General features: G+C 55.6%; 4 protein-coding genes across 12 annotated transcripts in view; 3 read left to right on the forward strand and 1 right to left on the reverse strand.

Moving 5' to 3' along the window:
* Nucleotides 1-2,868: 2,868 nt before the first annotated feature.
* Nucleotides 2,869-43,268, forward strand: SLC38A10 (solute carrier family 38 member 10). 5 transcript variants are annotated; one of them, XM_052657311.1, is made up of 17 exons: nucleotides 2,869-3,260; nucleotides 6,014-6,131; nucleotides 10,704-10,749; nucleotides 11,568-11,661; nucleotides 11,880-12,023; nucleotides 12,893-13,017; nucleotides 15,602-15,704; nucleotides 16,515-16,697; nucleotides 18,927-19,038; nucleotides 19,877-19,983; nucleotides 30,658-30,829; nucleotides 35,991-36,158; nucleotides 36,347-36,799; nucleotides 37,339-37,458; nucleotides 38,601-38,624; nucleotides 40,327-40,497; nucleotides 41,141-43,268. In XM_052657311.1, the coding sequence occupies exons 1-17, from the start codon at nucleotides 3,162-3,164 to the stop codon at nucleotides 42,184-42,186; spliced, it is 3,285 nt and encodes a 1,094-aa protein (XP_052513271.1). In that variant the 5' UTR covers nucleotides 2,869-3,161; the 3' UTR covers nucleotides 42,187-43,268. The 5 variants fall into 5 exon arrangements, with proteins under 5 accessions (XP_052513271.1, XP_052513268.1, XP_052513270.1 ...); XM_052657308.1 differs by lacking the exon at nucleotides 38,601-38,624 and having other exon boundaries at nucleotides 30,658-30,814; XM_052657310.1 differs by lacking the exon at nucleotides 38,601-38,624 and having other exon boundaries at nucleotides 30,658-30,814; nucleotides 40,327-40,488.
* A 2,143-nt stretch (nucleotides 43,269-45,411) lies between these two features.
* On the reverse strand, nucleotides 45,412-47,561 carry NDUFAF8 (NADH:ubiquinone oxidoreductase complex assembly factor 8). Its single transcript, XM_052658498.1, has 3 exons — nucleotides 47,219-47,561; nucleotides 46,945-47,055; nucleotides 45,412-45,659 (listed from the first exon to the last, which is right to left on the reverse strand). Exons 1-3 carry the CDS (start codon nucleotides 47,300-47,302, stop codon nucleotides 45,630-45,632), a joined length of 225 nt encoding a protein of 74 aa, XP_052514458.1. The 5' UTR covers nucleotides 47,303-47,561; the 3' UTR covers nucleotides 45,412-45,629.
* An 87-nt stretch (nucleotides 47,562-47,648) lies between these two features.
* TEPSIN (TEPSIN adaptor related protein complex 4 accessory protein) lies at nucleotides 47,649-58,637 on the forward strand. Of its 2 annotated transcripts, XM_052657653.1 has the most exons (13): nucleotides 47,649-47,710; nucleotides 49,429-49,501; nucleotides 49,831-49,922; nucleotides 50,092-50,185; nucleotides 52,524-52,591; nucleotides 52,744-52,822; nucleotides 52,945-53,016; nucleotides 53,828-54,031; nucleotides 54,978-55,155; nucleotides 55,281-55,394; nucleotides 55,515-55,593; nucleotides 55,780-55,914; nucleotides 56,815-58,637. In XM_052657653.1, the coding sequence occupies exons 1-13, from the start codon at nucleotides 47,663-47,665 to the stop codon at nucleotides 57,373-57,375; spliced, it is 1,797 nt and encodes a 598-aa protein (XP_052513613.1). In that variant the 5' UTR covers nucleotides 47,649-47,662; the 3' UTR covers nucleotides 57,376-58,637. The 2 variants fall into 2 exon arrangements, with proteins under 2 accessions (XP_052513613.1, XP_052513614.1); XM_052657654.1 differs by lacking the exon at nucleotides 50,092-50,185 and having other exon boundaries at nucleotides 49,833-49,922.
* A 5,521-nt stretch (nucleotides 58,638-64,158) lies between these two features.
* Nucleotides 64,159-66,854, forward strand: part of CEP131 (centrosomal protein 131) — a 16,243-nt gene continuing 13,547 nt past the window's right edge. For 3 of the 4 annotated variants that reach the window (XM_052657732.1, XM_052657733.1, XM_052657735.1), the window contains exons 1-2: nucleotides 64,364-64,438; nucleotides 66,732-66,854. The exon at nucleotides 66,732-66,854 is cut by the window's right edge and continues 66 nt beyond it. In XM_052657732.1, the coding sequence (XP_052513692.1) occupies nucleotides 64,373-64,438; nucleotides 66,732-66,854 (189 nt within the window). In that variant the 5' untranslated portion in view covers nucleotides 64,364-64,372. Of the gene's footprint in view, nucleotides 64,291-64,363; nucleotides 64,439-66,731 lie in introns of those variants that run through there. The other variant, XM_052657734.1, reaches the window with a different exon arrangement.

Raw genomic sequence — 66,854 nt, forward strand, 5'->3', positions numbered from 1 at the left:
AGCCCCATTTTACAACTGAAAACACCGAGGATTGATCCAGTGTTCTGATAGCCAGGTCACAGCCAGTACCACAGCTCTGGTTCTGCCCACAGCTGCCTCCCGGGCCCAGGCCACCTTCTCCAGGAGCCCTTCTCTAAAGCAGCCACAACTGTCAGGGAGATTTAACCCAGGCTGGGTCCCTGAATGTCTTTGGTGAGGGTTCAGGTGGGGGAGAGGGAGGGAGGGGGAAGGGGTGGTAGAGGGGTTCCCCCTTGGGAAAGCAGGCACCGGTGTGGAAGAAGCAGGATCTGTCACCTTAATACAGGTGTGCCAGGTGGGGTCAACATCCCCCTCTGTCTGAAGTCTTGAGTCGCCAGCATCCAGAGGTGGGACCCTAGTCCAGCCCCCTCCGCCTCCTTCCCTAGATGGTGCCCATGGCTGTCACCTCCAGCAACCAAATGGAAAGTTGCTGCCTCTTCAGTGATGGATGCCCCAATAATTGGCGCTCAGAGAGGTTCTCAAACATGCCCAGGGTCACACAGCCTTTGTGCCTCAGAAGGCTCCCATGGAACAGCGGCATCACATCAGCTCTGCTGATTGAACTCACATGTGGGTAGCGAGAATGGAAGGGGTGCAGGTTCAGAAATGGCCATGACCCTGACTCTCTCTGCTTTACACATCAGTCCTAAAACCTTTAGGTGGTGCAAGGTGAGGTGAGTGTCTGTGCCAGTGGGAATTGCTGGTGGGGGGGGGCACTCAGAACCAGAGTGGGGTGGAGAGGGAGTCTGGGATGGTGGTGGGGCAGCCCAGGGGAGGGTATGGGAGCCTAAGTGAGGTGGAGAGCATCAACTCAGGCATTACAAGAATCGAAGGGGAGAATATCAGGATGAAGACTGTGGCCCTGGACCGCCAGCAGTGTTTGGAGATACTGCTGTGAGCGTGTGGCTTTCAGTATGTTCATGAACCTAGGAAGAAATCTAGATGTGAGTGTGGTACACACACGTGTCTTCTAGTTCTGCCCATTGAGGAACAGTGGCCAGGACCAGGGCCCAGATCTTGGTCTCAATGACTAGTCTCCACTGAAAGGACTCCTTGGAGTTCTTGGAGAAAGGATTGATTCTTGAAAGTACACGATGAGCTTGGAACAGCTTATCATGCAAGAAAGCAAGGAAGTACTCAGAGAATGACAGGGACCCAGCACAGGACAAAGGGGCCAGCTGAAGGGGCTCTCACTGTCCAAGTCTAGGAAATTGGCACATCAAAGTAACTCATGATAATAATAGATGACAACCCACTGAATACAACAGGAAACCAGGAGTCCACAGTGCTGTCGATATATTAATAGGTTGCAAGTTTGACAAGGACCAGGACATTTAGTTTCAAAGTACCTCCCCACAAACCACTCATTATTTACTAAGGAGAAAGACAAACTATCTAATCAAGCAATCAGAGAGAATATAGCCAGTAATGGGACAAATCAAAATCGTAGGGCATCTGATAGGATTCAGTGGAAACACAGCAGCACATCCACGATATTTGCGCCAAAGAAATGTAACTTGAATTTCACCATGAGTGTGGGTAGGCAGAATACTGGCTCCCCACAAAGATGTGCACCCCCTTAATCCAGGGAACCTGTGAATATGTTACCTTACATGCCAAAAGGGATTTTGCAGCTGTGATTAAGGTTACAGGCCTTGAGATGGGGAGATTATCCTGGATTATCCGGATGGACTCAATCTAATCACATGAATACTTCAAATTGGAAAACTTTTCCTGGCTGGCTCAGATATGTGAAGTGAGAGGGAGTTGACCCCTTCTCCACTGTTGCTGACTTTGAAGTTGGAGGAAGGGGGCCATGAGCCAGGGAAAGTGGCCTCTAGAAACTGAGAGGAGGCCTCAGTTTTCAGTTTGCAAGACAATGGGGGCCTTGGTCCTACCACCCAAACAAATTGAATTCTGCCAGCTACCAATGAGCAGGAAATGGAATCTCCCCGAGAACTTCCATAAAGGGGGTGACCTGCCCACATCTTGATTTCAGCCCAGTGAGATGCATTCTGGACTTTTGACCCACAGAACCATAAAGAACAGGTTTGTGTTGGTTAAGCTGCTAAATTTGTGGTGATTTGTTACTCTAGCTATGAAAAACTAATACAACGAGGAGGCATCAGAAAAACCCCAATTGAGGGACACAGGGTTAGTTATCAAGCACATTGAAAGAATGCAAAATTCATGAGATCAAATAGCTAGTTAGAAAAATGGGCAAAAATGAATAAGCATTTTGAGAAGAAATATGAATGGACAATAGAAATAGGAGTAGATGATTTACCTCATTTGTAACTGGGGGAACAAATTAAAAACCACAGTGAGGAACTTCCCTGGTGGTCCAGAGGCTAAGACTCTTCACTCCCAATGCAGGGGACTTGGGCTCTATCCCTGGTCAGGGAGCTAGATCCCACACACCAAAACGAAGAGTTAGCATGCCACAACTGAAGATTCTGCATCTAAGATCCCATGCAGCCAAATAAATAAATATTAAAGATTAAAAAATAAAAACCACAGTGTGATTCATTGTATTCACCAGATTAGCCTAACTGATGATACCGTATGTATGTGACAATGTAGAACTGTGGCGAGTTCCTTGTGCTCCAGGTCCTGAAAGAAAGGACTCAGGATACCAGGTCCTCAGGAGGATGATTATCAGCTGGGTGCTGGAACAGGTGCTCAGACACCGGGCCCTGCCCACAGGTCCCGCCCCACAGACCCAGCCCACCTCTCATTGGTTTGCTTTCCACCAAACCCCGCCCCACTAGGTCCGCCTCTCTCCGTAAGAGCCCTGCTTGAGCACCGCCTACTCGCCGTCACTTCCGGGCAGAGAAGCCCGAGGAAGGAGGAAGTGTGTGTCAGGGTGGCTGCGAAGCCGGGCTGAGGTGTTCCTGGCTGGCACCCCGCAATTCTTCCGGGTCTATGCGTGGGGACACGGAGGTGGCCGGCGAGAACCAGCGGGGGAGGAAGACATGAGGCGGCCGTGGGGTCTGGCGGGGTCTGGAGGTTGACTGCCCCTGCCGCCTTCCCAAGAGGCTGCCTCCTCCAGGCAGCCAGCCACCCGTCTCCCTCAGGGTCTCACGCCCCACCGTCGTCCCGGCGCCTTGAACTGGGGCTCCCGGGCCTCTAGACCCCGCGCTATGACTGCGGCCGCCGCCTCCAACTGGGGGCTGATCACGAACATAGTGAACAGCATAGTAGGGGTCAGTGTCCTCACCATGCCCTTCTGCTTCAAACAGGTGAGTCCAGCAGGCAGTGGTCACCCCCCTCGCCGCCCCGGGCTCACCCCCTCACGGGAACTAGGACTTGGGGAGGCGGCCCTGCGGCTCGCCTGCCCCGTGGCTGCAAGAGAAATTGAGGAAATTCCCTCGACGAAAAGCTTCAGTCGCTCAGTCCTGTCCGACTCTTTGTGACCCCATGGACTGCAGCACACCAGGCTTCCCTGCCCATCACCAACTCCCGGAGCTTGCTTAAACTCATGTCCATCGAGTAGGTGATGCCATCCAACCATCTTATCCTCTTTTCTCAAGGAAAAGGTTAAGAACAGTTAATAACTTCAGATCAAAGTGCAAATTAGCAAAGTAATATGATCTTTTAAAAATGGAAAGTGACCACAGGATTCAGTGTTATTTTTCTTTGTTATTATTTCTAAAAACTCTGACCTAACTGCACTTGTATTCAGAAGCACATCAGTCAAACCCCCAGGCCTTGGAACTAGTTTGGGGTGTTGGTTACAAGGTAATGACTCCATTCTCCAGATTGTGTGCTTAAAATTTGTGCATTTCACCATATGCAAATATTACCTTGATTGAAAAAATCCAAAATATTAAAAAATTGGTGTCATCCCAGCATTAAATACTGCATGAAAGAAACTCACCATTTTTGAGGTGTGGGTTCATTTGGCTTCTGTTTAATTCACAAATAAACAGGCATTTGGTATGGTAGAAAAAGGAGGTGATAGAATTATCAAATTGGGTAACTTCTTTCCTAAAAATGAACTTCTTAGCTTACTGTGTGCCATGCTGGAGATACTGTTACCTCTGCTTCTTGGGGCAGGAGCTGTCTACTAGCTAGGTTGCTTGAGGGTGGAGGAGGAGAGGGACACCAGGGAAGGACAGGTGGCCAACAAGGCCTCAAAGACCAGTCTTACATGATGAGACCAAATAGGTGGGAAAATGAAAATAAGATGGATATTTTGGAACTGAAAATCGGCGTCAGCGTTTAATTTTAGAGTAACGCTGCATTTTTCACATTTAGCATCTTTTTGGATAAAAATAGCAAGAAGAAAATGCATGTAGTGTTCCATGTGAGTGGTTGATCTGACTTGGTTGGTGAGCATGTTGGTGGGAGGATGGAGACTGCAGGGCTGTGTAGAAGGCCACGCTGGCGGCTTCAAGAAGCAACATCTGTGTCTTGGCTTGTGAATCCCAGCGTGGGCCAGCCACCTCTGGGTATTGGAAGTACTACGTGTCCCAGCGTGCATTGCGACTTGCCTGGCACAGAACTGCATCCTGGGATGTGTAGTTGGCTGGTCCTGAGTCTGTAAATGCAGTGCTGCCTTCCTTGACTCCTCTCTGCCAAGTGCCGCTGTGGCAGGGCTCTGGTGATTCAGATTTGAGTGTCTTACTTTGTGCTGGGCATGAGTCCCCTGTCAGAGCATTTAAAAATGGGCCAGGCTGAGTTGTGTGGGGGGAGAGCTTATCGGTGGGTGCCCTCTTGCAAGCAAAGACCTGGAAGTGGTTTGCCCTGCCCCGAGGGCCTGGCCAAGTTAGGACATGCTGTCACTCATCACTCAGACTCAGCGTCTTCTCTGTGAGAAGCTCCTTGGCAAGAACACCATGTGAGGCCAACAGGCAATTTGGAGATGTGTGTTTTTATCTGGTAGCCAGGTCACTTCAAAGTTTTGTTTGCGTTTTTTGTTTGTTTGGTTTTAATAATTTGGGGTACTTTTCCAAAAAAGCAACTTATTAAAGTGTAACATGCATACAGAAAAGTGAACTCATTTTAGGTGTCCTCTTGATGGATTTTCATAATATTAACAAACACATATAGCCAGCTCCCAGACTGAGGAATACAGCATTGCCAGCACCCCTCACCCCTGCCTTCTTACTGAGGGTCGCCCTCTCACCCCCAGACCCCACTGGTCAGTGTTGCCAGGTTTTAACTGTATGTGGATGCATCATGTCGTAGGTGTCTGGCTAGCATTGCTCCATTTATCTGTTTTTTAACCTTTGCTAGGCAGGCGTGGCATTTCCTGTTTGGAGCAGTTAGGAACACATGCACGGGGTTTGACCACATGGACCTGTCCTGTGGGGTGGTGACCTGCACGCAGGAGAGCTGGCTGGTGGGCTGTGTGTGTATTCCGCTCTGCTAGATGCTAGTAGGACAGTTGGTTGTTTCTTCAGTTTTTGGATTACAGATAAACCTGCTGTAAACATTGGCATGCAGGTTTGTGCATGAACACATGTTTTCATTTCTTTTGGGTAAATACCTAGGAGTGCAATTGCTGGTCAGATGGTGAGTGTCTGTTTAACTTATAAGAAAGGCGTAAATGTCATTTTTAATCTCTTCCTTCCAGAATGTGTTTATCACTCGTAGCTGTTGATCCAAGTGGCTGGAAGGTGATTTGCCGTAGGGTGTCTGCAGGGAACTGGGGAGACTGGCAACCCCTTACCATTCCTTGAGACTCTGGGAAGGCAACGGGGTCCCTGGTGCTCTTTTGGGGACATGTATATGCTTTATGTCCCTGGACAGAACGTGTTGACCGCTCCATCCAGGAACTGTTACTCACTGGCGTGGGGACAAAGTAGAGCTGGGGCCTCAAGTCTAGGGAGCGGGGGCCAAGGGGAGGGCTTTTGGTCATCGCTTGTGCTATTCACCTGTGTTCAGTGTGTGAGATAACGATGCTGTTCAGTTCAGTTGCTCAGTCGTGTCCGACTCTTTGTGACCCCATTTATTTTGTTAACGTCTCTCTTTTGTCCCAACACTCCAGTGTGGCATTGTCCTGGGGGCCTTGCTCTTGGTCTTCTGTTCTTGGATGACGCACCAGTCCTGCATGTTCCTGGTGAAAGCTGCCAGCCTGAGCAAGCGGAGGACTTACGCTGGCCTGGGTGAGTGCATTGCCTCCCTGAGAGGGGCAGGACCTTTCTCAGCACCTTCTTAAAAAGTGCAGCATCTGGATCTGGGGGTGTTGGCCTTAGTCTTTTAAGTACTTTTCTTTCACTTTATTATTTTTTTTTTTTTGGTCATGCCGCACAGCATGAGGGATATTCTTTCCCTGACCAGGGATCGAACCCACACCCTGTGCACTGGAAGCATAGACTCTTAACCACGGGACTGCCAGTGCTTTATTCTTTATTCTGCTTTATTCTTAAAGAGTCCTTTGAGCAGCAGTTTCTTTTCTTATTTTAAAATTTAATGCAGTTAAAAAAAACAAAGCTGTTAACATCAACACGTTTTAAAATTGAGTTAATGCTTGTCCTCCTGCCTTCTCTTTATGCACATCCACACAGAGAGGCCCCTCCCGGTTCAGGCAGCCTTGGCAGCGTCTGTTCCTATGCCTGCGGCCCCAGAGCCTTCCTTCCAAGCTGCCTGACCCAGATATTGCTGCACGTCTTCACTTTGAATGCCATGGGCAGCCCGTCCTTGGGCTCAGGCTTGTAGTGGCAGCAAGTCATCACCTCCTCCGCGGCATCCTCTATGTCCTGTTGCTGTTGGTTGCAGTCTTGTTTCCTCTAGTTCTTTCTTCCTTTGATTTCAGCTGAGGCAAAGAAGGCTGTGCTTTCCACCTCCTTTCAGTTTGATCTATTTCCTGGGCAGCCTGTCTCTGAGGGCAGGGCCCCCACTCTGCCGCCTGCCTCAGGCTGGTGTGCGAAGGCTGCGTTCTCTCCGCCACCTCGGACCTTTCGACTCCACGTTGCATTCTGGGAATACGTGGTGTGGGTATTGAAATACCAGTACATGTGGTCTCAGAGGCTGCCCTATGCACGTCTGGGGAAGACTCCCATCCTCTGGCTGGGACCCCCTGACCATCCAGCTAGTGTGTGGCCCGGATGCTGGGTCCGCTCGCAGAGGCCCTGGTGGGCCCTCGGCTCCCAGCTCTCACAGCAGGGAGGAGGTGCCAAGAGGAAACGGTGTGCAGAGTTCCCGGGGCCAAAGAAAATAAAAACATCTGTGAGCCCCACGCGTGGGCTTTTGGCAGCGTGACCTCTGGTTTCCTTCCAGTCTGCCTACTTTGCATTGGCACCGAGATACTTGCATTTGTTCTGACCTCAAAACTGAAGGACTGCTTCCTTCTCTCTCCATTCTGATAAGAGTGGTGCTGTCAGACTCTTTCATTGCTGTTGGCGTCATGTGGGGAAGTGAAATATAGCGGCTAAATTTGACTCGCTCCCGTGAGACCAAGTTCTACTTGGGATGGTATGTACACCAGGGCAGGTCCCTTCCTCCTCCTGCGAGGCTGTGGCTTTTGGGGTGACTCTTTCTCCCTGCTCAGGGTTCCCATGAAATGCTTGGCTGTTCCCTGAAAGAGGATGAGTGACCCTGGACTGGGGAGGCTGTGGTTTTTGACAGCTGTCCATCTGAACATTCTTAGAAAGTCCTTGAGAAGGCAGACTGGTTTGACGAGGTGTGAAAGCTTGAAGAAAACCACCTGTGGACACCCTCCTGCGTGGTTGGCTGGGGCTCCCACCTTTAACTGCCTGTGGTGGCTGGAGCCCAGTTCTAACTACCCAGAAGCAAAAAAGATCTGAAACCACCCGCGGTCTCTGATTATGCCTTTGGTACCAAACAAGATGGTGCATTTGTGTGAACTCCCACAGTCCCCCCAGGCCCAGCCTGCAGCATCAGCTGCCCTTTGTCCTGGCTCCGTCTTGGCACCATCTCTGAAATGGAGAGACCCCCCCGACTTGGAGCCCTACACAGGACGAGACGGGAGTCTCTCGGACCCCGGGGACCAGCAATCATCCCACACCTCCTGGGCCGTTTCCGCTGCTTGTAGGTCTTCTGGAGGAGACGGACAAGCCTGGCGACAGTGCAGTGCAGAGTGTAGAAGCTGCTGAACGGCAGAGGCATCCTCAACAGATAACGTTTTTAAGCCATCTGCGCTCCAAGAACGGGAGGGTGGTTTTCTCAAGTTTGAGTTTGCGACATTTCTGTTTGGTTCATCCCTGGAAGTGACCACAGGGCTGCCCTCCCTGTCCTGGCCTATGCGTAGACATCACTGGAGAACGAACTTTGCCATTCTGGGGAAATACAGCCCTGGTGTATCTTGTGTTTTCTGTTGGTGTTTTGTGGTGTTCTGTTTGCTGCTTGTAGACCCAGTTCTGTGAATTTTATCTACTTTTTATCTGCTGTTCCTTGTATGGCTGACTTTCAAGTAGACTTTTCAAACCCCATATTCAGAAGACATAAAGCTATACCAGATAGTCAGCCGTCCCTAGAAGTCATGGCCCCATGAGGCCACTCTGACCCAGGCCCTGCCTGCAGAGGTGACCAGGCCTTGCTGCCGCCTTGGAGCGCTCAGCCGTGTGCAGCAGCTGCTCTGGCACCACGTCTGTGGTCCTGTTGTCTACCTGCCCAGGTTTCTGTGGCCCTGGTCAGCCTGCTGCCCGATCATGGCTGGGTGGGGCCGGCAGAGGGCCTGTTCCTCCCTACCTGTCCCAAGTTGTGTGACCTGCATCTGTGGTCACTTGGCTTGGGAAATGAGGGTCATAAGACCATCCTTTCTGACACCCAGGATTCTCTGCAGTCCCCACCCCTTGTTTATCCAGCAAATGGTCATCATATGTCCCAGGCAGATGGCAGCGGGAGTCAGGTAGCTGGCTCTGGGGAGGGCTGGGTTGAGGTCACTGCCCTCCGTGTGAATAGCACACTTTGGTGTGTGCTTCCCCATCTCTGCCTGATAAGTGGAGGCTGTGGACTGTGGGCAGAGAGCGTGGGGTAGGGCTGGGGCCCGAGTTCCACGAGGTGGCCTGAGAGTTAGTTCTGTGTGCCTGGTGACCACAGAGCTGTGGGCCCGGCTGTGGCCCCAGGAGAAAGCCCTGAGCCAGCCTCTCTGGGGAGACTGGGGAGCCCCTCCTGACAGCACTCCTGCTGCACGCCTGGCAGGAGTGCCAGCTCCGGGTCCCCGCAGGGCCCAGCCCATGAGCTGCAGCGAGCCTGCCGCAGGTGGAGAGGGGAGGGCCGACCCAGGAGCATGGGGAAGGGACCTGCCTCTTGGAAACCATCCAGCAGATGCCATCCAGCCTCACGGGGCAGGTCTGGTGCTGTGGTTCTGGTCCAGAGGGGCGGGAGGGCAATCTCTGGCTTGCCAGGCAAGAGGCTGAGGGCCGGACGCTTGGAACGATGTGTGGGGTGTGTGTGGGGCTGTCCCGGCTGAGAGCCGGGCGGGAACCACAGGCCTCAGCACAGGCGGGGGCAGCAGCACTAGGATCGTCCTTCTGGGAACCGGTCAGGTCTTTCTGGGTGAAAAGGTGCCGCCTCATGACTTTTTTCTGGCTTCCTAGAGCAACTTTAGTTTCCTTTGTCCAGAATGCGGGTGTGTTCTGGAACTCTCTCTGGCAGGGTGCTCTGAGCGCTTAGAATATGCTGTAGATGCTCAGCTTCCTTTTGGAGAAGGAAAAGGAATGGGATGGCTGGGCCCCGGACACCTTCATGTTAGGGGCACTGGACCTTGTGTCTTAGAGGACCCCGAGGTGCAAGTGTCCATGTGGTCGTTGGACAGGCCTGGGCTGGAATGAGCCCCGGTTTGCTTCCCAAGGCCACCTGCCCTGTGGCCATGTAGCCCAGGGTTTCCATGTTCACCGGCTTTTGGCAGTGCTGTGCTTTTTCCTGAGTAGTTCGAAGGTAAAGTCATGTTTTTTGGACTCGTTCACGTCAGGGGGCCTGCGTGTTCCGTGCTCTCTGGTCTCCTGGACGGCTCTGCCCATATGAGGGAGGGGGCTGTGCTGTCGCGCCCCCCCTCCTGCTTGCTCCTGGGGGATCAGAGCTTCTCTCGGCCCTCGTCCGGCTCACCACGGGGCTGGGTCGCAGGGGTTCCCGGCTTCTGTGAGGTCCAGGGAGGGGCCTGCTGAGTCAGCTTTTAATCTCTCCTCTGCTGGAAATAGCTCCACTGTCAGGAAGGATGGGCAGAGGGGCTCCTCCAGGCTTGTGTGCACTTGTCCCCTCCTGTCTCAAAGCACCTTGCTCGAGACTTTCTGCTAAAACCATAGTGTGAACATGAAGGCCCTTAGCCAGGTCCCCTTGTTATGTCTGGGAAAACCAGATGTGCTGGGGCTGGGCTGACCGCCCTCCCTGGGCACCATGCACCCTGTGCCGGGCGGCCCCCGACCCAGGCAGGCCTCCCTCGGCCTCCTTATTGGCAGCCTAGCTTGCCCAGAGGGAGACTGTTGCTTCCCTGGGACCATTTTTCTTTTCTTTTTTCTTTCCTTTCCTTTTCTTTGTGGATGTGTGAGTATGAAAGGTGACCCACCCTAGCTTTGTTCTTATTTTCGGTGATTCTTATTTGTTGAAGGTAGATCTAAAAAAAGCATGGGACCAAAATTTTCAAATATCCCCTTATACCCACAGAACTCCAGACCCACAGGTTTTTGTCACATTGCCTTTCACAGGTAATATCTTTACTGATGTGCTTCTCTCAGTTTAGACTGAGCGTTCATTCTCTTTTTCCCTCCCTGCACTAGCATTGCACGCCTACGGGAAAGCAGGGAAGATGCTGGTGGAGACCAGGTAGGTGGTGCCGTTCTTTTGGGGGTAATTCTCTCTGGCCTTCACTTGTGACCAAAGAGAAACAGGAGGGTTGTTACACAGTGAGCTGGATGTTTCAGACGTGGATTGGTTCATAGCTTAAAATATTTCTCTGAAGTGTTACTTACTAAATAGTTGAAAGTTTAATTTATTGTACCCTTAAAATGATTAGTGTCAAGCCTGAAAGCCTTATTTAAGTCTTACTAAGAAAAATATAAAAACGGAAAACCCAGGGAGCACAGCAAGGGGGCGCTCCCTCGGCTGTACTTCATCTCTGGGTTCTGTTCCTGAAACTCAGATGCGCCGCCCCCCCCATCCCGCCCCTTGCCCCAAACACTGTTGCATAAAGATGGCATTAAACTGGAAATGTCATATTCTCCCTTTGGAGTAAAATTTTATGAGATGAAAAAAAAAATGGTTGAGAAATTGCACTTTTAGGCTTCTAAATTAGGGAATTGCAAACTGAAAAGAATAACCCTGTTCTGAAGCAGTTGATTGTTCTTTTAACTTGTCTTAACATCACAGTGCATTTTTGTACCACCTGAAAGAACTTTTAGAACCTCCTGCTGAGAGAAAAATGTAATACCACATAAAGAAGAGTTTCGTGTTGCTCAATATTCATTCTGAGTAAAATAGCAAACTCCGAACTCTGCAGCCAAACCCTGGAAACTGTTGAATGTTGACACTGTGTCTCCTGTTCGACCCCTCCCTTGGGTTGTTGCATGTCAGCGGGCAGGGGGATGCGGGTGTGTCTGGGACCCCTGTTGCTCAACTCTCAAGCTCGCCCGCCTTCCTTGCAGCATGATTGGGCTGATGCTGGGAACGTGCATTGCCTTCTACGTTGTGATTGGCGACCTGGGGTCCAACTTCTTTGCTCGGCTGTTTGGGTTTCAGGTAAGGACATCTACAGGTGTGCGGTACGTCGGAAACCTCACGGCTGCTTGAGTGGCAGCCTGGGAACTGTTTGAGTCCACATCTCGGACGGGGAGTGGTGGGAGGGGCTCTGAGACCAGCACGCCAAGAGGCGACGCGTGCTGGGCCCCAGTCAGTTCCGGGGCTTGGGGTGGGAAGCCCGGGCCGTCCCTGGGCCAACACCTGGGCGCTCCGCCCAGGTCACGGGCACCTTCCGCATGCTCCTGCTCTTCGTGGTGTCCCTGTGCATCGTACTCCCGCTCAGCCTGCAGAGGAACATGATGGCCTCCATCCAGTCCTTCAGCGCCATGGCCCTCATCTTCTACACCGTGTTCATGTTCGTGGTAAGTGTCAGGCCGCCAGCTGCCGCTGAGGTTGACGGGAACGTGATGTAGAATCCGCCACAGGAGCCTAGTGGCCAGATGGGGCCGTAGGGGAGGGGAGTGCTCTGAGGCAGGGAGTGAAAGCGTGATGCTCCCCAGTTCATGGAAGACCTTTTATGTGGGCTTTGTGGCCAAGAGTCAAGAGGCCAGCCTTTTGTCGTGACGAGGTGAGAGCAGTTGTTGTCTAATGAGTGTTTATCACTGACTGTTGAGGGGGCAGCGGGGTGCAGTCTGGAGTTGATACTCAGGGCGCCCCTTGGGAGCCCCTGGGCCTGAGCCTCTGACCACTCCGGTGGGAGCAGAATGGGAGAGTCTGTGCAGTGGGCTCTCCTTAGAAGACCGAGCCCTGGGTGGTGTCTCCAGTGCCCCTTGGCTCTGAGGGCCAGCCCAGTGACCCTTCCTCTGCTTCTCCAGGCAGCCCTGTCCTTGATGGGTCTGTCTTTTAAATTATGTCTGCGCAGGACTGGCAAGGACCTGCCAGCTTGGGGGACTGTCCTGACCTGGAGGTGACTGGGGTGTGCACAGCAGGTGGGCCTCCTTGCTTACCATCTGTAGCCCTGGATGGGCAGCCGCCCCCGGTGCCAGGAGGCCCCACAGCTCCTCTGGGCAGCACCTGGCCAGCTGGTGGCACAGCAGAGAGCCGAGACCCTGGGGCCATGCACCACTCCCAGCCCCTGCAGCACCCCCAGCCCCTCCAGCCGGTGGCAACAGGCTGCCCTGTGCGGGGCCTGCACTGTGGTGCCGGCTGTCTCGGTGCCCTGCCCGGCCCTGGCCCGAGTCCCACCTGTGTGTGCTGCCCTGTGCCAAGTCCCGCTTCCTTCTCCTCGCAGATCGTGCTCTCCTCCTTCAAGCACGGCCTCTTCGGTGGGCAGTGGCTGCAGCGGGTCAGTTACATCCGCTGGGAGGGCGTCTTCCGCTGCATCCCCATCTTTGGCATGTCCTTTGCCTGCCAGTCGTAAGTACTACCTGCTCCTGGGGCCCTGGGGGTGAGTGTTGCAAGGGGAGGCTGCCATCCTGGGGGCGGGAAGCACCGTTTCTTTCAGTGGGTGATCCAGGCCATGAGGAGGAAGGTGTTCTTCACCGTGGCCTCTCCCGCTCCGGGTTCAGGGCGGGAGTTCTGTGTTTACCAGGAGAGAAATTGACTATTCCTGAGATGTGTTGCAGGCACTGTTGGCGACAACGCCCAGTTTGCCAAATCCCCCACGAGCAGAGTTGGCTGTGGGGAGCACAGCACAGCCCCGAACCATCTGACTCACAGAGTCCCAAGCGTTTTGCCAGAGTTTAGCTGTTCGTGTGAGAATATTTAAGAGGGAATTGCACAAACATTGACTTCAGACTGCTGCTGGGACGCTTTCAGAGGCGCGTGTGTGTGTGCCTGTGTGCGCGCACACGTGTGTGCGTTTGAGCAGGCGTGCGCTCTGGCACTTGGGGCTCTGTAAATGCAGAGCAGTGATTTCCATAATTCCAGCAGCCTTACCTTCTCCACCAAATGACAGGAGCCTACGATCCATGCCCGGTTGCGTGGTAACCCTGCTCAAAAGAGGCGTAAATCCGGCCGGGACAGGAAAGGACCGTCGGTGGCGGGGGTCTGGCAGAGCAGCCCCCTGCAGCTCCACGGGCGTGAACCGTGCCAGTTGTAAACTAACGTGACAGATGAGACTTGTTCCGACTGCTGTGTTTACACCCACACTCGAGATCCAAATCGTCGTTCCCACTTCTCGTCTCGCTTGGCAGCTCGGTTTCCGCCAGAGCACACTCCGCTCTTGCTGTTTAACGTCCCTGTTAGAGTTGGTGACAGAAGCTACATCCTTTTGCCGTGTACCTAGTTACCGATTGTCCTTTTTTCCTGTGGGTTTGGTCTGGCTTTCTGGTGGGGGCTGCTCTGTCATCAAGTGGGTCTCTTGGGCTTGGTTCTCAGGTTGAGTTATGGGTTCCGGAGAGGGGCGGATTGTGAGCTCATATTCTGTCTGCAGCTCACGGAAGGCGCGGGGCCTGGGGATGTGCCCATATCCCCTGGGGAGTGGAGCCGAGGGTCCAGAGCTGGGGCTCTTCCCCGCATATCTGGCCCCGAAGTGCATGCAGGCTGGGAGCTCTGCTGCCCTTGCCAGGTGGCCATGGGCCCCGCTGCATGGCTGGTCTCCCCATCCTGGATGGACTGGGCCTCTGCTGGGCCGTCATTGTGCAGCCCTCCCTGGTCTGACTTTGAGGTAGATGAGTACAGGGTGGCACAGGACCAGCAGGCCCCCAGCGCAGCTCAGAGAGAGCACAGAGCGCGTGGAGGCCCAGGCTGTGCGGGGCAGGCAGACACCTCTGACTCAGGTAAACCGAGTCATGGGCTGCTTGGTGAGATGAGCAGGTGCTCTGCGGGTGCCACAGGCAGGATTGAGGAAGGCGGGCACCACAGCCTTGCCACACCCATCCATCCCCACATGTGGGCACAGCCCCTCCCCTCAGCGGCTCCTGGGCAGGGGCTTCCCCCCATGTATGCTGGGGACGCCCCTGCCCTGAGATCTGGTGCTGGGGCTCCCTGGCGTGGCCCTGGCTCTGGCCCTAGGAGCTGGGCAGTCCCCCTGCAGGTCCTCTGCCACCTCCCTGGTCTGCATGGGTGTGTGTGCATGTGGCCGCTGACTGCCCCTCTGTAGGACCGAGGTGGGGACAGCTGTCCACGGTGACTCTTGCCCACCAGCAGTGGCCAGTGGGACAGTGCAGGGCCAGGGACAGTGCCAGCTTCTGCCAGCCAGGCCTCCCCCATCCTTGTCATTTGCTGTTAGTAACATAAGTGGGTCCTCTTTGTTCTCCTTTCACCTTTTTTTAAGTTGGTTTTGGGGTTTGGCTCTGCTGACTGTCGTGCTTTTCACTTAACATCCTGCTGCGCCCCCTCCCGGCCTCCCGTGTGGCATGACCGCCGGCCCCGGCTCCCTGGGTGCCAAGCCTGAGCCCTCAGCACAGCGTTACCCTGCTGTCTCCTCTCAGAGCTGCACAGGGTGCTCGCCCCTCCCTCTCTGCCTCCGTGTGGCCCACCTCTCTCAGGTGCCGGCTCCCTGCCTGCTGTTTGCAGAGAGCCCACGCAGACGCATCCGTCCCTCACCCGGCAGCGCTGCCCTGCTGGCCCTGGGCCGTGGGGCTGCAGCCGCTCTCCATCCCAGAGCTGGGTCCATGCCGGCTCTGAGCCCCTTACTGAGGCGCTGAGATGGGCAGGCGGCCCGGCTTGTTTGTTTAACTTTCCATTCTTTTGACAGCGACGCTCTGAACCGCTTCCTGCTTCCCCTGTAAACACGGGCTGCTTAGCCCAGCCCGGAGCTCCCTGGAGCGGTCACGCTCCTGCTGCAGTGGAACAAACTGCCTTTCATCCTGTGGCACTTCTGAAATGTTTACAGAGAGTGCGTGCGGGGAACGCGCCGAGTGCCGTCCGTAGTATTGTGTGAGCCCGGCCTCAGCGCTGGTGGCGGCCAGCGTCGTGGGAAGGCAGGTGTTGGAGACTTGGCTGGGGGCCTGGGAGAGACGAGTCGGCTCCGCGAAGTTGCTCGTTATTTTTACAGCCAGGTCCTGCCCACATACGACAGCCTGGATGAGCCATCAGTGAAAACCATGAGCTCCATCTTTGCCTCCTCCCTCAACGTGGTCACTACCTTCTACGTCACGGTAGGAACCCGTTCATGCCCCTTCCCCTCCCCCAGCTCCTCCAGTCCCCAGTGCAGGCCTGTCCTTGCTTCTTCCCATCCCGGTGGCCGAAGGGCAGCTCCACTCAGCTCTAGGGCCGGCAGGGAGCTGACTGTCCAGGTGGTGTTGGTGTCCCCATCCCCGGAGGAGCGTGGGCACCTCAACCCAGGGCCTGGAGCCTCCGCACGACCTCTGCTGACTCACTGGAGAAAGGTGGTGCAGCAGTGAGGAACTCGAGAAATAGCAGAGCAAGAAAATCGCAAGCTCCAGCCCGTGGATGCGGATGCAGCTCACGTTTCAGTAGATGGTCCCCTCCAGTCTTCTTAATTCTCTTCATTGTTTTTTTACATGGCAGATAGAGTTATAAATTCGTCGAGAGTCTGACTTGTTTTCCTGAACCTTGTGGTTCCCCCACTCTTGTTGGTTTTTCCGAATGGTCCATCAGATTGTTGTTCATTCATCCCGTGGGGACCGCAGTTTACCCCTCGGTTCCCAAGTTTGGGTTTTGAGCCACATTAAATTCAGCTCCTTCGTGGGGCTCGTGGGGCATGCCTCTGCTCACTTTCCAAGCAGGCAGCTCCCTTCTCTTGGTGCCTCGCTGTCCAAGCAGGGAGAAGCCACGTGGGAGTCTCACCTTCAGGGCTTCCGCCTCGGTTCATCAGAGAGGACTTGTATGAGTCAGGAGCTGGTGGGCCTTGGTCCTGCTACAGCTGCTTGTGACGAGGTTCGGGGCCGTTCCCGAGAGGGTGTACCTCTCCCGCCACGTGTCCCCTGCTGTTGGCCCCCCTGCAGGTGGGCTTCTTCGGCTACGTGAGCTTCACCGAGGCCACCGAGGGCAACGTGCTCATGCATTTCCCCTCCAACCTGGTGACCGAGATGATCCGTGTGGGCTTCATGATGTCCGTGGCCGTGGGCTTCCCCATGATGATCCTGCCCTGCAGGCAGGCCTTGAACACTCTGCTCTTCGAGCAGCAGGTAAGGTGCTCAGGGCCCCTTGGCTGGCGTTCTGCCCAGAATCCTTGCTGTCCTGGCCTCAGTTACATTGTCCTCAAGTGGCTTTTGCTAGTTCCTTGTTTTCCTGGGCAGTAGCAGGCAGAGCTTTTTCTAGTTAAAAATCAGAAATTCCAGTTAAGATGGAATCTTTTAATAGGGTTTTTTTTTTTTTTTAAACCAACCAACTTTGGAGAAAAGAGTGCCAGATCAGCCAGGTTGGTTCCTGCAGGAGGCGTGGAGTCAGGCTCAGCGCCCAAGCAGCTTAGGCCCGTGTCCTGTGATTGCCCTGCTGTCCTCCTCTGGGGGAGTCGTGGGAATCGGGGGCTTGCTGCAGCATGAACCTGTGGGAGAGGAGCAGGTGGGAACTCAGGAGAGTCGGCTTGACTGACAGGCATGTGTAATGGCCGCCAGGTGGGCCGATCAGTGCTGGGGTCAGGCTACCGTTCTCTTTAGGTTCGTGTAACAGAAAGTTTTAACAGTTTGACAGAAGACATCTGAGCCCTGAGAGAGGCTGTTTCGTTTGCTGTCATATGTGTAGGCCCAGCTCCATGTAGTCCTGTGTGAGCAGTTTTCAAATGTACAGTTGGAACCCGGACTCCCCCACTAACTGCTGCCCAGCTGACAATAGGTGGTACAGGTGTGGTAGCTCATGCCCCAGGGCGAGGGCATGGAGTTGGCCCCGTCTCTCTGTGGTGGTTCTTGCGTTCCTGCCCAAGTCCTTGAGCCTGGACTCCTGGTGGTCAGTTGAACTCTTAGGCCACAGAGGCGGGGAAGGGAGAGTCCAGCAGGCAGGCAGGGAAGGTGGCTACTTAGGACAGCTGGAACCAGGCTTGTGGTCTAGTGGCTGGCACGTGGTCGAGTCAGCCTCCCTCGGATTCTGCCACCAAGGCCAGCACCTTGAGGCAGAACCCCTGCCCTGAAAAGCTGGCTGCCTGACCCCCGCCCCGGTTGGCTGTCCAGGCACCTGGGCACCACACGAGGCTCTGTCCCCTTGGGGGGCACAGCAGGCTAGCTCATGGAGCCCTGGGGTCCTCATTTGATGCACATGTGTGCTTCATATCTGGAAGCATTTGTGTCTCTGTATGTAACCCATTTTTATCATTTTTAAAATTATAAAATCAGTACCGATGATAAAGGCAATGTTAACTCGAGTGGAAAGCTTACCTGCATGTCTCCATCCTCATGCGAATGACCTCTGCTCCCCTCAGTGTCTGTGTGCATCTCTGCAGATTTCCTCTCGCTGCATTTTCTCCTGTCTCCAGTCCACGTGTATCCATAGAAACCCCCAGCATCACTGCGCCTTTGCTCTCACCTCCTAGTTGTTGCTTGATGTCTCCTGGTCACCCTAGACCTTTCGCAGATAACCCCTGTGACCCCTTGATGCACGTAGCTGCTTGTTTCTTCTCCTTTTAGAGTGTTTCCGGGGGAAATTTCTGCAGGATGCTGAGCCAGAGGTATAGACCTGACACCCACCCTCTCTAGTCCGTTCTGAGAAAGCCACCATTGCAAGTCAATTCTGGATGTTGGGTGCCTCCAAACTGTAGTTCGAGAAGGGTTGAAGCTTCACTTGAGTGGTGTTTTCCTAGCCCAGCAAGAGTAATCACGGTCGGCCCTTCCTGTGTGCACAGCACTGTTCTAGAAGCTTCTCTCCCATCACCTCCCACCACAGCCTGATGAGATGCTTCCGGTGCCCCTGTGCCTTTGGGTGCGGAGGCCGAGGCCAGAGATGGTCTCTTGGGCTTGACTGTAGCATGTTGTGACTTCTCCCCTTGTCTTCTTCCTGGACTCACCTGCTGGAGGCAAGGATGGCAAAGCTGAGCCTGTCTGTGCACATGGGGGGCCCACCGCACCCTGAAACTGCTGTGTGTTACTGTGAGTGGGGCTGTGCTCTGCCTCCTGTGCCAGGCGGTGCTTTAAAAAATCTCTGTCACAGCACTGCTCTAAAAGGAGGACGGAAGGGTTTGTTCCGAGTTTCTCAGAACGAAGTTACCCCCATAGCTGCTGTGAGGAGCAGCCTGGGCCTTCTGGGGCTCCAAGCTTCTGGTTGCAGGTTCACATTCAGGCACAGCTGCCTGTGCTGGGAGTGCTCACCCACCGCCTCCCAGGCCGACCCGCCTGGGGTGTTGGCAGAGCCCTTTAGGGACGTGCTTACAGGAGAGTGGAGAGGAAATTGGTCATTTCTAAATCTTGTTTTTATTTTCTTTCATATAGCAAAAAGACGGGACCTTTGCCGCTGGAGGCTACATGCCGCCCCTGCGGTTTAAAGCCCTCACCCTCTCGGTTGTGTTCGGAACCATGGTTGGTGGAATGATGATCCCAAACGGTAAGGCGGGGGGCTGCTCCAGTGACCAGCCTCCCACCAGCTTACCCCACCCTCCCTGACCCCGTCCTGCTGTTGTGCGCCCCTGCCTCTTTGGTGTTCAACCAAGACACTCAGAGTCTTGCCACCATCCTCTCTGGTCAAAAAAATAGGTCCAGAGACTCTTGGGTTCTCTTTTCTTTGACGCCCTGAGAAAGGCTAGGGAGAAAACGCTGCAGCTTGATGGGACCACAAACACGTGGGTGGAGCTGCCAGGCCTGATGTGTGAGTTAGCGGTTACCAAGCAGTTCCTTCCTTACTTCTGACTCCTGATTTTGTTGACACGTCACTGAGGGAAAAGGGCAGGGCCCTGCTCCAGCACAGATAAAGCTTATTGTCCTCAGACATCCAGTGGGTCCCACATGCCCTCCAGGCAGCAACCCCGAGGCCCCCCACACTCCTGGCTTCCCCACAAACCAGGACAGGCTCTGCCGGGTCACTCGCTGGGCACCAGGTGGGGTGATGTAAAATGAGCTGGCCCAGAGACCCCCGCTGGGTGCCCGGACACTCTACAAGGAGCAGGAGCAGTGATGTGGGCCTAGCATGGGGCAGGAGGTGCTGTTAAGCTCACCTCGCTGGCAGGGAAGCCGAGGTTCAGAGAGGGAGGGCCCGCCTGAGGCTGGCCCCATGCAGCCCTTCATCACGGTGTCAGGGTGGACAGCCCCGCTGTCTTTGTGAGCACAGCAGGCTGTGCCCTGCTCCTTGCTGCTGTCCAGCAGCACGCGCAGAAGGGTCCTCGTGGGAAGATGGCTCCTCACCCTGCTCGCTGGAAGCTCACCCCTCCCTATCACTCTCCTGCCAGTGGAGACAATCCTGGGCCTCACGGGAGCCACCATGGGAAGCCTCATCTGCTTCATCTGCCCGACGCTGATCTACAAGAAGACCCACAAGAACTCACTTTCCTCCCAGGTGCGTGTGGCGTTGTCACCCCACTCCTGGCGGGGCTGGGTCGGGCAGAGCAGGAGGGCATGTTCCCTGATGGCCACTGGGAACTAGTTGTATTCCTTACACAAAAGGATTGTGGTCCCACAGGTCTGGGATACGTGGGTCCACGCCACAGTGAGCAGCCTTGTACCCCAGGGCCACCGAACTGAGCCAGGCTTATCTGAGCGTTAAGTACTGAACAGCTTTTCCCTGCCTGTCTGTCTGGTGACTGGATTATCCGCGTGTGCCTCTCATGTTCCACGACCCTGACGCCATCCTCTGCTGAGGTCACCCACAACTGTCTTGCTGGGACTCTGGGTTTTTTTTTTAATTTATTAGGCTGACCCGGGTCTTAGTTATCTGACATGTGGGATCTTTAGTTGCAGCGTGCACGATCAGGGATCGAAGCCAGGCCCCCCCTGCACTGGGAGTGTGGAGTCTTAACTGCTGGACCACCAGGAAGTCCTTGGGGACTGTCTTGTTGGTGTCGTCTCTCCAGGCTTTCATTGTTACGGACAAAGCCACAGTGAATATGTGTGTACACAAGCATTTCTATACATCTGAGAAAGGACTGTAGGAAGCTACCTGGGTCTGGGATCCCTGTATCAGAGAGCAGGAGCTTCTCCTCAAGGACCCATGTGCGGGTCAGCGCTGTAGCTCCGTAGCTGAGCTCGGCCTCTCCTCTCCATTGGCCCGAGGGTGATGGCAAGTCTTGGCTTCCCTGGAGTGAAGGTGGGCATTTCTTTTTCCATGAACTGTCTGTGCTTTTTGCTCACCTTTTATGGAGTTGTTGAGCTTTGGGTAAATTCTTTGGGAACATAGTATACGTAAGGCAAAGCATAAATCTCACATACAGCTTGATATATGTGGGCTAAGTGAAATGAAAAATGTGAGTGTTGGTTGCTCAGTCATGTCTGACTCTTCAGGACCTCATGGACTCTAGCCCACCAGGCTCCTCTGTCCATGGAATTCTCCAGGCAAGAATACTGGAGTGGGTAGCTATTCCCTCTTCCAGGGGATCTTCCCAACCCAGGGGTCGAACCCAGGTCTCTCAGATTGCAGGCAGATTGTTTTCCATCTGAGGCACCAGAGGGTGTGGCTAAGTGAACACAGTCACAGAACCACCTCAAGGGCAGATACAAAACATTCCAGCAGGCAAAGCTTCCCTGGGGCGCCCTAGTCTTTCCTACACAGAGATTACTGCCTGTCTTCTTATGTTTTGGAATAATTTTGCCTGCCTTTCAAGTTGGTAAAAATGGAGCCTGACAGGAAGTATTGGTGAGTGTCTGGCTTCCTTCCTTAGCTTCACGCCTGAGTTCCCAAGTTACTGCTGGGTGGCCAGGGGTGGTCTGCCTATCCTCCCTGCCATATGCTTCTCCACGTAGGAGTCTACGGTCACCCAGAGCTGAGTGTCCTGGATGGGCTGCTCTGCCTGTTTCTTCTGGTGCAGCCCGTGTGCACTTTGGTTGGCAGTTCTCTTAGGTGTGGAATTGTTGGGTCCCGGGGTTATGTCTGTCCAGTTTTGGTAGATTTTTCCAAAGTGGTCCTCGGCCACCATATTGGAATTTTAATTACATTGACATCTACGGTCCCTTTTTCAGTCTCAAGCCCTTTCACTGGATGTATAGCGGTCCCTCGTTTGGGTTTTAATTTGTGATTTTCAGGTGACTGATGACATTGAACACCTTTTCATGCTCTTGTTAGCTGTGTGGGTTTCTTCTTTTGTGCCTTTCAAGTCTTGCCCATTTTTTATCTATGAGTTGTCTTTTTCTTATTGATTTGTGGAGGTTTGTTAAAGATTTGAGATACAAGACTTTTTTCAGACATGTGTATTACAAATGTTTTCTCTCACTCTTGGCTGCCTTTTCACTTTCTTCTGGTCAACAGATATTCTTAATTTTAGTGTAGTTCAGTTTTTTGAGTTTTTCATTTGCTTTGTGCTTTAAAAAAATTTTTTTTTAAATTTTTATTTGACTGTACCAGGTCTTATTTGCAGCACATGGGATATAGTTCCCTGACCAGGGATCAAACCTGGGCCTTCTGTAATAGTACAGAATCTTAGCCACTGGATTACCAGGGAAGTCCCTTGCTGTGTGCTTTTGGTGTACTATTTAAGAAATTTTTGCTTATCCCCAGGTCCTGAAGACAGTGTGCTCTGTCATATTGTAGAAGCTTTTTGTTTTTCTCTTTCACATTTAGAGCCATGCCCATCTGGAGTGCCTGGTGTGTGGCAGGGTCAGGGGTCATGTTCTGGGTGGCTGTCCAGTTGAGCAGCACCCTTTTGCTCCGGCACCACTGTGGTCAGTCACCTGTGTACGTGTGAGAGTGGGAGCTCCTGTCCCTGGTCTGTCCGTCTCTCCCACACTAGCGCCACCTGTGTTGATTGCGGAGGCTTTTTAATGAGTCTTGATGCTGGCCGCTTTATTCTTCTTCAGGGTGGTTTTACCTATTATTAGTCCTTTGCATTTCCAACTCAATTTTTTTTTTAATTCAAAAAAAATTTTTTTTGGCTGCACCGTGAAACACGTGGGATCTTAATTCCCCAACCAGGGATTGAACCCATGCTCCCTGCAGTGGAAGCCAGGAGTCTTTAACCACTGGGCTGCCAGGAGAGTCCCCCAACTCAGTTTTAGAAGTGGCTTCTCAGCTGTTGGTGTTTGACTGGGGTTACATCAAACTGTTGATTGAAGACTTGACATCATCATTCACTTTGCGACTTTTCCTAATTTCCATCCTTATTTCTCCTTTCACCAGTGGCTTATTTAACACTAAAACTTTAATTTTTCCTAGAAAATCATTAAGTAGCAAAAAACACTGTAATAAGTTGGGAGAGAAACCACAGAAAAAAGGGAAAACATCTTAGTACTTTTAATGGTACTGTTTACCTGATTTTTGGATCAAAGACCCCACGTCTTTATTTTTCAGTGGTCCTACATATTAGGTAACCAGCTTTGCTCTTGACTGCCCTGCTTCTCTTGAGGCAGGTCTCAGACCTTTCCTTATCGGAAGCCCCTCCGTCTGTAGCCCTCTGGGGACTCCATCTGATATTCACTAGTGGTTTCTCTAGATTTCCAAACTTTGGGGGATTTCCTAGTACTCTTTTTGATTGATTTCAAGCACAGTTCCAGTGTGGTTAGAGAACTGAGCTGAAGAACTTCAGTCCTCGGACGTTTGCTGGGGCCCAGCAGGTGGTTGATTCCGATGGATGTTCAGCTGTCTGGCCGTCTGCAGTTGTTGCATGCTGAGCGCATCCCGTGTGTGGTTGGGTTGAGTTTGCTAACTGTGATTTTTTTAGATTTTTATGTATTCTTACTGATTTTTTTAATCTCCTTGTGTATCAGTTATGAGAAGGATATGACAGTTTCCATTTGAATTACTTAAAGGTTCATGTGTCGTTTAGTTCTATCAAGCTTTGCTTTTTGTCCTGAAGCTATGTTACTAGGAGCTTAGAGTTTTAAGATGGTTATATCTTATTAAACTGACCCTTTTCTGGATGAAATGTCCCTTTTTGTCTTTGGAGATGCTTTTCTCCTTAAAGGCAGCCTTGTCTGATACAGTGTAGCTAATCCAGGTTTGTTCTGGGTTTATATTTGCACAATATCGTTTTTGTTATCCTTTCTCATTTGATGTCTCTGTACCTTTATATTTAAGGTTATGTCTTGGGTAAGAGCATATAGTTTGCTTTTGTTTTGTTTTGATCCAATCTGTTAATAGGAGTATTTAAGACTGTTTACAGTTAATACCGATTTGGGGGGTGGGGATTAAAGCCTCTGTCGTACTCTGTTTTTTATTTGTTCCATCTGTTCTTTTTTCTGTATATTTCTTTCTTGCTGCCTTTTGGATAAATCAAGCATTTAAAAGTATTTGTTCTCTATTCTCTTAGCTGGTGTTGTACATTTCTGTTCTGCTCGTGGTTATACGAGGCAGTTTAATATGAAACCTTGGTTTATTAGAGTTGACCATAAATTAGTTGTTTTTCTTTTACTAATTCCCAGACGAAGTAATCATCCAACAATATTTTAACTCCATTTATCTTTGTCTTCGGCCTTCAGTGCTATTGTTTTTATGTGTTTTAATTTTATGTGTATTTTAAACATTACGAGATGTTGTTTCTGTTTTTCAGGTAGTTGATGTTTGTTTATTTTGGTCCTTTGCACCCTCTTGGTTTTCTGGGGCCTGGTCCCATCCCCTGGTATGCTTGGTAGTTTATGGAGGTGAGTGTGAGAAATCGTCCCTGGATGGTGATGTCCTGTGTCCAGCAGACAGAGGACGGGCAGAAGGCCTGTGTCCACTTGCGAGCAATCTGTGTCAGGTTTGCCTTGACACAGGCAAGGGTGTAGCCCTTCCTGAGTCAGGTTGCTAAATTCTCTGCGTAGCTTTCATCCTCTTGGCAGCTGCTCTCTGCACGACTCGGCGCAGCTGGTGGCTGGCATGTGCCTCGGGGAGAGCTGCTCATAGAACGTGGGTGCCTCCTGGAGGGTTCCTCTTCTACAGGATCCAGTTCTGGCTGTGGGGAGCCTGGGGCTCGCCCCGTGTGTCTGCCGGCTCCAGGCTCCTGCTCTGCTGTCCCGGTGCGCAGCACTGCTGGCCAGGAAAAGCCTGCCCTGGTGGGTGGTGCTTGTCTCTGTTCTCTGGATTCTCACTCCTCAAGTCTCAGCTGCCGAAGTGGTTCACCCGTGCCTTCAGTTGAAGATTTTAGTGACTTTTAGGAGCTCCTTATAATATGAGGCAGTTAGTTCATTACCTGCCAAATGGCAAATGTTTTTCGCAGTTTGTGAAGTCCCAGTGTTTTAGTCTATCAGACTCTTTTTAGGAGAGAAAAAAGTCATTATTAAAATGACCCTCCTACACCAGTGTTATTTTAAGGAGTTTTTTCATCAGTTCCTGTAGTAATTCCAGAACTTCATTTTTCCATTTAAATCTTTTACTTTTTTTTCCTGTGCCACATGGCTCGTGGGATCTTAGTTGCCAGACCAGGGATTGAACCTGTGCTCCCTGTAGTGGGAGTGGCGAGTCGTTACCCCTGGGCCACCAGGGAAGTCCCCCATTTAATCTTTGACTCATCTGTATTCTATTTTGGTGTAAGAAACAAAGTAGGTATCCTCAGTTTTTTCTAGCTGACTGCCTAGTTGTCAGAACACTGTGAGTCCGTCACTGGTATGAAATGTTACTGCTTCTGTGTATTAAATCCCTGTATGTATCTGGGCTTGTTTGGGACTTGCATCTCAATTTCCCGCCTGTTCTGTCCAGTGATGTGGCCATCCGTACTGTTGTAATTACCCAGCCTTACGATGGTTACTCCCTTGCCTTGTTGTGTGGCTCTGAAAATGTTTTAATTCTAATCTCTCTTCTTTCATTAATGATGTTTCTGTTTGTTCTTGGTGACTTTCTTTCTTTCTTTTTTTTTTTTTTGGCTGTGCCACACGGCTTCCGGGATCTCAGTTCCCTACGCAGAAATTGAACTCAGGTCATGGCAGTGAAAACCCAGAATCCTAACCACTAGGCCACCAGGGAACTCCCTGTTTACTTTCTATGTGAATGTTCCAATCAGCCGATCTGACTCTTAACAAAAAAAATCCACGTTTTTGGTTTTGGTCTACTTGGAATTCGTTGAAGCTGTAGATGAATTTAGGAAGAATCATTCCCTTGACACTCCGGCTAATCTGCGGAGTATATTTGTGAGCCTCCCAGTGTGATAATGGGGTGTGGCGCTCAGTTGTCATGGCTGCTCTCAGCCCACCTTCCCCATCTCCATCTGCTGGACCAGCTTCTGTCTGTTACGTATGCCGGGGGTACTGGGACCTCCCTTTGCTCTGGCTTTTCCAACTATTTGTACGTAGGGAGGCTGTAGATTCGCATTTATCGAAGTTTTACCCACTGACCTTATGGCCTCTCTTGGTAATTTCACCTCCTCTTTCTGCTGTTTCTCGTCTGTGTCGTCTTGTGCCTCTCTCCGTGGCACTTGAGGGTGAGGGGCCAGCTTGTTATCTTCCCAGCTGAACTGGGACAGCTTGTGGTGTTGAATCGTCACATGTAATGCTGGCTTTGGCTTCATGTACAGAAATGAACATGCGCATTCAAACGCCCCCACATTTCTGTAGACGTGAACACACTTAGAATCACGTTAAAGTGGCATCTCTCCGTGCCTGTTTTAATATGGATTGTTGAAACTGGAAAGCACATTGAATCATATTAACTGCCTTCCGACCATGTGCAGAGAAGATGGTAGGTTTCCCCACTGGACTTAGTGTTCTGGTGGGGTGCGTTGTGGATCAGTCCTGGGGTGGACCATCTGACTGTGGCATACCGTTTGTATGTGTTGCTGTTTTACTTCTGAATGTGGAGTTTTCATGTTTTGAGAAAAATGAGGTTTGCAAGGGGCACACTCAGAAATGTGACTGGAGTCTGGTGTGCAGACCTCGGGCCTGGAGGGCACCTGCTTGGGGTGCATCACTGCTGTCCCGGGAGCCTGGCTGCTGCTTTCCTGGATGGCACAGACCTGGTGTCAGCCCGAGTCTACTTGCCCCACTTGCCTGAGTGTTGCCAGCACTGAGGTGCTTGTTCCTGGCCCTGGCCCTCCAGAAGAGGCAGGGAAGGTAGGGGGGCACAGGTTATGGGCCAATTGTAGCTGTGCTGGAGAAAGGCACCAAAGAGTGTTCTGAGAAACGTCCTCAGAAGAATAAGCAGTGGCCGTGGAAACACTACTGGCCCTCAGCTAGGTGAAAAGAAACCTTACCTGTCACCACCAGTTCATCCTTTATGTTGAAAATTCAAGAACCTGGAGAAGCTCTTCAGTAGGGCTGAGTTAGAGGGGTGGGTTTGCCACCCAGAACTGACACCGTGGCTGGGAGCCAGCAGGGGGAGCAGGGCCGCCTGGAACTGGTGGCTGGTGGGAGGCAGTGGAGCCCTGAGCCAGAGCTATACCAGCCTCCACAGGAGGGTCGGAAGGCACTACTGTGCTCCTGACACAGGGATGTAGATGCCCACTGGGACCTCGCCCAGAATGTGATGCCTCCGCCTCAGGGCTGGGGTGCCTGCCATGCCCTGATCCCACTGCACTGAAGACCTGGATGGGGTGCACGCAGCAGACTCCAGATCCCCTGCCTCGAGGTATGAGCCGTGTTTGAACATGTACGTCTTCAGGCTCAGGTGTGAGCAGTGAAAGGGGACACCTTCACTCTGGGCTGGTGCCTCTCTCTTGTTCTGAGTTGGGGATCCCAGCAGACTGGGGGCCCTGGGGTGTCACACATGGTCCCCAGGCCAAGTGTGTGGTTTTGTCATAAATACTGGGGCTGAGACGTCAGGATGTATTTGCATTTCTCCTCCTGGCAGCTCTGTACCTGGTTAAGAAGAACAGAAGTCAGGGCTGCATGATCAGATGTCTAGTGCCCCGGGTTCGCTCACCCATCTTGTCCCATTTTGAAGGAGCTCTTGGATTTGCAGAAGTTGTACCTGAAAGATGGGTTTTGCAGGCATGAGCCCCTCCTGCCCCTGTCCTGAGGCTGTGGCAGCCCGGTACCCCTGCTGGCTTCCGCTGTGTCACTCCATCATGGCTGTTTGGCGTGGTGCAGACCTCGGCTGTGGATCCTTCTTCTGGGAGCAGCGTCTCTTTCTTGCAGAAATTTTGGGGGATGGGTGGTCATCCCTGTTCACACACATGTGGCCCCAGCCTTCCACACTTCATGTCAGAGCGGCAACCCGAGAGTTCTGGCCTCTTATGACCTTGGGGCCTACCGGATGCCTCAGGCCTTTGGTGGGGCTGGGGGTCTGTGGTCAGTGCATACTGGTCATGGCTGCCCCAGGGACTTGGCCAACATCTGTACCCTTTGCAAAGTTGGGCCCAAAGGACTTCACTGGTGGCTCAGAGGTAAAGAATCCCCCTGCAATGCAGGAGACCCAGGTTTGATCCCTGAATGGGGAAGATCCTCTGGAAGAGGAAATGGCAACCACTTCAGTATTCTTGCCTGGGAAATCCTGTGGACAGAGGAGCCTGGTGGTCTGCAGTACACAGGGTCACAAAAGAGGCAGATATGACTTAGCGACTAAACAAAGTCCTGCCCGCCTGGAGCATCTGCCGTGGGGGCCGTGTTCCTGCCCTGGTGTGGACTGTCGCCTCCCAACACGTGCCTGCTGGCAGACTGTGATCTGGTCACTGCAGCAGCACCGCCCGTGGACCCAGACCCCCTCGGTGTCCGGCATGGCCCTCCCACATCCTCACTGATGCCGGCATGGCATTAATCCTCTGCTCTCTTCAAGCTGGGGTGGCTTTGGCTCCCCTGCCTGGGGGTTTTCATGGACCTGTGGCATTTCTTTAAAAGAAAGGGTTAGAGTGGAGAGCTGAGATCTGTTATAACTGCTCTGGAGGGGCCAGCAGGCTGCTCATGCTTAAGACAGTGGTCGGCTGATGAGTACCCCACAGAACCCTGGGCAGCTCAAATGCCAGGTGTGTCAGGGGACGAGGGGGTTCCCAGCAAAGGGTGGGGTGGAGACAGCTGCTGAGTAGGGGAGCAGAGGTGGGTGTCTTCATGGACAAGGTGGAGACAGGAAACACACTTTGCTGGTGGGGTCATGAGATGTCTGGGCTGGAGGCAGAGACAGGTGTGTGTGTGTGGTGCCATGCAGTGCTTCCTGGCACTGTGCAGGCTCTTCTTTGTAAGTTGAACTTGTAAGTTGACACTTTCTTGGCCTTTTTTAGCTTGCTGTCTTCCAGCATTGATGGAGTTAACGTTTTTTATTTTGTGTGCGATTTGTTTCTTTAAGGCCAAAAAGCCGAGGGTTGAAATAAATCATTCAAAGCCATGGATGAAATGTTGCCTTTGGCTTGTCGGTCTCCTGTGGAATGTTCAGTGATGTCCCTGTAAAAATAACCCAACACAGAAACGACCAACCAGCTATCTTCATCTCTATGTCAAAACCATTTTAGGGGCCGCCCAAATCAGGGCCTGGAGGGGACGGGCTTCTGTTGGTGAAGCCCAGGCTCACCTGGCTCTGTCCTGGGGGCCGTGCTGGAGCTCCCCTCCCGCTCTGGCCAGCCTTGCAGGCAGAGCCACTTCGGCCGTTTGAGTGCTTCAGTAGGGCGCTCACTCGGTCTTGCCCTCGTCCTGTCGGTGCCACGGGGTCCAAGGTGGGACATGAAGTTCTTTTTGTTATTTTCTCAGCTGTCAGCTAAAGAAATACAAGATGCAAGGGATTTAAAGTTTCTTTTTTATGTTTAAAAAGCTACTTTGGTGGTGTCTGCTGTTGCTTCTTGAACCTTCCCTTTGTGGTGAGCGGGTGTAATGTGCTGCTCTTTGAACTCACAGCTGAAGCTGGCATCCACATGTTTTCAAGAAAACTATTTGAAATGGGGGACAAGAGTCGGGAGCTCTTGACCCCACGCTGTGCTCAGTGTTCAGTGCTGCTCAGACACCAAGGGCTCAAACCCAACAACATCCCCAAGTGTACCTGACTGAGGCTGGCTGGTGGTCAGTACCGGAGGGGCACTGACCAGGCCTCTCTGAAGCATCACGGACCCTGGAGCATGGCCAGCATTTTGCCTCTGTGAGCCCCAAACCAGCTCAGTGTTTCCAGAGTGACAGTGGAGAAAATAGACTTTCTGTCTGAGGTTCTCCACGTTGGTTGGCATCCACCTTCAGGAGCACAGGGCCTTTCTTTCTGTCAAAAATCTTTCTTCTGCAGTTGTATTGAGTCTGGGAAAGTCTCACTGGTTCTTTTGAACTGATATTTTTTTAAAGAGTCAACGTGCCTTTCAGGAAAGGTTTGAGTTCTGGCTCTGAGAGTGCATGGAGGTGGGTGGCGAGGTTCCCCAGCTCCTCGGGCAGGCTGCCTTGTGGCTCTTCTCCGAGGAACCAGGAGTTACTGCTCCCTGGGGAGAGCCAGGTGGGCCAGGCTGGGAAGGGCAGAACAAGCTGCGCCCACTGCCGTCACAGCGGAAGTCACATGGAGAGCATCGGTGGGCCCCGCGTGGTTCCCGTCCTGAGTCGATGAGGGCAGCACTTATGATCAGCCTCGGGGCCATCACAGGAGGGACGGGGTGGGGACAGGCCCTCTCTGAGCAGCAGCGCATCCAGCTCAGCTTGCTGGGTAGCACCGATGGGCACCGACTGCCAGAGGGGGCGAGGAGCCACCTCCTCACAGCCGTCCCGTCTGTGCCCTGCAGCTGCAGGCGTGTCTAGCCTGCTGGGTGATGTTGGGACTAGTCATTGGTAGCCGGGCACCCAGTGGCCTGCGCCCTCTTCTGGGTGAGGGAGTGGGACAAGCAAGAGCCCACTTTAAGCCGGGTTGAGGCCTTGAGATTCTTGCTCTTCTGGTGAGAACCATCAAGGGGCCCAATCTCTGCAGCAGTAGGTGTGGGCATATATGGCTGCCAGGCTCTCCAGGCTGCCTGGTTGGTGGGTCTGAGTCTCTCTGGCCAGCAGGCCCCTCCCCGTCACACTCATGCCCCTGCTGCCTTCAGGCTCCCTCACACCCTGCCCCGCCCCCCAGCCCCATTGCCGAGTGGCTCCTGCGGATGTGGCCCACGATTCTGTCACACTGATGAGTTAGTGACCAGTGGTCAGTGTGGTTGGGGCCTCTGTGGGCTGTACCCGACCCAGAGGAAGGGCAGGGGCCCCGGGACTGCGTGACTCCTTTAGCTCTTGGGGTATTTGTCTCATCCAGGTGGTGCTCTGGGTCGGCCTGGGCATCCTGGTGATCAGCACGCACACCACCCTGTCCGTGAGCCAGGAGACCCCCATGGACTTGGCAAAGGAGGCTGAGGGTGGTAGGCTTGGAGCGGCCGCAGGCGCAGTGAAGGTAGAGGCAGCCCAGGTCCCAGGTACGTGGCTCCCAGGTACGCACATGGGCCCGCAGCCTTCTCAGCATCACCGTGGGTCGTGGGGATGCAGTCATCACTTTCCAGGCCGTCTCACCTGCCCAGCTGCCTCTGGCCTATCCGGGTGATGGAGGGGGCAGGGGGGCTTCTGGGGGCTGCTGTGTGCAGCCACGTGCATGTGCCGCCTGCGTGCTGGGACAGGCTGAAGACAGCAGGGCGGAGGTCTCAACCCCTCCCCCACCCCCATTCAGAGCACCAGCAGGTAAGTGAGCTTGCGGGTGTCACTCAACGTTTGCCTGTAGTAAGGATGTAAATTTTAAGCCAGATTTTCTTGGACCGAATCAGTGATGCCCCTCAGCTTTGTTCCCTGCTGCCTGCCTGGCCTTCTGCTGGTCGATTCCAGGTCCCTGTGAGTGGTGATGATTGATAAGCCCCGGTGGGAGTACTGGTCTCCCCGCCTACTGTGAGTGACAGAAGGAAAGCTCCCAAGGGCTGTCCAGGGAGGCAGGTGTGTCCACGGAGGTGCTTGCGGGGCTGGGCCACCTGTGGTCGGAGGCTCGGGCCTCTCAGATGTGTTGCCGTCTCTGTTCCAGACTTACCTGTCTGTGCTCAGAGAGCCTCTGGAGTTGTAGCACCCCACACCAACTTCCTGCAGAAGACCAGTCTCTCCTGGGGCTCTTTTAGGGGAGCCCTGAGGCCAGAGTAATGGGGCATGCTCTCTTCTGCCTTCCTCGGATGGTGAGGGCCAGCAAGAAGACGCCCCCTTTGGGAGTCCCCAGCAGAGAGGACCCCTGGGGATAACGGCGCTCAGCAGAAATATTAATTGGAGTGGTCAGAAACAGCTTGGGTGTCGCCACAGTGGTTGCACGGATTTAGTAACTTGGACGGAAAAAAGCTTCCTGGAGGAGGGAGGGAGATGGCGCCCCTCCACCCCTGTTAGCAGCCCCACCGGGTCCCTCACCCCCGGGGCTCCTTGGCCTCTGGTGCTTTGGGGACGCCCCCAGCAAAACGCAACTCGGACACTGGTTTCACGTCTCAGCTGGCTGCCGGCCCGCCCGGTAGTGGACTTCTCGGCATCAGCTGACGCAGCCGGCACCGGGCTGCCTGTCCCCACGGCGCTGGGCGGTCTCCAACCCACTGCCGGCGCGAGCAGCTGCATCCTGTTGGGGAGGTGGGCCCCGGGCTCACCTGGAGCCGCTGCGGCCACATCTGGTTTCCATTTCTTCCACAAGTCTGTAACAAACACACGGCCCCTCTCGGAACCACATGCCGTTTGTTTAACTCAAGTCTCCGCGTTTCTCGCCCCTGGCCTCCCCGTCATTGATGGGTTGCCTCGTTGAAGCAGAGTTGGGCCCGTGGGGCCTGGGCCGCGTGCCCCGCAGCCGTCCGCCCATCAGCGTGTGAGGCAGGTTTATTGTTCTCTTTGATGTTGAAGAGGCCAAAACAGTACCAACTTTCCCCAGAGCCCGAGCTGAGCTTCGGACTGGGGGAGTCCTGCCCTCCTGGGGACACACGGGCCTGGCCACCCCCAGCCTGGCGCTCCCAGCAAGCGCAGGGCCTGTGACACGCCTGGTGTGGACAGAAGAGGTGGGCAGGCCTTCAGGAAAGGCTAGGAGGCCACTCACCATGAGGCTGGCAGCCCCCTCGCGGGTCTGGCGAGTGGGTTTGGAGTTCGTGCTTTTCAGCTCCTCCTCTGAGCGTGGCCTCATCCCGTTTCTTCCTCTCTCCCCCAGCCCGCGGCTTCTCTCCGTGTCAGGAGCCGCCTTGGCCACACACCTTGTACAGCTTGTCTGTCCCCCATCGGGGACCTGGCCCTGCTTCTGCTGGGTGGGAAAGAATGGGAAGGGCCCAGACGGGGCCTGTGGGCAGCAGCACGCTGGTGCAGGGACACAGCTGGCAGAGGGTGGTCACAGGCCTGAGTGGGAGCTTGCCCTCCCCCATCTCCTTCCTAAGTTTCTCTTCTGAGTACGCATCCCTTGTGCTGCTGTGCCGGGCGCTGGTGCACGCGGGCAGGAAAGCGTCTGACTGCCTGCGACCGATGCCAGCGTGCCCGTGGGGAGGGGCAGTGTGCCCGGCTACAGGCCTGCCTCCCTCCTTGGTCCCCACCAAGAAGGAGCAGTTAACACCCCTGTGCCACGTGACTTCTCAGTTTTTCTGCCTGTGTGTCAGACGCGGCTGTGAGCTTGTCTCACCGGCGCTAAGATAACCATGCCAGCCGCAGCCGAATCTGGAAGGACTCCTCAGGGGAAGGAGGGATGCTGCCTCCCGTGTCCAGCCCTGAGGGACCGGCCCATGGCTCCTCCACCTGCTGCCCGTGGGCAGACGTGCCCATCTGCAGGAGAGTGTGATGAGTGAGCCAGATGGGGCCACCCAGCCACCCAGCTGGGGCTTTGGGTCCAGGGACCCATTGGGATTCCTGCACATCCAGTAGAGTGTGCTAGACAGGGTTTCCCTTGCTGCCTAAGTCAAGAAGAGCAGGGGTTCCCAAGTGGACTTTCCCACAGAGGCAGTGAGGGAGGCACTTCGAAGGTTGTCAGGAAAGGTACTCAGAAGCAGCACCTGGCCTTTTTAACAGACTGTTGGTGGCTGCTCCTGCTCTCTGCATGGCCCTGGGGTCCCTTGCATCTCCTGAATTTGGGGTTTATGTCCAATCAACAGGGATTCCATTTGTGGAACTCAGGTGTGATTTTAAGAGACACTTTACTTTTGTGCTTGGCAGTCAGAGGACTGCTTCCATCTTCACTGATCACAGGATACAGAGAGATGCCTCCAGACTCAGAATGGGGTCCTGCAGGGGAGAGTCGATGAAGAGGAGCCCCTGGCCCTGACCCTGTCTTCCGAGGTGGAAATAGTCTCGAAGGCAGATTCTCATTGCTGTGGACAGGCCTGTTCTGGATGTTGCACCCCAAAACGGCCGCATGTTCCCAGGTTTCAGACCTGTGGTTGTCTGAGCACTGAAGAATTGATGCTTTTGAACTCTGGTGTTGGAGAAGACTCTTGAGAGTCCCTTGGACTGCAAAGAGATCCAACCAGTCCATCCTAAAGGAAATCAGTCCTGAATATTCATTGGAAGGACTGATGCTGAAGCTGAAACTCCAGTACTTTGGCCACCTGAGGCAAAGAACCGACTCATTTGAAAAGACCCTGTTGCTGGGAAAGGTTGAAGGCAGGAGGAGAAGGGGACGACAGAGGATGAGATGGTTGGATGGCGTCACCGACTTGACGGTCATGAGTTTGAGTAAACTCAGGGAGTTGGTGGTGGACAGAGAGGCCTAGTGCGCAGCAGTCTACGGGGTTGCAAAGAGTTGCACATGACTGAGCAGCTGAACTGAACTTGGGTCCTGTGTCTCCCTGAGCCAGTCACAGAACCACCTGGTGTCCACACTAGACGAGTGACTGTTGGCCAACAGTATTCCCAGGAGCTCCTGGTAGAAGCACCATCAGGAGGGTCTGAGTGTGGATGGGGCCAGGCAGTTTAGAAAGCTCCCCGCCCAGCAGAACTGAGGTAGACATGGAATTTCCCTGCGTGGTGCCCACTTTGAAGAGTGGAGGCCACAACCTTGAGGCTGAGAGGAGGCCCTTCCAGGCCAGGGCGCCCTCTGCTGGCCACTCCCTCTGATTTGCTGCTGCCTCTGGAAGGCGAAACGGGCCAAGCCCCTGCCTGGCCTTCATCCTTCCCTGGGGTGACCACCCTGGGTGAGTGTGGGCTGTTCTTCAGTTGCTAATTAGGAAGTTTGGTGTTAGTTTTACTGTGGCCCAGAGGCATTGCTGGCAAACTGTCCTCACGAGGAGCTCTGGTTCGTTTTAGAAAGCACTGTGTCCAGTGCCGAGAACAGCTGTGAAGTGCCCGAGGCCCGGCCACTGTGGGCAGGGTGGCCACGTTGTGGACCCATGCCCCTTGCTCACCTGAGTCCCCTGGTCATTCCTTTGCCTGATGATGGATAGATTTCGAGTTGGTCCTGCAACATGACGGCCATATTTGTTCTGTTGTAATTTTCCTTCCCTTCCTGGCCCTCTGTCTTAACTTGGTCCTCCACTAGACAACACCTCTTGATTTTGACCCCCAGGGGCCTCTGGGGGCTGGGGACAGGGGTGTTACCTGTGGTGTGGAGCAGACACCACACACTCACGCGAATCAGTCGCTTGATTGAACTGTGGAGTCCTGCGTTCCGCTCCTGCCCAGCGCCATCTCCCCTCTACTTTGCTTTGGATACTAAACCTCAGCTGCTGCAGGTGACCACCGGCAAGCATGGCAGGTCAGCCCAGGTCCCTTCTCCTCTGGGGGAAGGAGCAAGCCCGCCTGAACAGGACTGTCGTGAATCCCCCCAGAGCCCCTTTGGGGGTCCCACGACTTCGGGGGCTTCCGCCTCCCCTCTTGCAGGCAGCTTGTGCCCTGAAGGCGGAAAGCGGTTGCTTCGGGCCACTGGGATGAAATGACTCTTTTTAAAGCTTTTCTTCCCCGCCAGATAGTGTTTTAGTTTCTGCCACTTTTGCCTAACAGGTAGAGAGTGGTTTTGTTCATGGAGAGAGTTTCCTAAGGGGCTCCACTTGGGCCACCCTCGTGGCCCTCTCCCCGAGGGCCCGCCATGACTGAGCTACTGGGTTTCCGGGAGGATGAGGAGGCCCGTGGGATACAGGTGTGTGTAGGAGGCCAGCTTTGTGGGCGGTGCCTCTTTCTCAATTTCCTTTTGATAGGAATTTTTACTTCTGCAGCAAGAAGTTGACAGAATTGCAAATCAACCTCCCATAGGCATTTTCCTTAAGCATTTCTCTCCTCCCCTTCCCCCTTGGCCTGCAGCGAGGGGTTGGCCGGGCTTAGGGAGGGTGATTGTCCCCAGGAGGGATGAGGTTGGGCGCTTACTGTTCCCAGACTTCAAATGGTGGGTTCGTGCTGCCACCTGGTGGTGACGGCCAGCTTTATGTGGGGTAGCGTTGTTCTGCACCCAGTTAGGTGTAAATTGCATTTTGACATATTTTTGTTATGAATACACATGAAAAACGACAGTTTTCTATGCTACTTAGCTGCTAATGATTGAACAGGAAAAAAAAATAACTGCTTAGGCTCTGCCATTCGACTGGGAAATGTGATTACAATCCAGGGAAAACCGCCCAGTTGCCATGCTGATTGGCGGTGTAGCCACGTGGAAACACCGCTCAATTATCTGTGCCATGCTTACAGGCCAGAATCCAATTGTGGACGTGGCTGAGGATGGCCGAGATAAGCCGAAGCTGCCAAATGAGAAAGATGAGATGGAGCAGGCCCAGATTAAGGGCCCCGTGAATGTGCCCCCAAGGGAAGAGGCCAAGGAGAAGCAGGAGGCGGCACAGCTGGATCGCCCTGGTCAAGGTGCTACGACTGCCTGGGTGGGGGTGTGGGGGGCTGTGTCCATGGGGGCGGGACCTCAGCTGGACATCAGTCATGTGGTTGGTTGGTTCACAGACCTGAAGAGGGAAAGCCGCCCTGGGAGGGAAGGCTGAGTCACCCCCCTCCCCCATCCCCATCCCCGCTCCCCAACATCATCCGTCTCCTTCCAGGAGTTGCAGTACCTCTGGGCGAGGCCCACCGTCATGAACCCCCTGTGCCTCACGACGAGGTGGTAGTGGATGAAGGTCAAGACCAAGAAGGACTGGAGAAGGAGCGGCCATCCAAACACATGGATGAAAGGGCCCTGGGGGGCAAGGGTCAAATGGTACCACCCTTGCTGGATTCAGGACGAGAGAGACTCAGACAGGACCAGGCTTTGGAGGCAGCGGGCGGTCTTCCCAAAGATTCCCAGAAGGTTCCAGAAGAAAATGGTCAGCCAGCCATTGAGCCTGTGAAGGAGGACCTGGGGCTGGGCGACAGGGGCGTGCATCCAGGGCCCCAGGCAGTGCTCCCTGAGGGGCAGGACGTCCCGGGGGCAGGCGCAGAGGCCAGAGCAGACGGTGCCTTGCTGCTTGGCCATGCCGTGGTGGCCATGGGCAAGCCGGAGGAGAAGAAAGAGCCTGGTGGGTGTAGGCTCCATCCTTGCGGGGCCTGGGAGAGGCTGGGGACAGGGCAGGAGACACTGACCATCCTCCCTTCGGTCGCACGGCCTTTCTTTTCTTGCGAGATGAGCTTGTCTGTGTAGCAGCCCTGGTGCAGCTGTCGGGGCTTGGCAGCTTCTCTGGCATTTGTCACACACTTGTTCGCCAGACCCGTAAGTGCCAGGTGCTGAGCTGCTCCTGCATGTCTGGGCGCACACGGGGCACGGCGCGGGCCTGACGGGTAGCTCCCTGTTAAGTGCCGTCTCAGAGCTACTGACGACGGTCCCCGCATGCTAATTGACGAAGGTAGTTGACACTGGCTCCCTGCCACCAGACTGTGAGATGTTAAATATTATTTTTTTATTACCTCCCTGGTACTCATCAGGTTGAATATACAGTACCAGGGAGGGAGGGCCAACGTGGAGGGTGATTTTAGGAAATATCGGCCTCCTCCTCTTGTCCCCCCTCTACCTTCTTCTGAGTTTTCCTGCAAGCCTCCTGAGTCTTTGCCTTGTGTGCAGATGCGAAGGCTCCCCTCCCGGAGGAGAAGCCAGGCCCGGGGGCAGCGCCGCAGGCAGAGCCTCGAGAGCAGAGGACCGAGGAGGGACAGGGAGGGGAGCATGCCGGCAGCAAGCTGGAGGGTAAGGCCTTTGCTTTCTCCCTGCATCCTCCCAAGGCCTGGAGATACTGCTGCTTCCTTCTGGAAGTGGAATGTGGCCCAGGAGGAGACACAGGAGCCCGTAGTCTTGCCAGTTTCCTGTTGAGGAAAGATCTTAAATAGCTCCCCTGCCAACCAACAGCCTTCTCTCCTCCCTTTTCACTTCCCTAGGAATGTTTTTATCTTCTTTTCTCCCCCTTTAGAAAAAAAACAACAAACCTGTCACTGTCACGTGACTTCGTATTCCCGTTTGTATCTTATTTCAAAATAGACACGTTAATATTTCCAACAAGCTGGCCAGGTGTAGGGGGCATTAGCGAGGGTGGGAGGGCTGGTGACTCACTGCTATCTTAGCTCCCCGGCCACTGTGGCAGCAGCTCCCGCCCCGTCTTAGCTGGGGCTAGGTGGGGACCTTTGTACCCAGCTGTGGTGAAGACCTAGCACCTGTCCCAAAGCGAAAGCTCGTTTAATCTTTTCTCTCCAGTGAACAAAACTTGCTCTGCACCCTCCTCCAGACCTTCATGCCCATTTTGGGATGCTTCTCGCTCTCTGCTTTTGATGCCCCCCTCCTCACAGCCCCACCTGGTCAGGCACTGCCCTGCACTAAAGGAGGTGGTGGCAGCTCTCCCAGCAAATGATCACTCTTCTTGTTTCTTTGGTCCCCACCTGAGACCCTGTGGGGTCACCCTATTTGCTAGCAGTGTCCACAGAGCAGCCCCCTGGTGTTTCACTGTGTGCTCTGAGAATCTGGGTCTGTACATGGGGATCATGGTTCCGCACTCAGGTGGGTTCATGGGATGCTCATGCCTTGCTGCCCCACGAGCTGCTTCCCAGAAGGTCCTGCAGCCTTGAGATAGTCGGCCCAGAGCACCAGGCCCGGGAAGCCAGCCGAGCCTCTGCACTCAGAGGCCAGGAAGGCGGAGCTGAAGGTCCTGGGGTTTCCTATAGCGCGGATGCCGTGGAGTTCTGCATGTTGCTGTCTTTGGTTTCAGTCTGTTTACTGGTCCTGGTCCTTACAATCTGTTACCTAATCCTGTTTGATTCTTTGACTTTTTCTTTTCTGAAAAGAACTTTGATGGTTTCCTATTCTGCCTTTCTCCAAACGCCTCTCAATGGGATGCACAGCTGAAATCAGAAAGATGGTGGCAGGTAGGCGTCGGGAGGAGCATCACAGTGAAGGTTTCTGTGGGGGTTTAAAGACGAGACAGCAGACAGTGTGAACACTGAGCCCGGTAGTGCCTTGCATGGGGTCAGAGCCCGGGATCCACACGTGGTCTGTCCCCCAACTGGGCTCAGCCACAGCCCCTCAGGTGGGGTCCCCCCTGATGCCCCAACCCGCTCGCTTCTAGTCCACATGCCCTGGTGCCCCTTAGCCCCACTGGGGCTCCGCCGTGGGGCGCCACCACAGGACAGCCAGGTGCAGCCTGTAAGCACCCGGGCACTCCCAGAGACGGGGCGGGGCCTGCGTGTGACTTCCGCCGTGTGCATGGCCTGGTATTAATGTGCTCTGCGCGTGTGTGAATATCTGTGCAGCTCTCATCTCATCCATGAGTCTGATCCCTGTGGTCCTGGTGGGCCGAGCAGTTGTACACGGAGCTCCAGCTGGGGGCTCAGTTTATCACCTCCATTCTGCTTCCCATCTGTCCCATGTTGCTTCTGGCTGGACATGGCGCACTTCCCCCGACCCCCGCCTTAGGCTAGGGCTAGTCCTGCGAGGAGCCAGTGAGTCAGGGGGCCTGCTCTTTAGGAACCCTCCCTTGGGGACAGGTGGTGTTGGGAGCATGGTCATGGTCGAGGGAGCTGGTCTGGAACTCTGGGATGGCGCTGTGCACTTCCCTTGTCTAAAGGGGGGTGTGGGGAGCCCCGAGATGATCCACGGAATGTAGGCTTTCTCAGGCAGGCGTCTTGGTCACCTTAGGATGTCTGGATGTGTGTCTGGTGGAGAGCAGGGGCCTGGATCACCCGGGCTGGCCAAGGGACCCATCCTCCGTGCTTAGCCTCAGCATGTTCTTCATGGGCACTGGCCTCTGGGGGGGAGCCATGGCAGTCCCTGGGAGAAGGCCAACCTTGCCCTGTTCTGGGGGGTCACAGGTCACTGCTGGGGAGGACAGGCCAGCACACCTGCATGTGCCCAGCATGGGGGCCCCTCGCTGGGATGTTAGCTCTCGCCACTCCCAAAATGTTCTCCTTTCTTCGGATTCAAGCTTTTCCATCTGACAACCTGTACAGTTACATCATCTTTCAAAGCTTCCTGTTTAAAGACACGTGTTATAAAAGTTCCTTAAGCCCGGACTGCTGGCTCTACAGAGCTGACCCAGTGCTGACGTGTTTGCAGTGCGTTATGAGCTTTCTACACCCAAGGTATTCAGCCTTGGGGCCTCTTCTCGGTCCACAGTCTGTGGGGGCCCTTCCTACACACACCTGCTGCAGCTGGCTTGCTCCCAGCTCACCTGGTGCTCCTTCCCTGCCAGCTGCAGCCAGCTTCCCGGGGGAGGCGAGGCTGGCGGGAGCACTGGCGTAGCCTTCTCACTGAGGTCCAAGCTCTTGTCCCTGCTGAAGGGGAAGATGGTTCTGTTTGTCTTTAAAGTTCTTACCTTGGAAGAAACTTTCTTAAAAAACCAATATTCTTTTGTAGAATAGTTGATAGTTCGAGTCACCAGCCCAGATCACTGCCATTTGTGGTTACAGCGTGTGGGTGCTGTCTCAGCCGGGTAGAGGGGAGTGCCCAGGAAGCGTCCAAGGGAGGGGCCCACAGGCCACCTTGGGCTCCCTGCATGCATCATACTGCCCTCAGCCCAGCCAAGCGCCTCTGTAGCCCCCAGGCTCTGACCGCCTGTGTTTTCTGCACCAGCAGCCGGCCGGGCGGAGATGCTGGACCACGCCGTGCTATTGCAAGTGATCAAGGAACAGCAGGTGCAGCAGAAGCGCCTCCTGGACCAGCAGGAGAAGCTGCTCGCGGTGATCGAAGAGCAGCATAAGGAGATCCACCAGCAGAGGCAGGACGGCCAGGAAGGCGAGGACGGCAAGTCTGGGGGAGGGAGGGGGAGGGGGGCTGGGCAGGCCGGGGGTGGTTGCTGCCCCCGCTCAGGGAAGAGGGGTTGTCACTTTTTGAAAAGAATTGTGCTTGTTTATGTATGTGTGTGTTTATTTGTGGCTGTGCTGGGCCCTCACTGCTGCACGGGCTTTTCCTAGCTGCAGAGAGCGGGGCTGCTCTCCCATGGTGGCATGCTGGCCTCTCCTGTTGCAGAGCACGGGCTCTAGGCAGTGGCGGCAGCACGTGGGCTCAGTCGTGGCTCCTGAGCTCAAGAGCACAGGCTCAGTGCTTGTGGTGGATGGGCTTGGTGGTTCCACGTCACATGGGATCTTCCTAGATCAGGGATCAAACCCATGTCTCCTGCATTGGCAGACAGATTCTTTACCACTGAGCCACCAGGGAAGCCCAGGGGTTGTCCCTTAATGCATGAAAGCCAGGGTCTCCTGCCCCACCGCCTCCCCCTGCCCCCCATCCCCGCTGGATCTGTGGCTCTGTGGTCTAGAGTCCTGCTAGGCGAACTTAAGCAGGTGTTTGTATTCCTTGATTGCTGGCAAGCTGGCTTCACTTAGTCGCTGCGTCGGTAGCTGCTGCTCATCTCTGTAGCTAAACAGGTGCCTGACTTCATTTGCAGCGGACGCACAGCCTGAGTTGGGGGTGGCCGCACCCAGAGGTAAGGAGCAGGAGGTCCACGACGCAGGGATGGCGGAGCGTCCCCCGCCGCAGCCTGTGGAAGTCCTGCCCGGCGCTCCTGGGCATCCCCCCGCTCCTCCGCAGGGGCACAGCCAGCGCTCCGTGGAGGAACCTGAGGGGGCAGCGGGCAGAGCCCCAGCTGCACCTCCCGGCGGTGCTGACCCGCAGCCCTGGGCAGCTCCGGCTGAGCCAAGGGAAGGCCGGCAGGGCGCTGCGCCTGAGGCTGAGGGCGCTGGCGTGCAAGAGCGGCTCCCTGTGCTGGAGGCTGCCAGGGTACCCGGGAGCCCAGAGCAGCATGGAGCTGGGGGTGTCCCCGGGCAGAGTCGGGATGTTTTTGGTGGAGGCACCCATGAGAAGAAGAAACCCGGGAAGGAGGCAGCAGCTGCTGGTGCGGACGCTCAGGAGGCAGATGTGCCAGGGGTGGGTGCAGCGGTTGGGGCCCCTCAGGTAAAGTCCCAGCAAGCGAGCCGAGACCGGGCACCTGGAGGCAGGTTGGGGGTAGCAGCCCCCCAGGCCCAGGTTGTGTTACATCAGCCAGAACACCAGGCCGACCCTGCTGGAGGACAGGGCGGGTGGCAGGGTGGTCATGCGGAGATGAGGAAGGAGGCCCCCGGCAGGGAGCATGTGCCTGCTCCCCGGGAGGGCACCGCCGGCCAGGAGCCCGAGCAGAGGCCAGACCCTGAGCTTGGGCCCAAACCTGCCATACCTGGAGATCAGAAGCTGGACAACGCCAAACCCAACCGGGACTTGAAAGTCCAGGCCGGCTCCGACCTTCGGAGGAGACGGCGGGACGTAGCTCCTCTGGCAGAGGCAGGGCCAGCCCCGAAGGACGGGGTCATCATCAGCTTCAATTCACTGCCCGATGTGCAGGTCAATGACCTCCGCAGCGCCCTGGAGACCCAGCTGCACCAGGCTGCTGGAGGCGCCCTGCGGGTGGTCCCAGGCCGCCAGATCAAACAGCTGCCTGGGGCCCTGGAGGAGCCCTGAGCCCCACTAAGGCCAGGGTGCTCCGGTCAGCTGGTGAACCTGGACCACGGTGGGTGCCAAGCCCCAGAAGTCAGGCCCAGGGTGGAGTGACGGCTCTGCAGCTGCGGCCACTTCCAGGCTGACTCTTTCATGATTCAGCTCCCTTCCTGCAGCCTTGAGGAGGAAAAACAGCCGCTCCCTGAGACCAGGAAACATGACCTGCCACCTCCTGTGTGGCCGTGGGAGCCACTGGGGTTCAGGTGGAGATGGTGGGGCTCTGAGTGCTGACTGCAGCCCTGGCCGCCTGGCTGCCATGAGAGGCAGCGTTATCCCAAACTTTAATTCCTTATTGATGTTCTCTGTGACTGTCAGTACAAAGCCTGAAAATGCTTCTGGCTTCACCCCGTCTCACAGCAAATGCTGCGTCGTCTGAGAGGCTGGACAGGCCTGTGGGTCCAGCCGCCTCCGCCCTGGCGCTCTGCTCTGCATACTTCGGTCTGCCAATCAAGTGGCTGTGAGATTTAAAAAGTAAAACAGATCACTGCTGTCTGGTTGGTGCCATGGTGAATCACCCAAAGGCTCCCACGCCACAGACCGAGGCCCTGACCATGAAACCTGGGTTCCAGGCCCAGTGGGGAGGGGTGCACGACCTCACTTCTCACCGCTTCTCACTTCTTCCAGGGCAGCGTCTCCTCTGGGTTTACACCCTCGGGACTCATCTGTTGGGAGGGTTTTTGTGGTGTTTTTTGTTGTACTTTGTTTCAAGGGGCAGAGAGGCCAGTGGTCATCCCCAACCTGGGCTGGTCAGCAGGTGGCCTGACATGCTTGACTGTGCCCTCAAGAGCCTGGGGCCTTCACCTGCTTTGTGCTTTGGGCTGTGTGCCTCGTTCCCTGCTGGGGGTGGGGGCCGCTCCAGACCCTGCCCCAAGGGGTCCATGGTGGGGAGCCAGTCACTGACCGCTAGCCAGGGCTGCCCAGGCCACGTGACAGCTCCAGCCTTGGTCTCCGCTCACCTCTCCCCTGTGCCTTTTGAAATGGTTTTATTGTTTACTGTGATTTCTATGTCATCTTGAAGCCTCAAAATGAATAATAAAAGGAGTGGAATCCTCTGGAAGCCAAGCTGATTCCCCACGAACCCTGGGCACTGCTCACACAGAGGGGAGCTCAGTAAAAAGCATCCGGGTCCCTCCATTCTTAACTAAAAACAATTCCAAGCAAACTGTACCGGCTGGAAGTTTCCCTCAGGTTGGAATACCGTTTGTTGTTTTGGGGTGGGATTGCGTGTCCAGCCCTCTCTACCTGAATCTCTCACCTTGACCCAGCGTTCTAGCCTCTGGATTTCTGCAAAGATAGCTTCCTCCTCAGAGCAGGGGCCACAGCCGTCTGAGAGCGGCAGTTCAGCCTCTGCCATCGCCTGCCATTCCTGCACCTCCGGGCGCTCAGGGTCCTCTGTCCCAGTTAGTGCTTGTCTTCTCCGGGTTCTCCGCTCCACTCGCCTCCCCAGTCCTCTCCTTCGGGAAAGCTCGGGGCAGACCTCTGGGTGGGGTCACCATGACCAGTACTGCAGGGAGCCATGAGGGGCCGGGAGACAGTGCCTTGCTTTCTGACCACAGGCTATCCCTCCAGCTGGGTCCCTTGGCTGGTAGATGTGGCCAGTGCAGCACACCGGGCCGCCAGGAGTGACCCTCTGTGCTGGCCGATACACTTGGCAGACACAAGGCCTGGATGGCCGAGGTGACTGGGACAGGGCCCTGTCTGTACTCCCGTTCTGGAATGGGGCCCCCAAGCCCAGCCCGGGGTGGGAAGAGGCCAAGGTCGAGGCTGGGTATGGCCTCCCGTGGTGCAGCTGAGCCCTGAGTCCGAGGCCAAGACAGGTGGCGCCACACAGGGTGACTGCCTCCTGGTGACACAGCTGAAGAAGCAGAAGGAACCATTTTTCCTGCATCCTGACACAACTCGGTTGAACTCCCTCCCATAAACACAGTTTTGAAGACAGGTTGAGTTCGGGGAGCGGAGCCAGGGAGGTCCGTGAGCTGACCTCAGTGTGTGGTAAGTGGCCTGGCCCAGCCAGTGGAGCACGTCCGCAGCCCTGGACCTAAGATGTGGCTTGTGGCCTCATCTGCCTCCGTGAACTGGGGTCTGAAAGGATGTTAGGAGAGCACTGGGTGGGACAGTTCTGGAAGCGACCAGAGCGCCTGTGCACAGCAGAGATGCCAGAAGCTCTAGCCAGCAGGCTGCCAGAGTGCAGAGAGCACAGAGGGTCAGAAAGAGGCCATCCTCAGGCAGGAGGCACCTGCTGGGTGCGCAGTCTCGGCAGACAGGGAAGGGGGCGGCATTCTCAGCAAGTCTGTTTTCCTGGCCCACTCCTCCCTCCTGCCCTCAGCCAATCTGAGGGGCCATCACCCCTGGCCGGGATGGGGGTCACGTCAGTGATGTCTGGTCCTGCATTCCAGTGGTGACTGTGAAACATGACTGCTCAGCCAGCCAGTCTTTGAACAGTTCTAAAGCCCTTGAGCGGCGTATGGCTCCCCTCCAAGGCTGCCCTGGGAACTGCGTTTCACTGGGATGATAGCTCGGAAATAAGGGGTTTCAGCACTTTGTGGGGGAAGTGGAGGAGCCTTTATAAGAGGGAACAGCTCCAGGCCTCAGGGCACGGGTGCTCTGGGACAGCAGGGCCTCGGTGGAGCCAGAGGACAATGTGACCTCCATACCCTGGGGAAGGAGGCTCTGGGATGACACGCCCAGCAGGCAGTACTCAGGATGCTGAAATCTTCCTGGGTCCCACTGGGTCTCCCTGGAGCTCCAGCACGTGTGCTGCTGCGGCCTTACCGAATCAGGATGAGGGGTGGGACCAGAGTGAGCAGGAGCCTGGCCAGGATGGACCTGGGCTCAGACTCCAGAGGCTGCGGAAGGGAGGGTGGGGCAATCCCATGGAGCAAGTCTCACAGGCACTGGGTTCCTAAAACCAGACCTTCCCTGGGTTCTTCACCCCTTTGTCTGAAGAGCAACCCCCACCTTTTTTTTCCTAAGGAAAAAACCCCCATCAGTATCAGGTTCCTACAGCTCGGACTTTTCCCTCACGGTGTCACTGTTTTTCCTTTGGTCTGTGCTGTAACCTGGTAGTTACTTCTGGATGCTTCGCCAGACTCAGATGACGTGCCTTGGTGAGAATTCTTTAAAGAACGAGACTCGCAAGGCAGCTTGTTCACAGCCCATGCACTCATTCTGCAGATGACAAAACAAATCTTACAGTATCTGATCTGATCTTTATTGTGGGTTCACTGCATCTTATTCTCCCCAAATCCTTAGGTGTGCAAGGCTGGAAAACCCATTCTCCTGCTCATGCATGCCTAATGTGTTTCCAGTCCTTTTAGCCCCAAGAGCTTTTAAGGTTTTAGACGCTTGCCCCTTGAGGCCATCAGTGCCAGGCACCCAGGGACGTGCACTGGAGCTTGTAGTCCTTCCTAATGGCCTCCTGTCAGGGTCTTCTTGGCCTGGAAGACAAAGGGCTGTGTCTGAATGGGTTGCTTTAGTTAGACATGGTTAGACAAGTTAGACATGGTTTCAAAGTTAAGAAAACTACCACCCCAGAAGCCACCTCCTGGCAAATAAGTGACAAAGAGCTTGGCCACGAGTGTGCAGCATGGGGCCAGGCTGGTTGGGGCACTGGGGAGCCTGGGGCTGGGCTCAACCTGCTCTGTGGCCTCCCACCCTGCCAGGCACTGTGCCACCAACGAGTCCCATTTAGTCCTCCCCCTTCTATAAAGGAATCTCTAAGTCAGAGATGCTGAAACACAGGCTCCCCTCCTGCCTCCTCATGCACCCCCACAGAGCCTCAGGGTGCAGGCAGAGTAGACAAAATGGCTTGTGTCTTTAAATGAGAAACCCCCAGGTTCCCTGTTCTGAACTTCCAGTGCCTGGGGCCTGTGGTTAGGTTGCCCTCAATGGAAAACAGCAGGAGAGGCAGCCACATGCTGGGGGGGGGGCGGCGGGGGCAAGACAACATGACAGGGGCAAAGGAGCGTAAGGAATCAGAGGATTCCTTCCAGAGAGGATTCACAGGATACCTGTGATCCTGACTAATAACCACAGGCGGTAGGGAAAAGCCTGGTTTGGCCAGGAGTGTGTGATCTTTATTTTACATGTGAATCCTTCCAACCACTGACCACAGGATGAAGGTTTGTACCTCCCTGAGGGAGTGCTCTGAGTAAAGCAGGGAAGCTGCCAAGAGCCAGGAAGCAAGTCCAAGCGACACGTGCATCTTGGATGAAACATGTCAGATTGGAGATTGGTGACAAGGGCGGAAGCTGCATATCCCAGCCACAATGATTGCTAGGAAGATGCAAGGGGTTCTTTGAGCCCTCTGGGAAATGAAGTGTGGCCCATGCATTCTCCACCCTGGATCATAGGGGTTCCTTGGATTCCCTAAATTCTGGTGAGCTGACCCAACTGCCCCCTCTCAGGTCCAGTACTCAGCACCAGCAGCTCTGGTGAACAGAACTGACTGTGGGGATCGTGGCCCACCCCAGACCCACCGAGTCGAGGGAACCCAGGACCTTGACATCTTGGGCACCAGCTCAAAACCTTGTGCTAGCCTCATTACAGGCAGCCTCCGTGGCGGCGGGGGTCGCGCCGGCTGGTGTGGGGCTGTGCCCCGTTGAAGCACCTGTTGGAGCCCAGCATCGAATACAGAACAAAAGGAAGCCCGTTTCCCAAGCGGGTAACGTGGGTCCCCGCCCCCTAGGGTCCCACCCCCGGGCGAGGCTGGCGTTCACTTACCGCAGCAGCGAAGCAGCTCCGCAAAGCCTCGAACTCCTGAGCGCACAGATCCTTCTTCAAGCAGCCGCCCGGGGCCGTGGACGCCTGCACGCACCTGCCGTAGGCCGCGGCCTGGGGGCGGACGGAGACGGGCGAGGGTCGCCACGGTCCCCGCCCCCGCCGATTACCCGGGGCGGACCCCGCCGCCGCCGCTCCCGGGTCACCACTACCCGCCCCCCGCCAGCCTGCACCCCGCCTCGCGCGGCCCTTCCTGCCCCGCCTGACGACTCCGCACCTCGGCCCCACAGGCAGCTAGACACTCGGGAAAGGCGCGGAGGCGGCTTCGCACGCGACCCCACACAGCTCCGTTCCCCGACATGAGCGTCTCCTCCCGGCACCTGTGGGCGCCGCCATCTTAGGTCCGGCCTCTTCCGGCGCCCAGCAGCTTAACCGGCAGGCACTTCCGCCCACAATCTTTCTTGCGCTTTGTCACTTGGTCAGGCTTAGCCCTCGCCTTTGCCTCTCCGGAACCGCTCTCAGTCTCCCAGAGCCCTGCAGTTGGCTCGTTGTCGGTCGCTGTCCTTGGACTTTGTATTGGTTCACGCGCAAACTGTTCCCCGAAGTCGGCCGCAAGGCCCTCCTCACTCGGGTCATTGGCCCGCGGGGTCAGGCTCACGCGGTGATTGGCGGGGGCCCGGGCCTGGCGGAAGCGGGGCGGGGCCGGAAGGTGGCCGGTACCATGGCGGCCACGCCGCCGCTGCGGGACCGCCTGAGCTTTCTGCACCGGGTGAGTGAGTGCTGGCGGCCCTGGTCCCACCACGCGCCGCCTCCTGGCCTCACCCCCGGCCCAGGCCGACCGCCTCCCTGGCTGCGCACTGCCCCCCGCGGGATCCCCGCGCCCCGTGCCCTCCGGCTGCTGGCAGGCTTGGCGTCCCCTTCGTCCCCCTCCGTCCCCTCCCACCTCTCCTCTCGCCTCTTTCCCTGTTTTCCGGCCGCTTCAACATCCTAGAACACTCCTCATCTCAAATCCTACCCTTTGGCCCCTCCCGAGGCTGGGGGACCCCACAGCCTTGGGGGGCGGCAAGTCAGGCCATCCCTGTGTCAGGTCCACGGGGAAGAGTGACCCCCTTGAACAAAATCCCAAGTTTTTCTGTTTTCTTACCCAGCTTAAAGTAGCTTTACAGAAAAAGAAACAGTGATCCCCCGAACTCTGGCCGAGATAACCAGACGCTGATTCGAAGAGCGGCAGAAAACCTTTTATTAAGTGGTCCAGGCAGTGGGGGAAGCCCTGAATTCCAGTTCAAATTGTGCGGAGAGGACTGGGCGTTTTCAGGACAGGACAGAAGGGTGGAGTTCAAGTGAAAAATGGCAGACGTTTGGGCGGTTTCGGTGGGATACGGCTGCTGTGCTGATAACTGGTGGTTACAGAAGCTAAGATTCCATCGTATGGTAGGAACTGGGGGACAGACCCTGTCCCTCCTGGTGGTTACATTTCAAGGAGTGGCCTTCAGGTCCTTGAGAAAGACTCTCCTAAGTTGTAGGAGGTCTGGGTTCCCAATTGTAGAAAATGCTCCTGAAGTGAGCCTGAACCAGTCCAAAAGTCTAGGGTCAAGAAAAGGAGGTTGGAGTCTGTCACCAGAAATAGGCCAGAATGAACAGTGAATTCTGGCACTATGAGCTTCCACAGGCAGGCGGCAGGGGTGAGGGGGGTGACGGGTTCACCCTCATGCTGCTGAAAGACAGGTCAATTCTCTTTGAGCAGAGGTTTCGCTATGTGCCGAACATGCTATGGTCCTGCAGACCTTTCCAGTTTCCCTCTGGGTCTTGGTGGACAAATAGCGTGAACAGCCTCTTGAAACATTCAGGTCAACCGTGTCTGTGGCCAGCACCTCAGAAACTGCACCTGAGGTTTCTTGTCCTGTCTACACTAGGCTCATACCCTCCAGATGTGCCATGAGGTGGAATGGGTGTTTCTGGTTTTTTTCCCTAGAAATTGTACATCTTTGTGCTGAGTCAACTCAGTGTAAACACCTTTGTGCTGACACATAAGCGTGAGACACACAGCTGAGTCGGTTGTTCTTGTTTTGAGTTTGTTTCTGTGGGATCCCTTCCTGGAAGTGGCGCTGTAGGTCTGTTAGGGTGAATGATTGTGTCACAGGGGCTCACCTGAGGAGTATTTTTTTTTTGCCAGTCTGTAAGTTGGTATACTAAAGGCACTTTTAAGTTGTGTGGCTGTAGGTGTAAGGGCCTGGGGGGCCCTGCTGAATTGTGACCTTTAGGGCCTGTCACCATGGAGACCACCACCCATTTCCTCTTCCCAGGTGTTCATCCCGGCCTCCAGAAGGGAGGCTTCTGCAGGCTCCCTGTGGCCAGTGGGACCGTTGCTCTTCTCTTTGGGTCCCCTGACCCTGTGTCACGCCAACTATAAGCTTTTGAAACTGGGATCCCCAAGAATGAGGGCTCGTGTGGCCACTCACTGTGGGCTGGGCTCTCGCTCCCTTTCAGCTCCCGATTCTCCTGAAGGGAACGTCGGATGATGATGTCCCGTGTCCGGGCTACCTGTTTGAGGAGATTGCCAGTATCCTTCCTTGTGGATACCTCTGGGGCCCCTGTAGCCTCTCCTACCCCATCTCCCAAGGTCCTGGGCTTCTCCTACCCTGAGGGGGCCCTGGCTCCTTTCCCATAGCAGCTAGGTGTGTGGGCTCTGAAAGTCACCTAACTGATGACTTGAGGCTTAGGAGGCCCTGGAAGCCGGGTGTTCCTGAAACCAGGGCCTGGGGTGGGTGCCTGTGGTAGAGGGGGCCACACTGAGGAGTTCGATGGCAAGAAGGCCCGGCTTCTCTCCCTGGCCAGGGCATTGTGTGGCCCAGGGTTAGCTCTCCCCTTCCCTAACTGAGTGCCTCCCAGAGATCTCCCACGAATCCCTGGGCAGCAGCCAGTGTCTCCTGGAGTACCTGCTGAACCGTCTGCACAGCGGCTCTGGCCGCGTGAAGCTCAAGGTGAGTCCGAGTGGCTCCAGATGCCTGCCCGGGGGTTAAGTCAGGGCCCTGTCCTGCCCCTGGTGGTGAGGCTGGAGGGGAGGGATGAGCTGGGGGCATGGGGCTGTGTCGGGTGGGGCACCCTTCTGTGGACCCAGCTGTGCCCACCCCCCCATCCCTGCTGCCCCAGGTGCTGAAGATCCTGCTGCACCTGTGTGGTCATGGCTCCTCTTCCTTTCTGCTCATCCTGAAGCGCAACCCTGCCTTCATCCAGGAAGCCGCGGGTATGGGCCAGCACTGCCTACAGGAGGCGTGGGAGGAAGGTGGCCAGGGCAGGTCTCGGCCAGATCCCTTAACCCGAGCCCCTGCCTCCCTGTCTCATACCCGTGCTCCCCACTCTGTGCTCCGTCCACACTGTGTTTCACTGCCACTTCCTCCCTTCCCTTCCCTCTGTGTCAGCTCCTCCCCACCTCCCCACCAGGCCAGGCCAGCACATTGCGTGGAATGGCTGGTGTCTGTCCGTGAGCTCTGCTGGGCCTTTGCGGCCTGGACCTTTCCTGTCTGTCCCTGCCTTGGGTTCCCTCTTCTCCCCAGAGCTGCTCCTGTGGACCCTAGGAAGCCCTCCATTCTCAGAAGGGCTAGGAGGGTGGGGGACGGGACTAATGAGGCTATAGTGAAAAGTGGGGCCCTGGCCTGTGGGGATCCCCGTGACAGGTGGGTCTGGGGTAGAGCCCCGTCCCTCACCTGCCCCCAGGCCAGAGGTGTTCATGAGTCTCTTGTTAACAGGAACTGGTGGAGGGTCGTGGCCTGAGGTCTTCTCCTTGGGTGGGGAGAACTGAATAGGAAGGCCATGGCCTTCAGGCCAGAACCCACCCCGCCAAGCTGTCCCCGAGAGGGTAGTGCCACGGAGAGATTGAGTCCTCCAGGCACCGCTTGCTTGTTGGAGACTCTTTAGTGTGCCCTGCCGCTGCACCCCCAATCCACTGTCTTCCCTTTACTTCAGGCGCACTGAGGCCAGGCTGGGGCTGGGCTGCCTGTTGGCCCTGGGGTCCATGCAGGCGCCTTGGAGACAGTGAGTGGCCTTGGAGGGGGCGCAGACTATTACTTGGCAGATTCCTAGAGGCGCCCAGGGGGCTGGGGGCGCACTTGTCACAGCCCAGCTCCCTGGAGTTTGTGCACTGAAGTAGCATGGCTGGTTCATTCTCACCAGCCGAAGGGTCAGAACGGCCCTGTCCCGCTGCTCGGCTCACACAGCTGTGGCCAGCGCTGGGCCTCGCCTCTGTCCTGGTCTCCGAAGAGGGCAGAGGAAGCAGAGGGGGGCAGCTGACTGTGGTTCTCTATTAGCACCACCGTCTCTCAAGCTCTGAGCACTGTCCCCAGAGGACGAGTGCCCAGATAGACAGGGCTGTGAGAGGAGCTAATCCTGGAGGCGGGGGTTGGGGGCACACAAAGGTTGGCCCAACTTTGGGGGCCTGGCAGGGGGGGGGTCCCTGTGACTCCCACAGGGAGGGTGGGAGCTGTGGCAGGACGGCGGGGAGGTACCCCACCCTGGCTGGTCTCAGCACCCTAAGGCAGGAGGAGCCAGCGAGGTTTAATGAGACATAAGCTCCCCAGGTTGGAGAAGGAAATGGCAACCCACCCAGTTTCTTGCCTGGAGAATCCCATGAACAGAGGAGCCTGGCAGGCCGTGGTCCATAGTGTTGCAGAGAGTCGGACATGCGCGACACACACGCAAGCTTCCTAGGTGGTGCTGGTGGTAAAGAGCCCACCTGCCAATTCAGGAGACGCTGGAGACGGGTTTGATCCCTGGGTTGGGAAGATCTCCTGGAGGAGGGCATGGCAACCCACTCCAATATTCTTCCACGGACAGAGGAGCCTGCTGGGCTGTAGTCCATGGGGTCACAGTCAGACATGACTGAAGGGACTTGGTGCACACAAGCTTATCTGATGGGCCACAGCTGGAGCTCTATGAGCAGGAGCCCTGTCAGGCTGTGATAAGGAACCTGCATTATGGTCAGGCCTTTGGAAGCTCTTCAGCTGGACTAGAGCCTCCTCGGGCTTCCCTGATAGCTCAATTGGTAAAGAATCCACCTGCAATGCAGGAGACCCTGGTTCGATTCCTAGGTCGGGAAGATCCGCTGGAGAAGGGGTAGGCTACCCATTCCAGTATTCTTGGGCTTCCCTGGTGGCTCAGCTGGTAAAGAATCCGCCTGCAGTGTGGGAGACCTGGGTTCCACCCCCGCATTGAGGGCCGCCTCCGGTCGCCTCTGGGTGGAGATGGTGTTGAGGGGGAGGCAGCGAGGCTGCTGTTGCAGAGGGTCGGGTGAGGGGCAGCCTTGGGTCGGGGAGTGGCCCTGGTGTTCTGGAGGTTGAGTTGCAGCCTCACGGCTGGGGGTGTAGGCCAGGGGACGCCGAGGGGCTGTGAGGGCACAGCCACCCCAGGCCTGGGGATGGTGGTGCATCTGTGCTTTAGGAAGCCCCGAGGCATTTGGTTGAGGGGGCTGAGCTGGGGGCTTCAGGGGGGCCAGGCAAGGCCAGGGCTCACCGCCTGTGTTGGGTGTGGGCTTTGAGGCTTGGTGGTTGGCGTTGCCCAGCTCAACTCTCCTCCCATCTGTCGCGCAGTTTTCGCGGGGCCCCCGGATCCTCTCCACGGGAACAGCCTGTACCAGAAGGTGCGGGCGGCCGCCCAGGTGAGCCCAGGACCCAGGTCACTCCCTGCTCTCCCTGCCCAGGGCCCTGGCTCCACTCTCTGCAGGACAGAGCCCCTGAGTGGCCCTCAGGGGAGAAGGAGGGGTGGGGGAACCGTGGGCTTGCGGCGCTGAGTGCCCTTTGCCTCGTCTAGGACTTGGGGGCTGCCTTGTACTCCGACGCCTTGTCACCTCCACCTCCCTCCCAGCCTCCCAGGACCCTGCCCCCAGCAGGTATGCAAGTATGCCCAGCCCTGTCACTGGGTTACTCTGGGCGGGCCCGAAGCCTCTCCTCCCACAAACGTCCAGGGTTGAGGGTCGGGTCCCCACTGCTGCTGACGTGCGCCTCCCCACAGGCATGGGCTCCCAGTCCAGGCCCCAGAGCGCCCTGCAGGGCTTCGGCTACAGCAAGGAGCGGGGTCACACAGGTGAGTGCTGCGGGACTGGGGCCCAGGCTGAGGGTGAGGGGCGGATGGGACCTGTGTGCCCCTCACTGACTTCTGTCCCACCCCGGGGCTGCTGGGGAGGTGCAGTCGGCTCTCCTTACCTGGCTGGTGAGAAGCCAGGCTGACGGTCAACCCCACACTTGGGCCATCGGCCCTGGGCTCCTTCAGGGAGCCGAGCGCAGAGGGCGGTGGTCCTGTCTGTGACAGGTGACTTAGAGCTGGCACCGTGCCAGCCCTGCTTGCTGGGAGAGCCTGGAGCCCCCCGGGGCCACGCGAGCCTCTCGAGGGCTCTGGGCCGGGTCCAGCTGATGTGCTGACCACTCCAGCCGTGGCTCCTGGTTCCCTGGCCCTTGTGATTCCTAAAGTGGGTCAGCCTTAGAGCCCACCTGTTCCTAACCTGGGGGTGACTGCCAGATCACTCTCCATGGGGCACTCCGTGGGAAAGCCCCTAGCGCAGGATGTGAGCACTCCTTAAGTGGCCAGGGAGATTGTGGTTCTCAGGACAACCACCTTAAGTGGCCCCCTACTCTGAGGTGGGGACCCAGGAGGGCGAGCAGTACAGCTTTGCTGTGAACTGCCGCTCATCCAAGCTCCACGGGGCCAGATGCATTGAAGTGAATTCACCGCAGAAGCTTCTGGGCTGGCCCTGTTCCTCCACAGGGCCTCTGCTCTGTGACTGCATCTTGTGTCCCAGCCTCTTGGGTCCTGGGTGAGCAGCAGCCATGGGCACCTCATCCTGGGAACACAGGGTGGGACTGAGGGGGCTGTGCCATCTCCCCTCTCTCTGCTGCAGGCTCTGCAGGTGAAGCCTTCCTGTCCACCATCCAGAAAGCCGCAGAGGTGGTGGCCAGTGCCGTGCGCCCTGGGGCTGAGAGCCCCAGCTGCCAGAGGTCCCTTCCGCGGGGTGACGCCTACCAGCCGGCCGTGACACCTTCAGCCAGCCTCGGCACCCCTGCCTCCGGGAGCTCTCTCCCTGCGGCCAGCCCAGGAGCCCGAGGTACTGAGCTGGACTCCTCCCTTGGGATGCTGGCTTCCCCCTCCTGGGGGCCCTGGGCTTCCAGTCACCTGCTGGGGCTGGGCGGGAGCAGACGAGGGAGGAGGAAGAAAGCAGCACACTCCTGGTGGGGGCAGGGGGCTGGAGCCCCACCCTGCTGGTCCCGCGACACCTTCCAGAGCCAGCACGTGACAAGCTCGCAGAGCCAGCCGCCCACGAGACTCGACTCCCTGCGGCCTCTGTGGCGGTGCACATAGGGCAACCCTGCCTCAACCCCCACGTCCAGTGCTCTCTGTCAGTCTGCTCTGGGTGGGAGCTCAGGTATTACGGCCCCACGAGAGGTGGGGTCTGCCCAGGATCCCAGCTGCTCAGATATGGAAGCTTAGAGCTGGGAGAGGAGCCATCCCCAGCTCTCGTGTGTTCATCCGGCGCCTTCAAGCAGCTTTGCAGCCCATCAGGGCCCAGGGGCAACAGGGAAGCCCTCCGCAGGGGCCAGGCTCCATGCCATGTGTGTTCTAGCGGTGCGCTGTGATATAGGAGGGAGCGACGGCTGCCCACGCCCTCCGCCTCCACCTCTGCCTCTCCCAGAAGTGCTGCCCCATTTGCCTGGCTCGGAGGAAGGATGTCGGTGCTCGCCAGGACTTGAGAGCTGCTGTGCTGGGCACTCTCCCCACTGCCCTGGCATCTGGTGCCTGACACTGCTTTCTGGGCAGGCGTGTCCTGTGCGGGCCCCCCACCCTGGCCCTGAGTGAGGGTGTGCCCTGTTCTGCCCCATTTCCTCGCAGGTGGTGTTTCCCGGAGCTGGAACCCAGGCAGCTATGTGTCCACATCCCAGAACCCAGCCCATAGGCTCTTCCCTGGATCTCCCCGTCCAGGGCTCCTGGGGAGACAGACGTGGGGCCAATCTGAGGCCCCCAAGGGTCTGCCCCTCAGTCGGTGTTTCTTCCAGCAGCGAGACACCAGCCTGGGCAGGCCGGAGGCGGCTGGGATGAGCTGGACAGCAGTCCCAGCTCTCAGGATTCTTCCCAGGAGAACGATGATCTGGGCAAGGCCTCAGACTCGGGTAGTCGGTCGGGCAGCGACAGCCCCTCGGGGGCCAGCCGGGCACCTAGTGACCTGGCAGAAAGGTGATCCAGCACCCCAGGGCGCCCCTCCCTCCCTACCCTGACGGGCGAGAGGTGACTTGGAGGGGGCTCACCCCTCCTGGCGTAAGGGAGCCCACCCTTTGTCCTGACCCGTGTGCACCTGGCAGGGTTGAGGCTGTGACCCTGAGTGACTGCCAGCAGGAGCTGAGCCTGGTCCGAACTGTGACCCAGGGGCAGCACACCTTCCTGAGCCGAGAGGAGGTGCAGCACTTCGTCAAAGAGTGAGCCCTGGCCTGTTCCAGGCCCCCTCACCCCCGCTCCCCGCCCCCATCCCTCGCCCTGCCTCTGCAGACACACCCCTTGCCCCCCCAGCCCTGTTGCACAGTGCCCCCTTCCTGCAGGTGTGGCCTCCTCAACTGTGAGGCTGTGCTGGAGCTGCTCATCAGCCACCTGGCTGCCACCAGTGAGCGTGTTCAGATGGTGAGGAGGGGAGTGGGTGGGGCTGGGGGTGTGCCCAGGCATGGGGAGTGGGGAGAAGGAGCACAGGACGCCCAGTCGCCCAGTAGATTTGTCTGCTGAGGGCCGAGAGGAGGGAGGGAGGGAGCCGGTCACACAGATCTCCTTTGGAGGGGGAACCAGCTGACATCAAGCCCACCCACCCCACAGAGAGCCCTGGGTGCCATCGCCTCCCTCGGGTGCACCGACCTGCTCTCCCAGGAGCGAGTCCTGCTCCTCACCCGGCCTCGGCTGCAGGAGCTCAGTGAGGGCAGCCCTGGACCCGTGACCAACAAGGCCACAAAGGTGGGCAGCCTCCAGGGCCCAGAGGAGAGGGTGCAGGATACCCCTGCAGTCTCACACCGTCTCCGCATCCCCCGCTGCCTTCCCTAGACACGCCTCCTCCTGCTCCTGCGGCTGGCACAAGTCATCCCCTTAGAACTGCAGTTGGTGGCCTGGCCTCTTCCCATACTTGGGACCCCCAGGTTTCCCCAACCTTCCCCTGGTTTCCCTGACCTTCTGCCCAGCAGATCTGCCCTTTGGGCAGTGCCTTCTCCCTTGTGGCTGTCTCCTCCAGGAAGCCGTCCTCCTGCGGGAAGCCCTCCTCCTGCGGGAAGCCCTCCTTGACTGTTTGGATGGCTCTCTTCCTGTACTCTATGTCATGGGTCTATGCTCTGCTCCCATATGCCCCACCCTGGGAAAGCAGAAATGGTTGTTTGTCTGAGTCCTCTTCCCACTGATGAACGTGGGGAGGCCACCTGCAGTCTTCTCTGGGGGCCCGCTGTTGGCCTCCCTCAGCTTCCAGTTTTCTGTATGGCAGCTGAAAATTCAGATGCTTAGTCACCTAAAACCTGAGAAGGACCCAGGAGGCCAACTATCAGGGATGACACCTGGGTGGGACTTGGTGCTTCAGCCACATCTGTTCCCTGTGTGTGTGTCAGGTGCTTGTGTGGCACTTGACCGGGAGGGGGCGCTCTTCACTCTGGCAGGCCACACGGCAGCTTGATGTGGGGGAAAGCATCTGTACGACAGCTGGTGGAGAGCAGCAGTGCTGCTGCCGGGGGATGACAGAATTGTTGTGAGCGGCCAGTGGTCCTGCCCCGTGCTCTGGCCAGCGACATTGAGGAGGGCGCCCGGGAGCACCATGTCCTCTGATGCCTGGAGGAGTGTAAGAGCCCTCACCAGTTCCCCTCTTCCCTTGTTCAGATCCTGAGACACTTTGAAGCCTCCTGCCGACAGTGGCCCCCTGCCCGGAGGCCCCCAGCTGAGCCTGGCCCTGCAGCTGCCCATGTGGGCCCATCAGACCTGTTGACCGACGCCCTGCCTTTCACCGGAGGCCCAGCCTTCCTGCAGCCTCTGAGTTCAGCTCTGTTTTTGCCCAAGGGCAGCACACCCCCATCAGGGATGCAGCCCAGCCCTGTGCCCCCAGTGTCCCCGGACAGCTGCCCCCTTCCAGTCCCTGGGGCTGCCAGGGGGGCTGAGACCAGGCTGGCAGGTTCCACAGACCAGGGGGCTGCATCTGAGCAGGGCCCGCTCTGCGTGGACACCCCAAAGGGAGGGCCAGAGATCAGCCTGGGCCCCAGCCACAGCTGCAGCTCCTTATTTGCTGGCATGGAACTGGTGGCTTGTCCCCGCCTGGTGGGGGCCGGGACTGCTGCAGAGGAGCCCCTCCCAGCCCACCAGACTCCCTGGACGTTGTCACAGAGGCTGGCAGCGAAAGAGCCTTGCGGCTCTGAGCCGTCGGCTTTCGCATTCTTAAACTCATGATCTTGTCTGCCTGGGCCATATGCAGTCCGTGTGCTTCCTAGCCCGTGACTCCCAGGACCCTGTGACTTTGTGCTGTCCCTTATGCCCACAGCCCGCAATTCCCCTTTCTGTGGTTGGCCTCGCCCTCCCCTGGCCTCTTCCCCTCACCCACTGAGGCCTTGGGTGTGGACAGCCGCGCAGCAAGGCAAGCTTAGAGTGGACGGCCCACCCAGGGATGAGAATGGCCACCAGTAAAACCCATGGATATTTTAGAAGTCCATGCACCAGTCAGAGCCAGACCACCACTGTGGTAATGAGGTGCCCATGGGAGCTGCTCCCCAACTTTGCCCCTAAGGTGGGTTCCCTGTTTTTCTGCTGGGAGGCAGGACCCCCCGCTTACAACCTGCCCCCTGGGTTTGATGGCCCAGGAGCAGTGCCCCCGAGCACCCTGCAGGTCTTGCAGGGAGGGCAAGGCAGGCCCAGAAAGAGGAGCTGAGCACGAGCTAAGCCTGGCAGCTGGTGGGCCCTGGGGTGCCGGATCTCCCGCCTCATGGCCATCTGCTTTGGCGGGATGCTTCTCCCATCTGCCAGAGGGACGAAGGGAGGGCAGTGGGGCAGACAGCGTAACGTGGCTTGCCCAGAGGGCACTGGAGGGGAGCTCATGGGAGAGGAGACCACACACCCCTTGGAACTGGCCCGAGTCCCTCGGGTCCTTATGGGCACACAAAGAAGGGCACCAGGGGAAGACGGAGAGAACCCATCTGCAGGCTGAGCCCAGACCCAGCTTCCAGCCAAGCTTCTGCTGTTTCCAGGTGACAGTCCTGCGAGGAGGATCCCAGGGCCACCTCAGTCATTCCTCTGCCCCACCCTGCTGTCTCCTTGGCCAGAGACTGGCCATTTGGACTTGAATTCCTGTAGCAGCAGGCAGGCAGGCACAGAGCTTTGCAAGCACTGACCTCGGGGTCCCCTGGGGAAACCCCTGCCTTCCTGGCCCTCAGAAACAAGGTTGACGTGGAACCACTGCTTGGGTCTTTGTTTTTGAGCTCAGATCCCTCCCTCTGGGGGAGAGGGGAGTCCTAAGCAGCCTCCTGGCTTCTCGTCCATCAGGATTGGGGTCTGGGTAGGGTTAGGGCAGCATCAGGTCCCTGTGTGGCCTGTGTCAGCTCCCCCTGCCGTGACCTCTGCCTGCAGACTGCGCAGCCACCTCAGAGCTAGGGCTGTGGTTGCTCTGGGGAGAACTGGGGACGGCCTGGGGTCACACTTCCCACATAAACACTGCTGTTCACAGGAAGCTGCACTGATCGCCTTTTCATTTTCTATCTGTGTGTGTGTGAGAGAGAGAGGAGAGGAAACGGCACAGGGGCCGAGCCCCTAAGGGGCACAGGTAGAGCCTTCTGAAAGCAGGGACAGGTATCAATTCTTCCTTAAATGTTTGGAAGGACTCCCCAGTGGAACTATCTTGTCCTGTAATTTTCTTAATTGCAAAATTTCTAACTACAAAATTCAATTTCTTAAGTAGATTTAAGGACTATCTGGGTTATCTATTTCCTTGTGAGTTTCAGTAATTTGTGTCTTTCAAGGAATTGGTCAGTTGCGAATATGGCTATAGAGTTTTTTCAGCCTACTTTCTTTGTTCTTCCAATTTCTATAGTGTCCCACCTTTCATTTCTGATATTAATGGTTTTTTCCCCTTTCTTGGCTAGTCTGATTAGAAGTTTATTGATATTATTGACCTTTTCAAAGAACTAACTTTTGGTTTTATATTTCTTACTGATTTTATGTTTCCTATTTTATTGACTTCTGCTCTTTACTATTTCATTCTTCCTGCTGTGGATTTTTTTCTTTTTCTAGCTGTTTAAAGGTGAATGCTTAGATTATTGATCTAAGACCTTTTTTCTTTTTTAATACAAGCATTTAAAATTTTTTATTTTATTTTTGGTTGCAGTAGGTCTTGCTGCGTGCAGGCTTTCTCTAGTGGCAGAGAGTGGGAGCTTCTCTCCATTACAGTTCACGGGCTTCTCATTGGGGTGGCCTCTTTTATGGTGGAGCACAGGCTCTAGGCACACCGGCTTCAGTAGTTGCAGCTTGTGGGCGCAGTAGCAGCAGTTTGCGGGCGCTAGAGCGCAGGCTCAGTAGCTGTGATTCGTGGGATTAGTTGCTCCGTGGCATGTGGAATCTTCCCAGATCAGGGATCACGCCCATGTTGCCTGCATTGGCAGGCAGATTCTTACCCGCTGTACGACCAGGGAAGTCCTAATGGAAACGTTTTTAATGCTGTACATTTTCCTCTAGACACTTTCAGCTACATCCCATGAACTCTGATAGCATTTTAGTATTTATTCAGTTCAAAATATTTTCTAATTTCCCATAAGACTTCCTTTTTGTCTGACATTTATTGGGGGTCACAGCACCAGGGAGAATGTGAAACCTCCTGGACTAACTAGAGATCAAACCCGTGCCTCCTGCAGTGGAAATGTGGAGTCTTGACCCCTGGATCACATAAAATGCATTTTTTATTAGTACTTTATATTGTAAGAGAACATATAAGACTTTCATTATAAAGATTTCAAGCTTTTACTTAAGTTTGTTTAGTGGCCCAGGATATAGTCTCTCTTGGTAAATGTTCCATGCGCACTTGATTTGGAGAACTGCACACCAATCTCCTTCATGAACATAGATTAAAAAAAAAAGTCCTCAACAGACTATTAGCAAAACATATCCAGCAGTATACAGAAAGTAATAATACATCACAATAAGTGGAGTTTTTCCTGGGAATGGAAGGCTGGTCCAACATCTGAAAATCAGTACAATTCACTATATTAACACACTAAAGAACAAATCACATTATTTTATACAGAAAAAAGCAAGAGATAAATTTCAACATTCATGATGAAAAAAAAACTCAGCAAACTAGAAATATAAGAATTTCTTTGACCCAGTAAAGGGGATGGACTGAGTGCTTGTGTGTGTACACAGTTGCTTCAGTCGTGTCCAACTCTGCAACACCATACTTAATGTCAAAAGGCTGAATGATTTCCCTCCAAGATTGGGAACAAGACGGGAATGTCCACACTCACCACTTTTGTTTAGCATTGTCCTGGAAGCGCCAGCCACTTCAGTGAAACAATGGGGGAAAAGACATACAAAGGAAGAAATAAAACTTAACTAACCACAGAAAGCATGATTATTTATGTCGAAAATCGCATAGATTACACAAAAAAATCCTATGACTGTTTGGCAAGAACACAGGCTGTTGAGTAAAACTGAATTGTATTTTCATATACGAGTGATATACGATTGGACATTTACATTGTAAAATCTGTTATTGGGGCGTCCCTGGTATAGGAGGATTCCACATGCCTCAGAGCAGCTAAGCCCCTGTGCCACAGCTACCGAGCCCATGCTCTAGGGCCCGCGTGCCACGGCAGCTGAAGCCCGCGTGTCTAGAGCCTGTGCTCCACAACAAGCGGGACCGCCACCATGAGAACGCAAGGAAGAGTACCCCCTGCCCACTACAGCTAGAGAAAGCCCACACGCAGCAACGAAGACCCAGTGTGGCCTGAAATAGATACTCTATGATAGCATCCCAAAACTGAAATAGGTATAAATCTAACTGTGTGTATATATAGGATCTGTATGCTGAAAAGTACAAAAGACTGATGAAAGAAAACAATGAAGACCTACGTAAATGGAGAGAGACACTATAGATTGGAAGAGTTTTACTGTTAAGATGTCAATTTTCCCCAAATTGATCTGCAGATTTAACATAATTCCCATCTAGATTTTTTTTTTTTTTTTGGGTAAATGGAAACAAACTGATCCTAAAAGCTACAACCAAAGTCAAAGCAATTAGAATAGCTAAGGTGATTTTGAAAAAGCACACAGAGGGCTCACAGTACCTACTTTGAAAACATACTGTCAAGAAGCACTAGTCAACACTGTGGGATGTGTGAAAGTTTAGACATAGATCAGTGGGCCAGTATAGACAATTCAGAAACAGCCACATGGATATGGTCAATTGGTTTTCCACAGGTGTCAAGGTAATTCAGTGGAGAAAGGATAGACTTTCAACACATAGTATTGAAACAACTGGAAGAAAAGAATGAACCTTGGCTCCTTCTCATATCTTACACAGTATTTAAAGTTAGCCATAACCCTACCTAGAAGTTAAACTTTCAGAAGAAAACCTAGCAGAAAATGTTCTGTCCATGGATTAGGCAAAGGCTTCTATGAGAGAGAAAAAGCACAAACTAGTAGAAAAAACTAGGCATCATCAAAGTTGAAGAACTTTACTTTGAATGACAAGAACAAAAAAGCCACAGACTGGAGACATTTGCAAATCATAACTCTCAGGAAGGATTTATATCAAGAACATATAAGGAACACTCCAAACTCGATGTACAAAGTGGGTGAAAGATGTGGACGGACACTTCGCCAAAGGAGGTATATGGATATTGGACAGAGAAGCACACAGATAGTTTCTCAACATTGTTAGGGAAATGCCGTTGAAGACCATGTGGAATACCACTACACACCTGTTAGTATTTTTTAAGAATATTTATTTTAGTTGCAGCATCCGGTCTCTTCATTGTGTTAAGATGTTTTGATACGGTGTGTGGATTTAGTTGGCTTCAAGGCCTGTGGGATCTCCCTTGACTAGGGATCAAACCTGTGTCCCCTTCATTGCAAAGAGGATTCTTAACCATTGGACCACCAGGGAAGTCCTGACACCCATTAATATTAGTATTAATTAAAAATCCAGTAATACCAAGTGTAAGGCCAAGGGGGATCAAATGGAATTCACAGGCTGCTGGTGAGAATGCAGCATAATAAAAAGGTACATTGCCTTCGGGAAAAGTTTGGCAGTATCTTAGAAAGTTAAACACCTACCTACCTACCATACAATTCAGCAGTCCCTTCCTAAGTATTTACCGAAGTGACATGAAAACTTAAGTTCACACAAATGTTTAAAAGTGAATGTTTACAACAGTTCATTCATAATTGCCCCGAACCTGAAACAACTCTTAAGCCCTTGGTTGCTGTGTAATAAAGGATGGTTCACCCACACCGTGGAATACTAGTTAGCAATGAAGAAAAGAGGAATAGGGAAGACTCATGTGACTAAGTGAAGGAAACCAGACTCAAAATGGTACACAGCACAGGACTGCATTTCCAAGGCTCTGGAAAAGGCAAAACCATAGTGACAGACTGACAGATGGCAGGTTGGAAGTGACTGGGACAAGGGGTGGGGAGGATATGGCTACAGAAAGGCAGCCCATGGTTTGGAGAGGGAAGAGGATGTTCTGTGCCTTGTTTGTGGTGGTGGTAAAACAGCTCTCTGTGTGTGTGCTTAGTTGCTCAGTCAATTCTGACTCAGCGACCCCATGGACTGTAGATGACCAGGCTTTTCTGTCTGTGGGGATTCTCCAGGCAAGAATACAAGTTGCCATGTCTTTCTCCAGGGATCTTCCCAACCCAGGGATTGAACCCTGAGTTGAACTCATTGCAGGGGGATTCTTTACCATCTGAGCCACCAGGGAAACCTAAACAGCTCTCTGCATTGTCAAAACTCAGCTGTACACCCAAAAATATGATTTTTATTGATATAAATTAGAATTTTTTGAAGTAAAAATAGTATTTGATTTATAAAAATGGGACAAAAATGAGCAATGTGCTATTTGTTATTTTGAAGGGAAAAATGTTGGCGAGACCAGAAAGTTCGTGGAAGAGAGGGGGCTTTCCTGGTGAAGGGATCACAGATTGGGGGCGTAGGGTAGCTACTGGGTAGCGCTGAGCTGGGTGTGCCGGGTCCACCTGCGCGCTGGGAAGGGCGCACAGTGCAGGTAGGGAAACACGCAGGATGCTAAAGAGGAGAGCCAGCGGGGACAGTGGTCTGGACGTGAGAAACGATAGAAAACAACCTCCAGGCGTGGGGGCGGGGGTGCGGGAGGGAGTGGAAGTGGGAGATTAAAACTTCGGAGAAGGAGGCGGAAAAAAAAAAACAAAAAACGGGGGGTGGGGAGGATGGCATTGTCAAGACAGGAAAAGGACATGAAAAAACAAAAAAAGGACAACGTCGCCACCGCGCGGTCTTGGGTGTAAGGAGGGGAGCGGGCATTAAGGGTGAGGGTAGGTGTCAGGGTCGCCCGAGCAAGGGCCCCTATTGACAGCTTCACAGCGGGCCTCCCTGGGACTCGCGGGTCCAGATCCCAAAACGGAGCTTTCAGAGGGTAACTGGACCCAGGTGTCCAGACGAGTCTGGGCAAGGAGGGAGCTCGAGTACCGCGCAAGAGCCCAGGGACCGCGTGGGATCCGCGGGACGGCATGGGAGCCAGGGGGACGACGCGGCCTGGGACTGAATTGGGAGCCCGGAAGGCTGGCTGGGCCCACGGTAGGAAGAAGCGCGGAGCCACCCTGCGCGATCTACGGCCCTCCCCACGCGCCGTCCCTTTCTCCTCCTCGCCCACCCCTCCTCAGAGGCTCCGCCTAGGGCCCACCCCACCGCAGCCGAGACCCCGCCTCCTGTGGCCATACCCAATCGGCAGCCCGCCGCTACCACAGGCCCCACCCCAGCTCCCTGTGGCTCCTCCCACGGTTGAACTTCTCGAAGGACAGCCGAGCCACCCAATGAACTCCCGGGACGCCGGAGTGGGCGGCCGGAGGGCCAATCCAGAAGGGGCGCGGGCAGGAAAGGCGGGCCTCCGTGACGGACGGGGAGGAGGTGCCAGGCTGTTTGGTTGCTAGCTGCCGCCGCTCGCCCGACCGCTTCATTGTCACTGGGCCTCGTAGTCGGCGCCGGGGCCGGGGGCGCGAGGGCGCGAGGTCCCGAGGTCGTCGGCCCGAAGCCTAGGCTCCCCGTGTCTCCACTTGGAGGGCCCCGCGCATCCCTCGCCGTTCGGTCCTACAGGCCCCGAGTTCCAGGCCCGCCTCACGCAGGTGAGAGGGTCCCTGTGTAGTTGGGGTGGCCCCCGCAGGTGAAGAATCTCCAGGACCGGCGCACAAGGGCTGGCCTACGCAGATGAGGGGATCCTGGCCCGCGCAGGGAGGGGCATCCCGGGCTGTGCAGATGAGGTGGAACGTGCCGGTGAGTGGGCCTCGTGCCAGTGAGAGGGGGCTCGTGCCGGTGAGGGCGTCCCCGCGCCGGTGAGGTGGTCCTGGGCCCGCCTAGGCGGGGAGGCCAGCGCAGGTGAGAGGGCCTGGCACTCATACAGGTGAAGGGGTCCATGCAGATGAGGGGGGTTCTCGTGCAGTTGAGGGTACTCAGAGAGGGGGAAGGTGCAGGTAAGGGCCCCTCAGCGCCCCCACACAGGTGAGGAGGGGCTCATGCCCCAGGGTCCGTGAGCTCCTACTGCCTTCCTGGGAGGATGCTCTTCCTGCCTTGAGCCAAACCCCAGGGGGATGGGGAGCAGCCTGCAGGGAAGCTTCCCTGGGTTTTGGGACAGCTCATCCTGAGAGGTCCAGGTGGAGGCTCTGGACACCACCTTCAGATCCTGGGAGGGACACCTCTGTATGCAAGATGAGATCTAGTCTGGAGGGTTCCACGGAGAGGCTTTGTTTACCATCCCAGAGCCCCCCACACTCCTTGCTGCTCAAGGGTGCCAGCCCCTCCAGTGGGCCCAGTTAGGCTGGGTGTGGCTGGTGCCTGGAGGAGAGGAGGGTGTTAAATTTCACTCACACTACCGGAAACACATACCCGAGGACACTGGCCTAGTGAGTGGCAGGGACAGCCTCTGCCTTCACTCTGGAGAATAGGCACCAAAGCCTCTGCTGTGGCTGTTGGGGCTGATGGAGGCTGCAGTGCTGACCCTGGGTGACGATGGTGTGTGCCCGCTGGCCCACCAGAGTCCTCCATGCCATGGAGGGCTATGCTCATTCCCTCCTGGTCCCTCCTGGTGCCAGCTCATCCCCTCTGGTTACCTGAGCACGTGCCACATGCCAGATCCTGGAGTTGCAGGGTCCCCACCCTCGTGGACCTTACATTCTTACAAGGGCATCAGGCAGTGCACAGACCAACCTGTGTGGGCAGGTGGCCAAGGGAGACAAGTGAAGCAGGATGAGGGAGCGAGGAGTGACAGGGACGGGCAGTCCTCTGAGTGGGAGGGGCGGGGGCGCCTCATGACATCCCAGGGGAGGCTCAAGCAGATCGAAGGAGGGAAAGGGAGGCAGTGAGGAGGTCACAGAGAGCAGGGTCAGGTCTGAGGGGCGTTGTTCTCAGTCCAGGCCTGGTGACTTTATTCCCCCTGCCTGAGTGTCCTCCCACCCTGATCTGAGACCCGGTTCAGAAAGATCAGCTGAGGTTGCTGTGTGGGGAGAGGCTAGGCTGATCAGGCAGGGCCAGAGGAGGGGTTGCCATGGTTTTTCAGTTTGAAGAGATGGGGGCTCAGACGGGGGTTGTGGAGGGAAGGGACTGACGGGAAAGGGGTACCAGCCGGGTGCCTGAGGGGGCAGGGACGGAGGTGAGAGGTGGAAGAGGTCAGGACGAGACTTGAATCTTTGGTCTGAGCCAGTTTCAGAAAACACCCACTGGGGAGGGGCAGCTGGAGGTGGCAGTCAGGAGTCTGTTTGGGTCTGAGGTGCCGTGTACTCCATGGTCAGCCAAGCTGGGAACTAGGGCATAAGGGGGTGGTGAGAGATATGCCTGTGGGAACCGGCCATGCAGAGATGGTGTTTGACACCAGGAGGCCAGAGGCTGTCCCCTAGGATGGAGGGAAGAGGCCCAGGGCTGAGCAGTCGGATGGGGAAGGGCCAGCAACATACACTGTGGAAGTGCCACCCTAGGAGGGGAGGAAGGGGAACCTGGACAGGAGAGTAGATGCTGCCTCCCAGGAGCTCTTGGGTATTCTGGATGGCTCTAAGGAGACAGAGGGAGAGTTCCGCGGCCAGATAAGTTTAGGGGCTTTAACAAATCCCAGTTTGAATATCGCCTGTGGGGTGCTCACCACAGGCCAGCCTCGTGGCCGCCTTGTCTGAACCTCATGATACCCTGTGAGGAGGCACTTTTGAAGGCCCATTTTATAGATGAGGAATATGGGGCCTAGGCGGGTAGAGTACCTGTCATGGGACGAGGGCTCATACCTATGACTTTCAGCAGCCCAGGGTCACCCCCTGCAGTGCCCTTCCAGGGAGGGTCATCTTGACCCCAGGAAACCTCCTTTTGCTGTTAATGCTCAGCTTCCTGCTCTGCCACTCGCTTCTGCTCCTGATAAGGAGACAGCCACCGAGCAACAAGGGTGGTGGGCACGGCAGGCCTCTGGGGAGCTGAGCGGCATGCAGACTCGGACCCTCAGCCCTGGGCCGTTGGGGCTGAGCTGGAGAGGGCGTGCGTGCTGCCTGGGCCCTTAGAGGACGCCTGCTCACCTCCCTTATTCTCTTCTCAGGGCCACCTGTCCACCATGAAAGGCTCCAGGGCCCTCAGCGGCCCCGAGGGCAGCCTGGAAGGTGTGGACTTGAGTCTGACAGGCCTCCCTCCACCCATGAACCGGCGCCCCAATAGTGCTTCC

This window comes from Budorcas taxicolor, chromosome 19, assembly GCF_023091745.1.
Source record: "Budorcas taxicolor isolate Tak-1 chromosome 19, Takin1.1, whole genome shotgun sequence".
NCBI classification, from domain to species: Eukaryota; Metazoa; Chordata; class Mammalia; order Artiodactyla; family Bovidae; genus Budorcas; species Budorcas taxicolor.

What these genes read in the sequence shown, in the direction of transcription:
- SLC38A10 (XM_052657311.1), top strand. Translation starts at nt 3,162, where the DNA reads ATGACTGCGGCCGCCGCCTCCAACTGGGGGCTGATCACGAACATAGTG. An exon ending in ATGTCCTTTGCCTGCCAGTC is followed by an intron (nt 13,018 to 15,601) that starts GTAAGTACTACC and finishes TTATTTTTACAG; the next exon opens with CCAGGTCCTGCCCACATACG. An exon ending in CTCTGCTCTTCGAGCAGCAG is followed by an intron (nt 16,698 to 18,926) that starts GTAAGGTGCTCA and finishes TCTTTCATATAG; the next exon opens with CAAAAAGACGGGACCTTTGC.
- NDUFAF8 (XM_052658498.1), bottom strand. Translation starts at nt 47,302, where the DNA reads ATGTCGGGGAACGGAGCTGTGTGGGGTCGCGTGCGAAGCCGCCTCCGC. An exon ending in TAGCTGCCTGTGGGGCCGAG is followed by an intron (nt 47,056 to 47,218) that starts GTGCGGAGTCGT and finishes GTCCGCCCCCAG; the next exon opens with GCCGCGGCCTACGGCAGGTG. An exon ending in GGAGCTGCTTCGCTGCTGCG is followed by an intron (nt 45,660 to 46,944) that starts GTAAGTGAACGC and finishes TTTGTCTTCCAG; the next exon opens with GCCAAGAAGACCCTGACAGG.
- TEPSIN (XM_052657653.1), top strand. Translation starts at nt 47,663, where the DNA reads ATGGCGGCCACGCCGCCGCTGCGGGACCGCCTGAGCTTTCTGCACCGG. An exon ending in AGGTGCGGGCGGCCGCCCAG is followed by an intron (nt 52,592 to 52,743) that starts GTGAGCCCAGGA and finishes TGCCTCGTCTAG; the next exon opens with GACTTGGGGGCTGCCTTGTA. An exon ending in CAAGGAGCGGGGTCACACAG is followed by an intron (nt 53,017 to 53,827) that starts GTGAGTGCTGCG and finishes TCTCTGCTGCAG; the next exon opens with GCTCTGCAGGTGAAGCCTTC.